At 42.9% G+C, this 72,089-nt stretch overlaps 1 protein-coding gene and 1 long non-coding RNA gene across 2 annotated transcripts; one reads left to right on the forward strand and one right to left on the reverse strand.

Moving 5' to 3' along the window:
• Positions 1-6,247: 6,247 nt before the first annotated feature.
• Positions 6,248-16,231, reverse strand: LOC139028894 (uncharacterized). Its single transcript, XR_011481110.1, has 5 exons — positions 15,752-16,231; positions 13,653-13,696; positions 13,399-13,510; positions 6,958-7,052; positions 6,248-6,843 (listed from the first exon to the last, which is right to left on the reverse strand). It is a non-coding gene; the product is annotated as an uncharacterized lncRNA (long non-coding RNA).
• A 16,400-nt stretch (positions 16,232-32,631) lies between these two features.
• On the forward strand, positions 32,632-39,855 carry il12b2 (interleukin 12B 2). The gene is given in 11 exon segments (XM_070447134.1): positions 32,632-32,822; positions 32,979-33,007; positions 36,209-36,290; positions 36,551-36,559; positions 36,562-36,644; positions 36,646-36,778; positions 36,892-36,994; positions 37,415-37,605; positions 37,960-38,108; positions 38,243-38,353; positions 39,635-39,855. Coding segments are annotated over 10 exon segments (1,008 nt in total). The 5' UTR covers positions 32,632-32,822; positions 32,979-32,992; the 3' UTR covers positions 39,767-39,855.
• The last annotated feature ends 32,234 nt before the right edge of the window (positions 39,856-72,089 follow it).

Below are 72,089 nucleotides of genomic sequence, written 5' to 3' on the forward strand. Positions count from 1 at the left end.
AATATTTTATCATTATTAGATGATGCTTAACTGACACGTCTAACTAAGTGTATGGGTCACTATTGTCAAGACATGTACACATGTTCATCAAATACAATAGATGTCCGTTATCACCCCCAGACACACCTGGCTAATTTGATGGGTCATGTAATAATCCGTCTGAAGTGGAGTCTTTTGTTTAGACATGTAGCTAGCTAGCTCGCTAAACAATTAACCGGCATAATCCCAACTCATACTACTACCAATATGAACATTGTCATAGCTGTAGTATGAATCTGTAGGTAGCTAAAGCTAACAAAATAGGTTCAATGTTAGCTAAAACGACTTTCTTACAAAATTAGAAACTTATATCTGAAAATGTAGCTAGACTCTTACCCGTAAACATAGATGAATGCTTCACGGCAGACAAGAACCATTTAACGGATTTTGTTTATAGCTATGTCTTGCTTGGCCAGCGTTGTGTTAAGGCACTCCATTTCACACTGACAGTGGCGTGTGCAGAAAGTAGCCCATCACTTTTTCCAACTGATCTGTTGATAGTGCTTGCTAAATTCAGGGCATCAATGTTGTCGAGAAAAGTAGCAAAGCTTTTGTAGTTATCGATGGCTAATGTTATATCTTTCAAAAACAGTGTGGTAGAAAGGACTGTCAACACATACTGAACAGCTCACATTATAGACAGAAGCATGCTACATGACAGACCAATCCAAACTAATGTCCAGCTCATCCATTATCTCAGCCAATCATGGCTAGCAGGAAGGTTCCTGCCTTTTTCCGTGGCTTAACCAACTAGACTTGTAGTTTAACTTCTTTGGGCTACAGGGGCAGTATTGAGTAGCTTGGATGAAAGGTGCCCATTTCAAACGGCCTCGTACTCAATTCTTGCTCGTACAATATGCATATTATTATTACTGTTGGATAGAAAACACTCTCTAGTTTCTAAAACCGTTTGAATTATATCTGTGAGTAAAACAGAACTCATTTTGCAGCAAACTTCCTGATAGGAAGTGGAAAATCTGAAATCGATGCTCTGTTCCCGGGCATCCCTATTCATTTGCTTGATATGTATTAGTATACATGCACTTCATACGCCTTCCACTAGATGTCAATAGGCAGTGAGAGAAGAAATGGTGTGTATAGCTTGATCTGAGGTCGAATAAGAGCTCTTGGCATGACGTGACACCAATTTCCTGTTTTCTGGAAGGCGCGAGAAGGAACCGGGGATTGCCTTCTGAAAAGCTGTCATTATAGACGGCTACTATCTCCGGCTTTGATTTTATTTGATAAATGTGACAATATCATCGTAAAGTATGTTTTTTCAATATAGTTTTATCATATTATTGAAATTTTTYCGGGAGGTTAGGCGTGTTGCGTTCTCTGCGTTTGTTCAGGAAGGAGAGCTTYGCGCCACTTGGCTAGTGTGCTTGCTAATTCAAGAGGGAAAAATGCCATTCTAAAACCAAACAACGATTGTTCCCGACAAAGRACCCCTTGTACAACATTCTGATGGAAGATCATCAAAAGTAGGACYCATTTATGATGTTAKTTCATATATCTGTCGAACATGTGTACTATTAGTTTGCRCCCAGATTTTGGGCGCTCTCTCGCCATAACGTAAGCTGCATGTCGTAATGAAGTTATTTTTAGAATTCTAACACAGCGATTGCATTAAGAACTAAGCTATCTTTAATTTGCTGTCCAACATGTATTTTTTAGTAACGTTTATGAATAGTTATTTGATTAGATTATCTCTCCAAGATTTCTCCGGACATTGTTATTGCATTTTGCCTAGTATTCACATTGTATAACCACGATTTGTGCCGCTAAATATGCAAATTTTCGAACAAACAATATATGTATTGTGTAATATGATGTTATAGGACTGTCATCTGATGAATTTTGAGAAGGTTAGTGAAAAAAKTAATATCTTTTGCTGGTTTATTCGTTATCGCTACTGTTGGCTTGAATCAATGCTGTTGTGTTTTTGGCTATTGTGGTAAGCTAATATAATGCTATATTGTGTTTTCGCTGTAAAACACTTAAAGAATCGGAAATATTGGCTGGATTCACAAGGCATGTTGTCTTTAATTTGCTGTACACCATGTTATTTTTCATAAATGTTTTATGATGAGTATTTAGGTATTTCAATTTGTCTCTGTAATTGTTCTAGCTGCTTCGGTGCTATTTCCGATTGTAGCTGCAATGTAAAACTATGATTTATACCTCAAATATGCACATTTTTCGAACAAAACATAGATTTATGTATACTTGTTATAAGACTGTCATCTGATGAAGTTGTTTCTTGGTTAGTTTGGTTGGTTCTTGGTTAGTTAGGTTGGTTTTGTGAAGGCTACCTGTGCTGTGAAAAATGTCTGTTCTTTTTTGTATTTGGTGGTGAGCTAACATAAATATACGTGTGTTTTCGCTGTAAAACATTTTGAAAATCGGACATGTTGGCTGGATTCACAAGATGTGTATCTTTCATTTGCTGTATTGGACTTGTTAATGTGTGAAAGTTAAATATTTCTAAAAAAATATTCTTTGAATTTCGCGCCCTGCACTTGGACGTGCATAAGTGTACCGCACCGCCCTGCAGCCATAAGAAGTTAACCATTTTATTAGTATTTATGGATGGAAGAGAAGTTTGTTATTAAGGCACATGAAAGTTTATATGTTCCAGAAGGTATTTCTGCCAAAAAATGCATTTTGTAAAAATAGTTATGTTTACGTTCAAATGGCGCTCCTGTGAATCAGTGACATGCGACATATGCCTAGTTTCCTGAATGAGTCATAATTGCATTCCCCCGGTTTATCATTGAAACGTGATACAAAACGAGGCAACGGTGTGCTTTATGACTGTACGGACGCATAAGAGCGTTTGGAGTGTTTATCCGAGAGGATAAAAAAATTATAATGACACTTCTAAAACCAAAGTTGCACCCCTGTGTATGTATTTGTATGTATAAATATATATAATATATATATATACGTATATATACACTGCTCAAAAAAATAAAGGGAACATTAAATAACACATCCTAGATCTGAATGAATGAACTATTCTTATTAAATACTTTTTTCTTTACATAGTTGAATGTGCTGACAACAAAATCACACAAAAATTATCAATGGAAATCAAATTTATCAACCCATGGAGGTCTGGATTTGGAGTCACACTCAAAATTAAAGTGGAAAACCACACTACAGGCTGATCCAACTTTGATGTAATGTCCTTAAAACAAGTCAAAATGAGGCTCAGTAGTGTGTGTGGCCTCCACGTGCCTGTATGACCTCCCTACAACGCCTGGGCATGCTCCTTGATGAGGTGGCGGATGGTCTCCTGAGGGATCTCCTCCCAGACCTGGACTAAAGCATCCGCCAACTCCTGGACAGTCTGTGGTGCAACGTGCATTGGTGGATGGAGCGAGACATGATGTCCCAGATGTGCTCAATTGGATTCAGGTCTGGGGAACGGGTGGGCCAGTCCATAGCATCAATGCCTATCTCTTGCAGAAACTGCTGACACACTCCAGCCACATGAGGTCTAGCATTGTCTTGCATTAGGAGGAACCCAGGGCCAACCGCACCAGCATATGGTCTCACAAGGGGTCTGAGGATCACATCTCGGTACCTAATGGCAGTTTGGCTACCTCTGGCGAGCCTATGGAGGGCTGTGCGGCCCCCCAAAGAAATGCCACCCCACACCATGACTGACCCACCGCCAAACCGGTCATGCTGGAGGATGTTGCAGGCAGCAGAACGTTCTCCACGGCGTCTCCAGACTGTCACGTCTGTCACATGTGCTCACGTGTGTTATATTCTCCAGCATTATTTTAACATTTCTACAACCTTCAAAGTGTTTTCTTTCCAATGGTACCAATTATATGCATATACTGGCTTCAAGGCCTGAGCAACAGACAGTTTACTTTGGCCGCGTCATTCAGGCGGAAATTGGGAAAAAAGGGGCCTAGCCCTAAGAAGATCTACTTTGTGCATGACACAAGTCATTTTTCCAACAATTGCTTACAGACAGATTATTTCACTTATAATTCACTGTATCACAATTCCAGTGGGCCAGAAGTTTACATACAATAAGTTAACTGTGCCTGTAAACAGCTTGGAAAATTCCATAAAATGATGTCATGGCTTTAGAAGCTTCTGATAGGCTAATTGACATCATTTGAGTCAATTGGAGGTGTACATGTGGATGTATTTCAAGGCCTACCTTCAAACTTAGTGCCTCTTTGCTTGACATCATGGGAAAATCAAAATAAATCAGCCAAGACCTATATCAACATAACCTGAAATCCCGCTCAGCAAGGAAGAAGCCTCTGCTCCAAAACCGCCATAAAAAGCCAGACAACGGTTTGCAACTGTACATGGGGACAAAGATCATACTTTTTGGGGAAATGTCCTCTGGTCTGATGAAACAAAAATAGTACTGTTTGGCCATAATGACCATCGTTATGTTTGGAGGAAAAAGGGGGAGGCTTGCAAGCCGAAGAACACCATCCCAATCCCGACCCCATGCATACTTTCAAAGTTGTGGCATAAGGACAACAAAGTCAAGGTATCACAAAGCCCTGACCTCAATCCTATAGAAAATTTGTCGGCAGAACTGAAAAAGCGTGTGTGAGCAAGGAGGCCTACAAACCTGACTCAGTTACATCAGCTCTGTCAGGAGGAATGGGCCAAAATTCACCCAATTTATTGTGGGAAGCTTGTGGAAGGCTACCCGAAACGTTTCACCCAAGTTAAATAATTTAAAGATAATGCTACCAAATACTAATATAGTGTACGTAAACTTCTGAACAACTGGGAATGTGATGAAAGAAATAAAAGCTGAAATAAATCATTCTCTCTACCATTATTCTGACATTTCACATTCTTAGAATAAAGTGGTGATCCTAACTGACCCAAGACAGGGAATTTTTACTAGGAATAAATGTCAGGTATTGTGAAAAACTGAGTTGAAATGTATTTGGCTAAGGTGTATGTAAACTTCCGACTTCAACTGTATATATATGTGTGTGTATATATATGTATAAAACTTTAGAGTGCTTAAAACCTCTAACGAGTCACAAACCCGGATCCGGGATCCCCCCCCATCAAAAAAGCTGACTAGCATAGCCTAGCCTAAAGCCACAGGGATATCATATAATAAAATGTTCATGAAATCACAAGTCCAAGACCACCATAGCAAAAGACACAACTTTTTTTCCCACCATTTTTTCCTGCATAGGTAGCTATCACAAATTCGACCAAATAAAGATATAAATAGTCACTAACCAAGAAACAACTTCATCAGATGACAGTCTGATAACATATTTATTGTATAGCATATGTTTTGTTCGAAAAATGTGCATATTTCAGGTATAAATCATAGTTTTACATTGCAGCCACCATCACAACTCTCACCAAAGCAACTAGAATAWCTACAGAGAGCAAACKTGAATTACCTAAATACTCATCATAAAACATTTATGAAAAATACACAGCGTACAGCAAATGAAAGACAAAGATCTTGTGAATCCAGCCAATATTTCAGATTCTTTMAGTGTTTTACAGCGAAAACACAATTTAGCATTATATTAGCTTACTACAATAGCCAACAACACAACAGCATTGATTCAAGCCAACAGTAGCGATAACGAATAAACCAGCAAAATATATTAWTTTTTTCACTAACCTTCTCAAACTTCTYCAGATGACAGTCCTATAACATCATATTACACAATACATATATTGTTTGTTCGAAAATGTGCATATTTAGCGGCACAAATCGTGGTTATACAATGAGAATAGTAGCCAAGCTGCCAACAAAATGTCGGGAGAAATCTTGGGAGAGGCACCTAATCTAATCAATAACTAATCATAAACTTGACTAAAAAATACAGGTTGGACAGCAAATGAAAGATACATTAGTTCTTAATGCAACCGCTGTGTTAGATTTTTAAAATTAACGTTACTACGACATACAGCGTGCGCTAAAGCGAGACCGCACCGAAATACATGGCCGAATAATAGTTTTACATTTTTCAACAGAACAACGAATTAACATCATAAATAGGTCTTACTTTTTGATGAGCTTCCATTAGAATCTTGGGCAAGTGGTCCTTTGTCCAGAATCATCGTTGCTCGGTTGTAGATTGCTGTCTTCAACTTAGGAATTAGCAGCAAACATTAGCCATGTGGCGAAGACGTGTCCAACTCACCATAAAGCAGGACAAAGAAATATCCGAAAATCGCAATATACTGATATAAACTGATATAACTCGGTTTAAAATAACTACATTATGATGTTCGAATGTTTCGAAATGGCCCCCCCTATTGACTAGAAGTTTTAATCATCGAATACATTGCAAGTTGGGGGGATTTTCACACCTAAAGTAGCCGGGCTATTAATTTACAAAAGGATAGTCTAATAGCTTGGCTATTTGTGAAAAATACCCCCAACTTGCAATGTATGTGATGCTTAAGTACTCTAAAGTGTTACATTTCTAACTCCAAAAACCACAAAATGTGGGATAAAGCATAAAGTGTACAGTTTTTGTTCATCAACATCTTTATGCTTTCGTTAATAAACTAATGATTAAAAGGACACTTTTAAAATGCAGACATTTCTTTCCACTACTGTACATCTCAGCTACATTTTAGTTGCACTTCCCATCAGCTTCACGACCACGGGTAAAACCTTGCTGAGATGATCAATGTATTTGTTGCATTGTTGTATTGTCATTTTATTTAGCCATAACGTCTTGATGGCCTTCAACAGTACATATTTGCTTGTAGGCTTGGCTCAGTTGATGCCAAACAAGTTAGATCGGGTTGAAATCAGGAGACCTACATGTAGAGATGAAAAAAATATTTTTAGATATACTGTAGGCCTACCGTAGGCGAGGTGAGGCTCACTAGTACCGAGTAATGTGCTGTTAAAAGTGTTGTAGGTCTACTTACTTTGCTTGCGTCTTGACCAAGTCTATGTCCAGGCGGCATTTAGATGTCTGGGCGGCATTTAGATGTCCGGGCGGCAGTGTGGTTTGGGTCATTGTCTGCATTTGGAGAAAATGCAGACAATGCAGCAAACATTAGTGAAAATAATAGACATATACATCTAAATAGGCCTAAACATAACAAAATATACAGGCCTGGTCCCTGGCGAGACATTGCCCCCCACACATGGAGTTTTAAGGGATGCTTGATTGATCTTCTTCTGTAGCAATTTTGAGCGAATTGCTCAAGGGCCACGGTTGATTAGGCCGTGAAAATGACGTCATTGAATGTCTCGCCAGCTTTGATCCATACCTGGGCCTGCAGCACGCTGAGTTTTTTGTTTTGTTTGTCAGACTAATCAATAGGTCGAAACTACAGAACAGTACAAACAAGAGAACACACTTGGATAATGTTCTGAAAAAAATAAAAAAAATAAAAAGATATATAAAAATGGCTTACAGAGAATTTCCATAAGTCCACTCAAGTTTCTTCAACTGTCTTCTGACTGTGATTAAAGCGATGTTGATATTGTGCCGTGATGCCAGCAGATTCCAGATGGCCTTTGCCGATCGCTCATCATCTTCATCCATCAGTGAGTCGATGGCTTGAAGAGTCTCAGTATAGACCAGCAGTAGATGTATATATGTTTAACATTATTAGGCCTACTGTACAGTATTGTAGCCTACTGTACCTGTTCATTTCCTGGGCTTTTGCGTTCGGCGTAAAACAGGCATCTGATGATAGTGTTTGCGAATAGCACTGTCCGTGACCAAAATCCCCAAGTCTACCAGTATTTTTATAAATGTCTCCAGTAGATATCCGTTCCACCTGAAAGCCCTAATCTGCTCACTTAAATGAATAGAGATCCTGGTCATGGTGCTACAGTATGTTGTTACAGCATAATCAAAGTGAGGACACTGTTGACACTGTTTGTTGTATACTTATAGCCTATTGTAACCTGGAGTCACACCTTTCCAGTACTCCTCACCCCGCCCCAAACTCCGCCCTTAACATAGTTACCATTAAAAAAGTAATAATTGTGACCAAAGAGAACAGTCAATTTTTTCACTCGCAGTCACTTAGTAGCCGACAGTAGACCTACTCCCGACCGGTCACATTGTACAGCATCATATTCCCTAAGGGAAACCCTGAGTCCTACATAGGCTACTGTAAAATGCATTTGAGTTTTTCTTGGAATAGAAACACCATAATATTAATCAAATTAATTAAGCTAATTTTTAAAAAGTCAATCCCATAAAGTCTGTTCTAACAATTTTATTTTAAAGTCTCTAGTACTGCCGATATTAAAAACAGCCTAATGCATTCTTGAATTAATTTGCTTTAGCCAACATATTGCGGTTTATTCATTGTTTAATTTTTCAAGGGTCCCTTTGTTATTTTGTTTTATAACTAAAATGCTTGACTGTATTTAAAGACATGGATGACTTGCATGCTGTGTAATGACATGCACAAATGAATGAATGATTGATTGATATACTGTATATTGAAGTAGGCCTTTATGCCAATCAGTAAGTTACGCTTAAACAGCTACAGTAAAAAATGCATTGTTGTTTTTCTTGGAATAGAAACACCAAAATATTGATCAAATTAATTAAGTTACATTTCTAAAAATCAATCCCATACAGACTGTTCTAACAAAAAAGGTTTTAAAGTCTCTAGTACAGCCAATATTAAAAACAGTAAAATGCATTCCTGGATTAAATTGCTTTAGCCAACATATTGCGGTTTATTCATTATTTAATTATTGAAGCCTCCCTTTGTTATTTCATTTTATAACAAAAATGCTTGAATGTATTTTAAGACATGGATGATTTGTATGCTTTGCCAATAGGTACGTTACACTAAAACAGCTACAATAAACAGAACTTTTAGGCCTACAGCTCCATGTAATTTCAATAACTTAGTTTCTCAAAGATGCCCTCTGGTGGTCCAACTTGCACTAACTTGCAATAATGGCAACAATGGCTGACAGTTAAATAACGTGCCAAAGAATTCTGCAGCACCCCGCAAGCTGTGCTGCAGTTCAACACAACTTTTAAAGGAAGAACCACTGTCTTTGTGGTCTCATTGAAATAGAGTAGGCTGCCTATATGGGTGGAGAATCACGTGGCAGTTAACTTGAATATTAAAAAGGCACTCGCACATCTGAGCTATCTTTTTTTGCATGGTAACAGTTGAATAAAATGAGAAAAAAGAAGGGACCGGCACACTGCTCTTGGTAGTATCACTGCTATTTAATAAGCTCAACCTATCGGCCTCACGGCCTACGACCTTCGTCCTTTTTTCTCAGTTAACTTGAGTATGAAATGAACTTAAATATGATTAGACTGTAGTTTACTATAGTGTCGGTAAGTAATTATTAAAAAGGAAAAGAAGTGGAGTCAAAGTGCAATCAAATTTTTTTATCATGATTGCAAAGGATACGGCACAACGCGCACATAGGTTAAGCTACTATGGTGAGCGAGCATTGCGCCTTTTTATTTTCAATAAGTATGGAATACCCATTTATTTGCTTCTGCCTGCAAATCGTCCTTCTAAATGTAGGCTATATCCTATAGGACAATGCAAAAGATAGCAAGTGTCGCTGTCATCATTCTTGCTGCTTTCATGTCAGTAGACATACCTGCGAGATCAGGTGCACCATGACAGTGAAGCCTGTAACATTAAAGCTGTTTATTACTGGTATTGTGTAGGGAATTAGCTAGGGAAACTGACAGATCAATAACGTTACATTGACATACTGACTAATACAACTCACATTGCACTGAAAAAACATTAGAATATCAATCTTCAATCATTTGGCCGATGGTTTCATCGTTTGATTCAGGTCTAGTTAGATTGAGGCAAAAATAATAGCTAATGTAAGCCAATTTTTGGCCAGATCTCTCTCTATTTAAGTTTTGTATTTTTATTTAACCTTTAACTAGGCAAGTCAATTAAGAACAAATTATTTTTTACAATGACGGCCGATCCTGGGCCAATTGTGCGCCGCCCTATGGGACTCCCAATCACAGCCGGATGTGATACAGCCTGAATTTGAACCAGGGACTGCAGTGCCTTAGACCGCTGCGCCACTCGGGAGCCTCTAACGGTATATCAACTGGCAAAAGCTTGCCAAGTTAATTTACTTCTGAAACGGGATTATAATTCCTTCTCCTGGCTGCATGCTGAAGCACCTCTCACTCACATGGCTTCTGTCACATGATCAGGTCTTTCTCACAGGCTACAAGCGAAGACAGACACATTGGTGACGCACGGCCTTATCCAGTTCCGAGGTGCATATTGAAGATATTGGAAGAACTGTCCACATTTACTTTTCGTCAGCCAACAAGATGAATAGGCCTAACGAACAGCAAAAGGACTAGCCTATGTCAATCAACTATCCCCCATAGTACAAAAGTTGACCTATTCTGTAGGATAAATAAATATTCCAAACATAGTCTGACAGTTGTGGGATGCGATAGATCCAAAATGCATACAACCACTAGCATCAAAATACCTGTTTTAACCCTTGTGTAGTCTTAACATTCTGTATACTCCCCTTGTCCTAAACCCCTAAAATAAAGCAGCTTAATTGAATTTTAAACCCCACATCTATTTTGCATGAAGAAACCACCTGTCATTCTTCACAAACTTTGTGAACGTCTGGGTTTTCCCTCCTCACAATGTAGAAAGACTGCATTTAATCAGTGGACACAACTCGTCCTCTGTCCTCTGAATCACGTTTACACGCCCTCTTCAAGGAAGTGTTCGACGATTCAGTTTCAGGTCGTCACACCGGGGACCTGTTATGTCAGCTGCGACAGGGCCGTCACTGCACCACTGAGTAAGCCCATGGCTGCCGGCAGTGGATGGAGTGAACCAGCTCTCCTTACAGTCCACCGGAGGGGTCTTAATCGGGAGTTACAGACTAAACTGGCCTGCAGAGGAGATTTAACGGACCCAAACCAATACATCCGGATGTCCATATCCATTGGCACTTCTCTCGTCCACCACGGTCCAATAGCCCCGAACCCATGCAACTCGGCCGCGCCCCTCTCACGCCAGCCAAGAGACAACGGAGGTTACGTGAAAACCTGTGCCTCTATTGTGGAGAGAGTAATCACCTACTCACTAACTGTCCGATTCGCCCACCACGAGGGGGTGACCACAACCCCTCCACTTCCGCCCGGGTAAGCACCTCTATATTTCTTTTATATTACCGAAAGGAAGATTGGTATCCCGGCTCTTCTTTTTGCTAATGGAGTCACTCAGTTTGTTGTGGGACTAGTGGACTCGGGGGCCGCAGAATATTTCATTGACGAACGATTGGCACAACAGTTAAGAGTCAAACTAATCCCTGTTAATCCTCCCCTTAGGATTAATGTACTGGATGGACAACCTCTCGGAACTGGTCTTGTGACACACATGACCGAAAGTATCACCCTTCAGATTGGCGTCCTTCACTCTGAGGTCATTCAGTTATTGGTGTTGTCTTCACCTAAAGAACCCCTCATCCTCGGTCACCCCTGGCTAAGCCTTCACGACCCGGCTATCTCCTGGTGACAAGGGGAACTGCTGTCATGGTCTCCCGCCTGTTTTAAGAACTGCTTCAGTCTACCCTGTCGAGCAACCTCTATAGAAGGATTGGAGTCTTCCATTCTAACCTACATCCCACCTGTACATGCCCAGTTTCTGAGTGTCTTCAGCAAGAAAAAGGCATCCATTCTGCCCCCTCATCGCACGGAGGACTGTGCGGTTGACCTCCTTCCTGGGGCAATGCCCCCTAAGGGTCGGATCTACCCCTTGTCCATCCCAGAGAATGAGGCTATGGACACCTATATAGAAGAGGTCCTCGACATGGGATTAATCCATCCATCCACATCTCCAGGCTGCATCCAGTTTATTTTTTGTCAAGAAATAGGATGGTAGTCTCCGTCCCTGCATAGATTACTGACCCCCCAATGACCTTACCATTAAGAATCGCTTCCTTCTTCCTCTGATTCCGGCCACACTAGAACAAGTTGGACAGGCTACCATCTACTCCAAACCGGACTTACAAAGTGCTTACAACCTGGTCCGTATCCGAAGTGGGGATGAGTGGAAGACGGCGTTCATCACCGCTAGGGTTCACTACAAATACCTGGTTATGCCCTACGGTCTCACCAATGCTCCCGCAGTCTTCCAGTCCTTCATGAATTAAGTTTTCCAGGACATGATCAAGCAGTTCATCATCGTGTACATTGACAATATCTTGGTATATTCTCACTCCCTTGCAGAACACGTACAGCATGTGCAACAGGTCCTCCAACGACTATTGGACCACCATCTTTATGTCAAAGTTGAGAAGAGCGCCTTTCACGTTACTACGGTAACCTTCCTAGGGTTCATGCTGACACCAGGAGGGGTCAAAATGGCAAAGTCACGGCCGTGCTTAACTGGTCCAAACCTACCACCGTAAAGGAACTACAACAGTTCCTAGGGTTCTCCAACTACTACCGCCAGTTCATCCGAAACTGCAGCAGCACAACCGCTCCTCTCTCAGCTCTCACCAGCCTTAAAATCCGTACCCTCCAATGGACCGACACCGCCCTTACTGCAAGCGGACTTCTGGTCAGGCTTCGGAGACGGGCACATCGCGCTCCACTCCCTAGCATACTACTCGCCAATGTCCAGTCTCTTGACAACAAGGTTGATGAAATCCGAGCAAGGGTAACATTCCAGAGAGACATCAGAGACTGTAACGTTCTTTGCTTCACGGAAACATGGCTCACTCGAGAGAGACGCTAACGGAGTCGGTGCAGCCAGCTGGTTTCTTCACGCATCGCGCCGACAGAAACAAACATCTTTCTGGTAAGAAGAGGGGCGGGGGGGTATGCCTTATGATTAACGAGACGTGTTGTTATCATAACAACATACAGGAACTTAAGTCATTCTGTTCACCTGACTTAGAATTCCTCACAATCAAATGTCGACCGCATTATCTACCAAGGGAATTCTCTTCGATTATAATCACAGCCGTATATATTCCCCCCCAAGTAGACACATCGATGGCCCTGAACGAACATTATCTGACTCTATGTAAACTGGAAACCACACACCCTGAGGCTGCATTCATCGTAGCTGGGGATTTTAACAAGGCTAATCTRAAAACAAAACTCCCCAAATTCTATCTACCTGCCCCTGGACCCAGCTACCTGCCTCCTCCTATGGTCCCTTACATTAAACACCTGCGCTCTGCGCTTGAAACCAGCTCTCTGTTTCCCTCGTGTTCATTACGGTGTGGTGTCCAGGAGTTCCCTTTTCCTGGTGCAGAATACACAGGGTTTCTCCCTCCCCAGATACAATACAATTCAATAATTTATAAAAGTCAATACAAGTAAAAGTTGTGTCTATAATGTATACCGAGTGTCAGGTCTCTCTCCATTCAGAGACATCAGTATCAAGCCCGTCTGTCAGTCTGGACTTCATCACATCATCTTGCAAGTCTCCATGTACTGGCTCCATATATATGTTTCTGTGAACACATACACACATAGTCACTGTTCTATTACCAATGGCAGTTAGGATAGATACTATCTGAAACACAAACAGGTACTAAGTTGAAGTTTGAACAGGTCAAATAAAACCTACCCAATGACGGTCTCCCCAAAACCTACCCAATGATGAGTCTTCCTTCTGGCAAAAAGCATCTCCAGTCCATCTGTAGAAATAGGCAGAGTTGAAGTAGAGTTCATCAGTGACACATGGAATGAAAAGGGTGTTGTTATTACTGAACATTTGTGCTGTACTGTATTATTAATAATGACCTCATTGTGGATGTGTTAAAACTCTAGTGCTTCTCTCTCCCGGATCCGGGATCCTCCTCATCAAAAAATCTGACTAGCATAGCCTAGCCTAACGGGACAGGGATATCATATCATATAATTTTCATGAAATCACAAGTCCAATACAGCAAATGAAAGATAAACATCTTGTGAATCCAGCCATCATTTCCAATTTTTTAAATGTTTTACAGCGAAAACACAATATGTATTTCTATTAGCTAACCACAATAGCCAAACACACAACCGCATATTTTCACCATGTTTCCACCGCATAGGTAGCTTTCACAAAACCGACAAAATAGAGATAAAATTAGTTACTAACCAAGAAAACAATCTTCACGTCAGATGACAGTCTTATAACATGTTTATACAATACATTTATGTTATTGTTCGAAAATCGTGGCATATTTTGACTGCAAATCGTTGTATACATTGTGAATACGTAGCAACATTTTCCCAGAATGTCCGGAGATATTTTGGACACTCACCTAATCTGACCAAAGAACTCATCATAAACTTTACATAAAAATACTGTTGTATGGCAAATGAAAGATACACTGGTTCTTAATGCAACCGCTGTGTTAGATTTTTAAAAATAACTTTACCATAACATACAGCTTGCGTTATTGTGAGACAGCACTCACCAACACGGCGAGAATAGGAGTCAACATTTTACACAGAAATACGAAATAACATCATAAATTTTCTTACTTTTGCTGAGCTTCCATCAGAATGTTGTACAAGGAGTCCTTGTCCAGAATAAATCGTTGTTTGGTTTTAGAATGTCCATTCTTCTGTCGAATTCTCCCACAATGCTAGCCAAGGTTGCTAACATTCCCATCCTCTCTTGGCGCAAAGAACGGAAAACTCCAAAAGTCCAATAAACGTTGAATAAACTGATAAAACTCGGTTGAAAAAACTACTTATGAGTTATTATCATATGTATCAAATAAAATCAGAGCCGGAGATATTCGCCGTGTATACCGAACGCTTTTCAGAAGACAATGTCGAGCTCCCAGCGCGCCTTCGAAGACAAAGAAAATACCGGACCTGTCACTCCAAAAGCTCTTATTCGACCTCAGATCAAGCTAGACACCCCATTCCACCTTCCACTGCCTGTTATATCTAGTGGAAGGCGTATGAAGTGCATGCATATCGATAAATAAAAGCCAGTTGAATAGGCAGGCCCTGAAACAGAGCCTCGTTTTCAGATTTTTCACTTCCTGTATGGAAGTTTGCAGCAAAATTAGTTCTGTTTTACTCACAGATATAATTCAAACAGTTTTAGAAACTTCACAGTGTTTTCTATCCAATAGTAATAATAATATGCATATTGTATGATCTAGAATAGAGTACGAGGCAGTTTAATTTGGGCACGATTTTTTCCAAAGTGAAAACAGCGCCCCCCTATTGACAAGAAGTTTTAAGTTGATGTGTTAAGTGCCAGATCTTTGCATATCATGCATGGGCAAAAACATATACACAGACACTGTTCTACCAATGGCAATTAGGGATAGGTGATGTCTGACAGGTGATATATACACTATGTTGAAGTTTGAATAAGTCAGACTAAACCTACCTAATTCTGTTACATCAACGACCATTGGTGAGCAGGCAAGAGGTGGGGCTGAATGTGATGTCTTTGCCAGAGAATAGCGGCGTAGATGAGCTCCTGGCCCCTCAGCAGCGTAGATGAGCTCCTGGCCCCTCATCAAAGATACTGGTCGGTCACACATGGTGGTTATGATTACCCTGGTGGAACCAACCTGATCGCTGCATTCACCTTTCTATTATTAAACTTCAGATCACATAAAATGTGTAATGAAATAGAATGGTGAACACAGCGATCAGCCTCTGTACCTGGCTTCCTGCAACCCGCCCGAGCTTCCCCTGGCCTGCACCCCATTTTCCCCCTGTGTTTCAATAAATACCTTGGTTACCTCATCCCAGTCTCGTCGTCTGAGTCTGCTCTTGGGTTCACCTGTTCCGCTCCGCGCGACAGCTACTGTAACACCTCAGCGGAACTCGACGGTGAAACCTGCATTGTAGAAGTCCATGCAGTTCAGCTCCACTTCCCTCCTGCAGACTGTTTGGCTCTGTCAGCAGTCACCCAAAAAGAACTGAAGTCAATAAACATGGATTGGAATAGAAAGGAATAATCAGAGAGAGGGAGAAAAAGGTTGAATGAACAGGCGATGATAATGAGACAGCAAAACAGATAAGGTAAGTGAGAGGGAGAGAGAGAGAGAGGGAGAGAGAGAGCGAGAGAGAGAAAAGAAGGTAAAATTAGAAGAAAGTGTGAATAATAGAGAGATCAGGAAAAGGGAAACAGTGCAAAAAATAGTGCCTGTGTGTGCGTGCTCTAGCATTCCTGAGAGCATGTGATAAGTGTTGGGGCTCCCTGGCACTAAGCGGCCCAAACAGCAGCTTTACAGAGATCACGACTCCACAATTAGCCCTGTGTAAACTCTGCTATGCAACAGCATTCAAGGGAAGTTATACACACAAACACGAGGCACGCATGCACCCGCCCGCACACACACAGTTGACCCAGTCCTCAATTATGTATAGATGTGGTGCCCTCACTTGGGCATGGTAGGTACTAAAAGCCCCTCATAGATGGTAGAGCAAGGCCTGTGTACTACTACAAAAAAAGCGGAAGGTGAGTTTCTCGAGCATGAGTGCCCTCAAATATCAATCTAGTCATACAAGAGCTGGCATTGTATTATGCCATGTGCAAACCAGACAGAGAGAGGGAGAGGGAAAGTGAAATAGAGGGGAGAAGAGAGAGACAAGGGAGGGAGAAAGGTTAAAGTGAGACAGAGGGGAGAGGAAGATAGAATGAGGGAGGAGAGAAGAAGACAGAAGGAGGGGGGGAAGAAAGAAAGAGGGGGTAGCGAGAGCTCAGTATGATTCTGATTCAACTTCTATGTTTATTTTTAGTTTGGGGAACTGAAAATTACTAGAGAATTTACTAGAAAGACAAATCGGACAGAGATAATGTGTCACTCGCACCCCTACACAAACTGTGTGCACACCCATAACACAACAAGCTCTCACAGTCTCACCGCATAATTAGACGTTTATCCACGTCAAATTCCAAAGTGTTTTTCTACACCCTAGGTTGACTATTCTTGCTCAGTATCGTTTAGTTTCTCCAAATGTCAAATATAGAAGGTTAACTTCTTTGTTTTTTTGGTATAAAAAGGGTCAATGCAGATAGTCCGGGCAGCTATTTGGTTAACTATTTAAGTAACTATTTAGCAGTCTTATGGCTTGGGAGTATAAGCTGTTCAGGATCCTGTTGGTTCCAGAATTGGTGAATCAGTACTGCTTGCCATGCAGTAAAAGAGAGAACAGTCTGTGACACCAGGTGGCTGGTGTCTTTGACAATTTTTAGGGCCTTAGGGAGCATCATGGTTTGGTGCTGCTTTGCTGCCTCAGGGCCTGGACAGCAAATCAACAACTGAATGGCTTCAACAGAAGAAAATACGCCTTCTGGAGTAGCCCAGTCAGAGTCCTGACCTCAACCCGATTGAGAAGCTGTGGCATGATCTCAAGAGAGCGGTTCACACCAGACATCCCAAGAATATTGCTGAACTGAAACAGTTTTGTAAAAAGGAATGGTCCAAAATTCCTCCTGTGTCCGAGTCTATCTAGAAGATAGCGAAGGAGTCAGGCGCAGGACACAGGTAAGAGTAAAAAACACTGTATTTACTCAATACAAGAACGTAACAAAAATCCCGTATTAAAACATGGACAAAACAGGACATAGAACTCCAACACACAAAAGACAATCACGCATAAAACAGAAAGGGAAACCAGAGGGTTAAATAAGGAACATAATTATGCGATGGGAACCAGGTGTGTAAACAGGTCAAAACAAAAGGAAAAATGAAACATGGATCGGTGGTAGCTAGAAAGCCGGTGACGTCGACCGCCGAACGCCGCCCGAACAAGGAGAGGGAACAACTTCGGTGGAAGTCGTGACACCCTGACCGTTGTGCAGGTCTGATCCACAACTACAGAAAACGTTTGGTTGAGGTTACTGCTGCCGAAGGAGGGTCAAACAGTTATTAAATCCAAGGGTTTACATACTTTTCCCACCCTGCACTGTGAATGTTTACACGGTGTGTTAAAAAAATACATGAAAACGTGTAATTGTTTGTGTGTTATTAGTTTAAGCAGACTATGTTTGTCTATTGTTGTGACTTAGATGAAGATCAGATGAAATGTTATGACCAATTTATGCAGAAATCCAGGTAATTCCAAAGGGTTCACATACTTTTTCTTGCCACTGTATATAGACGAAACAATAGTTGTCCTCCTAAAACGGAACGTTGAAGATCACCGAAACTTACAATTGATTTGTCAGAGGACAAACCATCCACAGAGACAACTGATGTCTTTCCGACAGATAAGATCTAAACCAGGCAATAACTTATCCGTGTGGAACAATTTGGGTTTTCAATCTCTCCAAAAGAATGTGGTGATTGATGGTTTCAAAAGCGGCACTAAGGTCTAGGAACATGAGGACAGATGCAGAGCCTTGGTCTGACGCCATTAAAAGGTAATTTACCACCTTCACAAGTGCAGTCTCAGTACTATAATGGGGTCTAAAACCAGACTGGAGCATTTTGTGTACATGATTTGTCATAAGGCAGTGAGTTGCTATGCAACAGCTTTAAAAAAATATATTAAGTTCACTTTTTTGGGATAGGGGGCAGTATTCGGAGGTTTGGATGACTAAGGTGCCCAAAGTAAACTGCCTGTTACTCAGGCCCAGAAGCTAGCATATGCATATAATTGGTAGATTTGGATAGAAAACATTCAAAGGTTTCCAAAACTGTTAAAATAATGTCTATGAGTATAACAGAACTGATATGGCAGGCAAAAAACTGCTATACAGCTATACAGTATGTAATGGGTTAGGACCCAGATTGCAGTTCCTATGGCTTCCACTAGATGTCAACAGTCTTTAGACATTGTTTCAGGCTTGTTTTCTGAAAAATTAGGAAGAATGAGACCATTTTGTCAGTGGACTGTAGAATGAGGCAGAGCTGGTTCGCGCGCGTGACCGATTGTGCGCCCTTCGTTATTTTTCCTTTCTATTGAATACGCTATTGTCCGGTTGAAATATTATCGATTATTTAGACAATAGACAACCTGAGGATTAATTATAAACATAGTTTGACATGTTTCGACAAACTTTACCAGTACTATTAGGATGTATTCGTCTGCATGTTGTGACCGCCTTTGAGCCAGTGGATTACCGAACAAAACGCGCCAACAAAACTGAGTTTTTGGGATATAAAGAGGGACTTTATTGAACAAAACAAACATTTATTGTGTAACAGGGACTCTTGTGACTGCAACCAGATGAAGATCATAAAAGGTAAGTGATACATTTTATCGCTATTTCTGACTTTCGTGACTCCTCTACTTGAAAATGTTTGTATGCTTTTGTAAGCGGGGCGCTGTCCTCAGATAATTGCATGGTATGCTTTCACCGTAAAGCCTTTTTGAAATCTGACACAGCGGGTGGATTAACAAGAAGTTAATCTTTAAACCGATGTGTAACACTTGTATCTTTAATGAATGTTTATTATGAGTATTTCTGTATTTTGAATTTGGCGCTCTGCAATTTCACCGGATGTTGTCGAGGTTGGTTGCTAGCGGAACGCCTATCCCTAAAAATTAAAAGGGTGATCCGATATACAGTACCAGTCAAAAGTTTGGATACACCTACAGATCTGGAGTTTTGACATGGAGCAGAAGAATGCTAAATACCTTTGCATTGTAATCTTTAATCTGTGGAACTACAGTGGTTCTTCCTTTAAAAGTTGCGTCATACTGCAGCACAGCTTGCGGGGTGCCGCAGAATTCTATGGCATGTTATTTAAGTGTCAGCCATTGTTGCCATTAATGCTAGCTAATGCTAGTTTGACCAACAGAGGACATCTTTGAGAAGCATCTGACTGTTTTTAACATTGGCTGTACTAGAGAATTTAATACCTTTTTTTGTAAGAACATAGTATATGGGATTGATTTTAAGAAATGTTGCTTAATTTGATTAATATTATGGTGTTTCTATTCCAAGAAAAACAAAAAACAAAACCCTCAGGTGCTGTACAGCGTGACCGGTGACTGCGAGAGAAGAGCTAAATATCCAAACAGAGATCCAGTAAAAATTAAAATCTCATTGATTTATCAAGTCCAGTCCCCATGCTTGTCTCAGAGCAGCGTGGAATGGTGCTGAAAGAGTTGACCACACCCGGGTAGGCTATTGCTTCAAATCCTATTATAACAATTGGATGACTTTGGGTGTTCCAGTAAACAACAATTTGTTGCCTTCATTAGCCTACTTTATTCCAATATTTCTGTCATTCAGTGATATTTATTCCCAAAGTAATTAGTAATGGATCCATCCAGATGACGTTAGAAAACAATGTATTTGGTGGACTTGGTAAGAGTCTATTGTCCTGCTGATAGCCCATCAAGAAAAAGAATAATTCAACTTGTCGGTAAAATATTGTTAGACTTGGGGCCGAATGCAAAAGCCCAGAAAATGAACAGGTATAGTAGGCTACAATACTGTAAAGTAGGCCTAACAATACTAAAAATAATGATTATATAAATCGACTGCTGGCCTTTACTGTATGCTGCACATTTTTACATGATATTCCATTTCCAGCGATACTATTCAAGGCATCGACTCACTCATGGTTGAAGATGATGAGCGATCGGCAAAGGCAATGTGGAATCTGCTGGCATCACAGCATAACATCGCTCTAATCACAGTCAGTAGACAGTTGAAGAAACTTGAGTGGACTTATGAAAAGATTTTGTAAGACATTTTATATATATATATATATATTATTTAAAAAATTCACAGAACATTAACCATGTCTTGTTTTGTACTGTTCCGTAGTTTCAACCCAATGATTCGTCTGACAAACAAGGAACTTTGCGTGCTGCAGGCCCAGGCAGTATATGCTTTATCCAACATTTTGCGGTAAAATGAGGTCGCCCACACGCACTTTAAACATTTGAATATTAAAGCATTTAAACCGTATTGAAGATAGAAGCCACCTCTTAATAATGGGTGCGTGCTTATTAGTAACTGGAAAATGTAGTTTCATAAATGTGTCAAGTTCAGCGTCTGGTTGCTCCTCATTACACACCACAGACCAGCAAATATTCTTTACATCATCAACATATGAATCACTACAAAACTTCTTGCATGACATCTTATACACTATACTAGGCCCAGCCTTTGGAATGCAGAGTAGGTGAACGGATGATCTCTGCATGTGTAGTCCCACCATGAAGCATGGAGGAGGAGGTGTGGGGTGCATTGCTGGTGACATTGTCTGTGATTTATTTAGAATTCAAGGCACACTTAACCAGCATGGCTACCACAGCATTCTGCAGTGATACGCCATCCCATTTGGTTTGCGTTTAGTGGGACTATAATTCGTTTTTCAACAGTACAGTCGTGGCCAAAAGTTTTAGAATTACACAAATATTAATTTTCAAAAAGTCTGCTGCCTCAGTTTGTATGATGGCAATTTGCATATACTCCAGAATGTTATGAAGAGTGATCAGATGAATTGCAATTAATTGCAATGTCCCTCTGCCATGCAAATTAACTGAATCCCCCAAAAACATTTCCGCTGCATTTCAGCCCTGCCACAAAAGGACCAGGTGACATCATGTCAGTGATTATCTCGTTAACACAGGTGTGAGTGTTGACGAGGACAAGGCTGGAGATCACTCTGTCATGCTGATTGAGTTCGAATAACAGATTCATTGAAGCTTTCAAAAGGATGTGGTGCTTGGAATCATTGTTCTTCCTCTGTCAACCATGGTTACCTGCAAGGAAACACGTGCCACCATCATTACTTTGCACAAAAAGGGGTTCACAGGCAAGGATATTGCTGCCTGTAGGATTGCACCTAAATCAACCATTTATCGGATCATCAAGAACTTCAAGGAGAGCGGTTCAATTGTTGTGAAGAAGGCTTCAGGGCGCCCAAGAAAGTCCAGCAAGCGCCAGGACAGTCTCCTAAAGTTGATTCAGCTGTGGAATCGGGGCACCACCAGTACAGAGCTTACTCAGGAATGGCAGCAGGCAGGTGTGAGTGCATCTGCACGCACAGTGAGGCGAAGACTTTTGGAGGATGGCCTAGTGTCAAGAAGGGCAGCAAAGAAGCCACTTCTCTCCAGGAAAAACATCAGAGACAGACTGATATTCTGCAAAAGGTACAGGGATTGGACTGGGGTAAAGTCATTTTCTCTGATGAATCCCCTTTCCGATTGTTTGGGGCATCCGGAAAAAAGCTTGTCCGGAGAAGACAAGGTGAGCGCTACCATCAGTCCTGTGTCATGCCAACAGTAAAGCATCCTGAGACCATTCGTGTGTGGGGTTGCTTCTCAGCCAACGGAGTGGGCTCACTCACAATTTTGCCTAAGAACACAGCCATGAATAAAGAATGGTACCAACACATCCTCYGAGAGCAACTTCTCTCAACTATCGAGGAACAGTTTGGTGATGAACAATGCCTTTTCCAGCATGAAAAAGTGATAAATAAGTGGCTTGTGGGAACAAGAAAATCTATATTTTGGGTCCATGGCCTGGAAACTCCCCAGACCTTTATCCCAGTGAGAACTTGTGGTCAATCCTCAAAAAGCGGGTGGACAAACAAAAATCCACAAATTCTGACAAACTCCAAGCATTGATTATGCAAGAATGGGCTGCCATCAGTCAAGATGTGGCCCAGAAGTTAATTGACAGCATGCCAGGGCGGAATGCAGAGATCTTGAAAAAAAATGGTCAACACTGCAAATATTGACTCTTTGCATCAACTTCATGTAATTGTCAATAAAAGCCTTTGACACTTATGAAATGCTTGTAATTATACTTCAGTATTCCATAGTAACATCTGACAAAAATATCTAAAGACACTGAGGCAGCAGACTTTGTAAAAATGTATATTTGTGTCATTCTCAAAACTTTTGGCCACGACTGTACAATGACCCAACCCACCTCCAGACTGTGTAAGTGCTATTTGACCAAGAAGCAGAGGGATGGAGTGCTGCATCAGATGACCTTTATGAGTTGTGAAGGAAAAACAGTCAACAGGTGCTCAGCATATTTTGGAACTCCTTCAAGACTGTTGGAAAAGCATTCCAGGTGAAGCTGGTTGAGACAATGCCAAGAGTGTTCAAATCTGTCATCAATGCAAAACATTTCAGGTCAAGGTTTGACTTTATTACTGCCATGTTTAGTGAGTTTTGTACACATCCAGAGGATAGGGATTCATTTATTATGTTCAGCATAGGAGGGCCAATCACAGGCAGTAGCTCTTTAAGTAGTTTAGTTGGAATACGGTCCAGTAGTTAGCTAAAAGGTTTCGAGGCCATGACTATGTTCGTGAATTTTCCAAGAGGAGTCCGTAATTTGCTTTCCAATGATCATGATCTTTTAGTCGAAGAAGTTCATTAACTTCTCTGGGATAGGTGGGACGCTAGCGTCCCACTTGGCCAAAATCCAGAGAAAATGTAGCGCGCCAAATTCAAATATATTACTATAAAAATCAATCTTTCATGACATCACACATGAAAGACACCAAATTAAAGCTACACATGTTGTGAATCCAGACAACATGTCTGATTTCAAAAAGGATTTACGGGGAAAGCACAACAAACAATTATGTTAACTCAGTACATAGCCACAGAAAACCATAGCCATTTTCCCAGCAAAAGATAGTAGTCACAAAAAGCAGAAATAGAGATAAAATGAATCACTAACCTTTGATGATCTTCATCAGATGACACTCATAGGACATCATGTTACACAATACATTTATRWTTTGTTYGATAATGTGCATATTTATATCCACAAATCTCGGTTTACATTGGCGCAATGTTCAGAAATGCCTCCAAAATATCCGGAGAAATTGCAGAGAGCCACGTCAAATAACAGAAATACTCATCATAAACTTTGACGAAAGATACATGTTTTACATAGAATTAAAGATACACTTGTTCTTAATGCAAACACTGTGTCAGATTTCAAAATAACTTTACGTAAAAAGCACACCATGCAATAATCTGAGACGGAGCTCAGATATAACAACATTTCTCCGCCATGTTGGAGTCAACAGAAATACGAAATTACATCGTAAATATTCCCTTACCTTTGATGATCTTCATCAGAATGCACTCCCAGGAATCCTAGTTCCACAATAAATCGTTGTTTTGTTCGATAATGTCCATTACTTATGTCTAAGTAGCTACTTTTGCTAGCATGTTAAGTGCACATGTCCAAACGCTCGCGCAGATGCAGGCGAACTCGGACGAAAACTTCAAAAAGCTATATAACAGGTCGAATAAACTGGTCAAACTAAGTAGAGAATCAATCTTCAGTATGTTGTTATCATATATATCCAATAACGTTCCAACCGGAGAATTCCTTTGTGTCTCTAGAAGTTATGGAAAGCAAGACGATATCGTTTGGAACGCACGCGACCAGGAACTGGCATTCTGCCAGACCAATGACTGAAACACCTCCCATCCTGTGTGGAGCTAAAGATTAAATACAGTCAAGCATTTTAGTTGTAAAATGAAATAACAAAGTGAGCCTTGAACAATTAAACAATTAATAAACCGCAACATGTTGGCTAAAGCGACTGAATTCAGAAATGCATTTGACTGTTTTTTATATTGGCTGTACCAGAGACTTTAAATCCTTTTTTGTTTTTTGTTAGAAGAAACTATATAGAATAGATTTTTAAAATAAATTTAGCTTCATTCATTTGATTAATATTATGGTGTTTCTATTCCGAGAAAATCAACAATGCATTTTTCAGTAGCCCATGTAGGCCTCAGGGTGTTCGTTATGAAAATATGGCCCTGTACAACATGACTGGTCGGGAGTAGGCCTACTGTAGGCTACTATATGACTGCGAGTGAAGAGCAAAATATTCCTAACATTTCAACACCCCAATTGTAGGCTAACCAACACCCAAACAGAGATAAAGTGTAAATAAAATTCTGATTGATTTATCAAGACCAGTCCTCATTCTTGTGTCAAAGCAGCGCAAAACTGTGCCTAAATAATTGACCACATAGACCACATAGGCTATTAAGAAAGGAGCCTTTAACCTCTCTTGGGCACGTGAGACGTTAGCGTCCCACCTCTTCAACAGCCAGTGAAACTGCTGGGCGCCAAATTCAAGTACAGAAATACTCATTATAAAAATTCAGAAAACAAAACGTATTTTACATAGGTTAAAGATTAACTGCCTGTGAATCCAACCACGGTGTCAGATTTAAAAAATGCTTTAYGGCGAAAGCATACCGTACGATTATTTGAGAACATAGCCCACTAGACAAATCATTACATACAGTAGCCAGCCAGGTAGAACAGTTACACAATTTAGAAATAGAGATAAAGTTAATTCCTTACCTTTGATGATCTTCATATGGTTGCATTCAGCAGACATTAATTTACTCAATAAATGTTCTTTTTGTTCGATAAAGTCTCTTTATACCCAAAACCTCAGTTTTGTTCGCGCGTTTTCTTCAGTAATCCACAGGCTCAAACGCAGTCAAAACAGGAAGACAAAAAAATCAAAATTGTATCCGTAAAGTTCATAGAAACATGTCAAACAATGTTTATATTCAATCCTCAGGTTATTTTTAGCCTAAATAATCAATAATATTTCAACCGGACAATAACGTAGTCAATTTAAAAGGTTTTTTCCTCTTGCGCAGGAAAAAGCTCTGTGACACGGCAGGGTCCACTCATTCAGACTGCTCTTACTTCTTCATTTTTCAGAATGCAAGCCTGAAACAATTTCTGAAGTCTGTTGACATCTAGTGGAAGGCATAGAAACTACGTTTGAGTCCTAAGTCAATGGATACTGTATTGGCATTGAATAGAAAACTACAAAACCAACAACAAAAAAACTACTTCCTGAATGGATTTTTCTCAGGTGTTCGCCTGCCAAATCAGTTCTGTTATACTCACAGACACTATTTTAACAGTTTTGGAAACTTTAGAGTGTTTTCTATCCAAATCTACCAGTCATAGGCATATCATATATTCTGGGCCCGAGATGCAGGCAGTTTAATTTGGGCATGCATTTCATCCAAAATTCCGAATGCTGCCCCCTACCCTAGAGAAGTTAATAATTAAACAATGAATAAACTGTAACATGTCAGCTGTAGCAATTTAATTCAGGAATTAATTCAAAATATGTGAAACCAATTCTTTTTTGGGAGGTGTGGTGATTAGTTGCAGAGTCTTTATGGCTTCGCCATCAACCAAAAACACAGCATCTACTGTAGTAGAATATATATTTTTTTGTTAAACTATTTCAAAATGCATATGTTTATTAGGCTACTGTGCACTGTCTTTAAATACAACGCTCCACCTACCCTCCTTTCCTCCCCTCCTTGATGATATTCTTGGCAAGAGTCTCTTGTCCTGGTAATAGTCCATCATGGGTGGATGGCTTCTTTTGTATTCCAATGTACCGCGTGGCCGCTGCTACTCTAACCTGGTGGTCCCAGCGCGCACGACCCACGTGGAGTTCCAGGTCTCAGGCAGCCTCTGGAACTGCCGATCTGCGGCCAACAAGGCAGAGTTCATCTCAGCCTATGCTTCCCTCCAGTCCCTCGACTTCTTGGCACTGACGGAAACATGGATTACCACTGATAACACTGCTACTCCTACTGCTCTCTCCTCGTCTGCCCACGTGTTCTCGCACACCCCGAGAGCTTCTGGTCAGCGGGGTGGTGGCACTGGGATCCTCATCTCTCCCAAGGACCATTCGCTCTTTCTCCCCTGACCCATCTGTCTATCGCCTCCTTTGAATTCCATGCTGTCACAGTTACCAGCCCTTTCAAGCTTAACATCCATCATTTATCGCCCTCAGGTTCCCTTGGAGAGTTCATCAATGAGCTTGACGCCCTGATAAGTTCCTTTCCTGAGGATGGCTCACCTCTCACAGTTCTGGGTGACTTTAACCTCCCACGTCTACCTTGACTCATTCCTCTGCCTCCTTCTTTCCACTCCTCTCCTCTTTTGACCTCACCTCTCACCTTCCCCCCCTACTCACAAGGCAGGCAATACGCCTGACCTCATCTTACTAGATGCTGTTCTTCCACTAATCTCATTGCAACTCCCTCCAAGTCTCGACCACTACCTTGATCCTTTTCCCTCTCGCTCTCATCCAACACTTCCCACACTGCCCTACTCGGATGGTATCGCGCCGTCCCAACCTTCGCTCTCTCTCCCCGCTACTCTCTCCTCTTCCATCCTATCATCTCTTCCCTCTGCTCAAACCTTCTCCAACCTTCTCCTGATTCTGCCTCCTCAACCCTCCTCTCCTCCCTTTCTGCATCCTTTGACTCTCATGTCCCTATCCTCCAGGCCGGCCGGTCCTCCCTCCTGCTCCGTGGCTCGACGACTCAATCGAGCTCACAGAACAGGCTCCGGGCAGCCGAGCGGAAATGGAGGAAAACTCGCCTCCCTGCGGACCTGGCATCCTTCACTCCCCTCTCTACATTCTCCTCTTCTGTCTCTGCTGCTAAAGCCAATTTCTACCACTCTAAATTCCAAGCATCTGCCTCTAACCCTAGGAAGCTCTTTGCCACCTTCTCCTCCCTCCTGAATCCTCCTCCCCCTCCTCCCCCCTCCTCCTCCCTCTTGTGCTATGACTTCGTCAACCATTTTGAAAAGAAGGTCGACGACATCCGATCCTCGTTTGCTAAGTCAAACGACACCGCTGGTTCTGCTCACACTGCCCTACCCTGTGCTTTGACCTCTTCTCCCCTCTCTCTCCAAGATAATCTCGCGTCTTGTGACGGCCGGCCGCCCAACAACCTGCCCCGCTTGACCCTATCCCCTCCTCTCTTCTCCAGACCATTTCCGGAGACCTTCTCCCTTACCTCACCTCACTCATCAACTCATCCTTGACCGCTGGCTACGTCCCTTCCGTCTTCAAGAGACGAGAGTTGCACCCCTTCTGAAAAAACCTACACTCGATCCCTCCGATGTCAACAACTACAGACCAGGATCCCTTCTTTCTTTTCTCTCCAAAACTCTTGAACGTGCCGTCCTTGGCCAGCTCTCCTGCTATCTCTCTCAGAATGACCTTCTTGATCCAAATCAGTCAGGTTTCAAGACTAGTCATTCAACTGAGACTGCTCTTCTCTGTGTCACGGAGGCGCTCCGCACTGCTAAAGCTAACTCTCTCTCCTCTGCTCTCATCCTTCTAAACCTATCGGCTGCCTTTGATACTGTGAACCATCATATCCTCCTCTCCACCCTCTCCGAGCTGGGCATCTCCGGCGCGGCCCACGCTTGGATTGCGTCCTACCTGACAGGTCGCTCCTACCAGGTGGCGTGGCGAGAATCTGTCTCCGCACCACGTGCTCTCACCACTGGTGTCCCCCAGGGCTCTGTTCTAGGCCCTCTCCTATTCTCGCTATACACCAAGTCACTTGGCTCTGTCATATCCTCACATGGTCTCTCCTATCATTGCTATGCAGACGACACACAATTAATCTTCTTCCTTTCCCCCTCTGATAACCAGGTGGTGAATCGCATCTCTGCATGTCTGGCAGACATATCAGTGGTGGATGACGGATCACCACCTCAAGCTGAACCTCGGCAAGACGGAGCTGCCTTCCTCCCGGGGAAGACTGCCCGTTCCATGATCTCGCCATCACGGTTGACAACTCCATTGGTGTCCTCCTCCCAGAGTGCTAAGAACCTTGGCGTGATCCGGACAACACCCTGTCGTTCTCAACTAACATCAAGGCGTGACCCGTTCCTGGAGTTCATGCTCTACAACATTCGCAGAGTACGACCCTGCCTCACGCAGGAAGCGGCGCAGGTCCTAATCCAGGCACTTGTCATCTCCCGTCTGGATTACTGCAACTCGCTGTTGGCTGTGGCTCCCTGCCTGTGCCATTAACCCCTACAACTCATCCAGAACGCCGCAGCCCGTCTGGTGTTCAACTTTCCCAAGTTCTCTCACGTCACCCCGCTCCTCCGCTCTCTCCACTGGCTTCCAGTTGAAGCTCGCATCCGCTACAAGACCATGGTGCTTGCCTACGGAGCTGTGAGGGGAACGGCACCTCCGTACCTTCAGGCTCTGATCAGGCCCTACACCCAAACAAGGGCACTGCGTTCATCCACCTCTGGCCGCTCGCCTCCCACCTCTGAGGAATACAGTTCCGCTCAGCCCAGTCAAAACTGTTCGCTGCTCTGGCACCCCAATGGTGGAACAAACCCCTCACGACGCCAGGTCAGCGGAGTCAATCACCACCTTCCGGAGACACCTGAAACCCCACCTCTTTAAGGAATACCTAGGATAGGATAAAGTAATCCTTCTAACCCCCCCCCCCTTAAAAGAGTTAGATGCACTATTGTAAAATGGTTGTTCCACTGGATATCATAAGGTGAATGCACCAATTTGTAAGTCGCTCTGGATAAGAGCGTCTGCAAATGACTTAAATGTAAATGTAAATGTATTGAATGAATAAATTAATTACAGTAATTCACCGTTCCCGTTCTTGAGTGGAGAACATTGTTTTCAGAGTGTCACGACCTGCTACACTTGTAAAAAACAAGTGTTTGAAAACATGTTTCAAAATGCTCCAGCTGTGCCATCACTACTGTAAACCGAGAACTGTATTCTAAAAATAAATAACAGCATCTACAGTGGTACACATATATTATTGAATTCAATACAAAAAATTATTAAAATGTATATGTTATTAGGCTACAGTGCAGTCTGACAAAAACCAACAGGACAATGAGATGTTTACTGTAGCCTACATAGTAAAGTGCCTAATTCCTTGCGTAAGGGAGAGCAAGGAGGACAGGAGGGCAGCTCTGGCAGCTCCGGAAAGGAGGGCGACGCTGGAGGTTCCGGACTAAGGGCGTCGCTGGAGGTTCCGGACTGACGGGCGACACTGGAGGCTCCGGACTGGCAGCCTTTGTTGGAGGCTTCGTGCCATGACTCCTCACTGGAGCTTCGTGCCATGGCATCACTGGAGGCTTCGTGCCATGGATCATCACTGGAGGCTTCCTCCATGGATCAGCACTGGAGGCTTCGTGCCATGGATCATCACAGAGCTTCTTGCCATGATGCATCACAGGAGGCTTCGTGCCATGGATCATCACTGGGAGCTTCGTGCCATGGATCATCACTGGAGGCTTCGTGCCATGGATCAGCATTGAGGCTTCGTGCCATGGATCATCACACTGGAGGCTTCTTGCCATGGATCATCACTGGAGGCTTCGTGCCATGATCATCAACTGGATGCTCGTGCCATGGATCATCACTGGAGGCTTCGTGCCATGGATCATCACTGGAGGCTTCTTGCCATGAATCATCACTGGAGGTTTCGTGCCATGGATCATCACTGGTGGTACCGGGCTGGGGACACGCACCTCAGGGCGAGTGCGAGGAGCAGGAACAGGGCGTACTGGACCCTGGAGGCGCACTGGAGGCCTGGTGCGTGGTGCCGGAACTGGTGGTACCGGGCTGGGGACACGCACCTCAGGGCGAGTGCGGGGAAGAGGAACAGGACGTACTGGACTCTGGAGGCGCACTGGAGGCCTGGATTGTAGAGCTGACACAACCCGTCCTGGCTGGATGTTTATTTTCGCCCTGCAAATGCAGGGCTCTGGCACAGGACGCACTGGGCTGCGTAGACTCACCGGAGACACAGTACGCAAAGCTGGCGCAGGATAACCCGGGCCGAGGAGACGCACTGGAGGCCTGGAGAGCAGGGCTGGCACACTCTGTCCTGGCTCGATGCCCACTCTCGCCCGGCCGATGCGAGGTGCTGGGATATAGCGCACCGGTCTAAGAACACGTACTGGAGACACCGTGCACACCACCGCATAACACGGTGCCTGACCAGTACGACGCTCTCCATGGTAAGCAAGGGGAGTTGGCTCAGGTCTCCTACCTGACTCCGCCAAGTTCTGGGGCTGCCTCTTGGGCTTTCTTGCCAGCCGTGTTCGTGTCGCCAACTCCATTCTCCGGTATCCCTCCTCGCACTGTTCCAGAGAATCCCAGGCGGGCTCCGGCACTCTCCCTGGGTCGACCAACCACCTTTCTACCTCCTCCCAGGTTGTCTCATTGTCCAAATAGTGCTGCTCACCTGTCCAGGAGTCCCTTTCACCACGCTGCTTGGTCCTTTGGTGGTGGATAGTTCTGTAACGAATGTCGTCGGGAGAAGGAGAAGAGGACCAAGGTGCAGCGTGGTAAGTATTCATAATCCTTTTAATAAATACGAATACTATAACAAAAACAACAAAACGACAAACGAACAGTTCTGCAAGGGGAAATACACTAAACAGAAAACAACTACCCACAAACACAGGTGGGAACAGGCTACCTAAGTATGGTTCTCAATCAGAGACAACGATTGACAGCTGCCTCTGATTGGGAACCATACCAGGCCAAACACATAGAAATACAAAACATAGAACAAAACATAGAATGCCCACCCCAACTCACGCCCTGACCAAACCAAAATAGAGACATAAACAAGGAACTAAGGTCAGGGCGTGACACTTCCCTGAATTTGAAACTCATGCACCACTTATGAAGTGATTTGTTTCACAATCAGATGAGAACATGACCGGTTGTGTTCATGCCGCATTAAAAGGCAAGACATTTTTACATGTCTTCACTATAAAACCCGTTAAGAAAATGTGGAGGTCCTGTGAAAAATACTATGCAAATCAAATGCCCATCCAACTGATTCATTTTGGCGCCGGCCTTGTGTGCACACCGTGCCCCAAACCGGAGGGTCTTCCTCTAAAAATATTTGGTTGACGAGAATCACTACAACACCCTCACACGTCACAACTTTAAAGATCCTAATCTCAGATGGAACTGTGGTGAAAGTGCACGCACGCACGCACGCACGCACGCACGCACGCACACACACACACACACACACACACACACACACACACACCACACACACACACACCCACACACACACACACACACACACACATACACACACACACACTACGAAACTTTAAAAACATAATGTCGTAGTGGGACGTGTGGAGTTCTCTCTGAACAAAAAACCCATAGACATTGAATATGTGAATGATGATTTAATGTGTGTGTGTGTGTGTTTGGGGTCAGTAGTTAGTTCTCTAGTTCCACCCATCTAAAATAAACCTCATAAGGTTGAGACAGAAACTGTACTGTGAGAGATAAAAGATAAAAGGCTTCATGTGGGCATGTTTCCTCAAAAACTTGTTTGACTTGCAAATTAATCTATGTATGACACAAGTGTTGAATGCCAAAGAAGAGAAAATGAAAGTAAGGAGAAATAGTTATAGAAAATATTTAATGGAAAATGTAATAATATATGTATATATTRTCTGATGTGAATATAAATATTGTACCTGCTGTAACCCTGACCAAAAAAGCAACAAAAAAATGAAATATTGGTCCTAAAAAAAGAAAGTAAGGAGAAATGACTGATGTTTGATTGAGGGGAGTATGGGGTGGGTGTAGGGAGTGCCCCAAAGTGGAGGGGTTTCTTCTGAAAATATTTTGTTGACGACCATCGCTATAAACATCCTCACACGTCACACCATTAAAGATCCTAATCTCAGATGGAACTGTGGTGCATGTGTACGCACACACAAACAAACACACACACACACACACATGCACACACAGTACTACTACTACTAATAGTTTACTTATGAATTGCACCCAACTCCATCCTCCCCCAAACCCCCACCCACCCTCTCATCTTCCAAAAGTCCGTGGCAAAGATGTGTGGGCAGAGGCTGAATAGCACACAGTAGCCAAACATATAAAACAGAAGGACTTTCAGAAAATGAGAGAAACTCAAGTTGACTCTTTGTTACAAGCTTGACCGAGCTGACTGCCAACAATCTATCAACGTGACCAGCGCAACTTCAGCATAACGGTAAGCGCAAGACCTGCCCAAATCCAGCAACACTTATGGGCTGAACCAATTCAATGGGAAATGTATTAATTAGAACTGAAAAGTCGCATAGGTTATTACATTTGAGTAAATMTTTTTTTTAGTTCAATGAATAGCTAATTTTCTGTGTTCATGTAGGCTCATCAAAGGCTATGGCAGGACGTACTGTAAGTTGCATTTAATTTGAATTGAAATTCTATATTCTATGTTTAATTAGGCTAAATTCCCCATGAGGAAAAAAGCAGCTACAAACTTTTGACATGGTGCAAACCTTTAGAAGGCTAAATCCTACCCAAAGATTATATTACCACTTGATATATTTTATACACTGAGTATACAAACATTAAGAACACCTGCTCTTTCCATGATATAGACTAACCAGGTGAATCCAGGTGAAAGCTAAGATTCCTTATTGATGTCACTTGTTAAATTCACTTCAATCAGTGTACATGAAGGGGAGGAGACAGGTTAAAGAAGCCTTGAAACAATTGAGACATGGATTGTGTATGTGTGCTATTCAGAGGGTGAATGAGCAACACAAAAATGTAAGTACCTTTGAACGGGGTATGGTAGTAGGTGCCAGGCGTACTGGTTTGTGTCAAAAACTGCAACACTGCTGGGTTTTTCATGCTGAACAGTTTCCCATCTGTATCAATAATGGTCCACCACCCAAAGGACATCCAGCCAACTTGACACAACATTGGGAAGCCATTGGAGTCAACATGGGCCAGCATCCCTGTGGAATGCGTTTGACACCTTGTAGAGTCCATGCCCCGACGAATTGAGGATGCTTTCAGTACAGATGAATTGAGGATGTTTTCAATATTAATATCCTCAAAACACCTTGGACTCTACAAGGTGTCTAAAGCATTCCACAGGGAAGGTGTTTCTAATGTTTGGTATATTCATATTTAGTGTATGTTTGTATGATTATCTATTATATTTGAGAGCATATCCAAGGTTCCTATTCAAACTTTATATCAGAGTATGCCTGCTCTACCTCTTTCTGGAGTCTGGGTGTGTAATGTTTTTCAGCGAATAGCTACAGTYAGGTCCATAATTATTGGCAACCTTCATAAAGATTAACAAAAAAGACTGCATAAAATAAATAATACAAATACTGAGCTATAGATGACATGAAAATAGTGCTCTTTGGCCATGCACACCAGCGGTGGGTTTGGCATCGAAAAATGGAAGCATATGCAGAAAAGTACATCATACCAACTGTAAAATATGGTGGTGGATCTTTGACGTTAAGGTGCTATTTTGCTTCCACATATTAAGGTCAACGGCATCATGAACTTTAACAAATACCAGGACATTTTTGCCAAAAACCTGGTTTCCAAGTGGATTTTCCAGCAAGAAAATAACCCAAAGCTATAATCACAATCCGCAAAGAAATGGTTAATTGACCACAAAATCAACTTTTTGTAATGGCCATCTCAGTCTCTGGACTTGAACCCCATTGAAAACTTGTGGTTTGAATTGAAGACGGCAGTCCATAAGAGCAGACGAAGGATATCAAGGATCTGGAAAGTTTCTGTATGGAGGAATAGTCTAAGATCCCTCCCAATGTATTATATATTTTTTACCTTCATTTAACTAAGCAAGTCAGTTAATGGGGCTAGGCATCCCGCTACCGGGACAACTTCCGGTGAAACTGGAGGGTGCGCAATTCAAATAAATAATCATAAAAATTATGGATATTAAACATTTAGGGACATATAAGTGTCTTATATCGGTTGAAAGCTTAAATTCTTGTTAATCTAACTGCACTGTCCAATTTACAGTAACTATTACAGCGAAAACATGCCATGCGATTGTTTGAGGACAGCGCCCCACATAAAAATATTTTTCCACCGGCAAATTCACAAATAGCGATTAAATATTCACTTACTTTTTGAAAATCTTCCTCTGATTTGTCATCCAAAGGGTCCCAGCTATAACATGTAGTGTTGTTTTGTTAGATAAAATCCTTCTTTATATCCCAAAAAGTCTGTTTAGTTGGCGCCATCGCTAAACTTTGTTTCAACAAGTCAAAATAAGTTTATATTTACTCCTCAGATACCCTAAAATGTAATCAAAYTATAATATTTCTTACAGAAAGAAGTATGTTCAATATTTTAGCAGGTGCGTCCTGTCTTCATGGCACGCGCAAACACGAATTTCCAAGACTGTGTACTTCTACTGAAACTTCTGACACCTTGTGGAAGCCATAGGAATTGCATCCAGAGAGCTAACTTTCAGTATGCCCTTATACTTGCCATTGTAAGAGGATGGTCTCTCTCAAAAAAAAAATTCTGTTTGGATTTTCTCCTAACATATCTATTGTGTTATATTCTCCTACATTATTTTAACATTTCTACAAAAATGTGTTTTCTTTCCAATGGTACCAATGCATATCCTGGCTTCAGGGCCTGAGCAACAGGCAGTTTACTTTGGGCACGTCAGTCAGGCGGAAATTGAGAAAAAGCCCTAAGAAGCCCTAAGAAGTTTTAAGATCAAATTCTTATTTTCAATGACAGCCTAGAAACAGTGGGTTAACTGCCTTGTCCAGGGGCAGCTCGGGGATTCAATCTTGCAACCTTTCGGTTACAAGTCCAACGCTCTAACCACTAGGCTACCTGCCGCCCCAATGTGTTCTTCAAGCTCATAAAACATTTTAGAAAAAGGCTCAGTGTCTTTATTCTCAGTGTGTGTGTGCTAGAGAATTGAATACAGGGATGCCAATAACTTTGACTCCTATCTTTTTTAAATATTTTTTATTACTTATTACTTTTTTTTTCGAGCATACAATATAGCTCTGTATTTGTATTATTTATTTCATACAGTCTTTTTTGCTCATCTTTATACAGTCTCAGCTCATCATCCATAATTATGGACCTGGCTATACATTATCCAATCTATATTATCTCACAGGGTTTATAGAGATATGCCTATGTTTTATTTGACAGTCCTGTGTTGTCCTGTTTGTTGGCTATTATTTACTTAAGAATTATAATGCTGTAACAATAAACTTTCTTGTACTTCCTTTCAATAATTAATCACATTGAGTAACTGGTATAAATAATGCCATATGTAGGCCAATTGGAGCAAATTGCTTTAATGAATTCCCCCAAAAACAAGTTCGGATTAGGTACTGGCTAGTTTGTCATATAATTATGATTAGAATAGGATAACTCCAGGTAACTCCAGGTAAAGGTTTCCCATAGGCACAGATCCGTAGTCTTACTCTCCAGAAGTCCTAACCCTAACCATTAGGGTGAAACAGTAAAATGATGTTAGATAAGTATCTCTACGGTCATCTTCATCGTACTCCTGTAAATGGTGTGACTTTCTCTCTCCCCTGTACTCTCTTTCCTCTCCAGATGACTGTAGTACCATGGGTCATCATGCTCCTCTGTGTTATTCTACCGAGAGTGAATGGTCTCACCTCCTTCCATGAATTCTGTGAGTGTGTGTTTGTATTTCTCTCTTTATCTCTGAGCTGTGTGTGTTCCTGATTGTAAGTATCAATGGTTTCTGCCTGTATCTCTTTATGTATACTGTACTCTCAGTGTTTTATTGTGGATCTAATTTAAGCCTGTGTGTTGGTGTGTTGTGTGTGTGTGTGTGTGTGTTGTGTGTGTGTGTGTGTGTGGGTGTGTGTGTGTGTTGTGTGTGTGTGTGTGGTGTGTGTGTTGTGTGTGTTGTGTGTGTTGTGTGTGTAGACATGGTTGATAAGGGGACAGTTTGGTGACTCTGACATGTCCCACGGCATTCTCTGGCGCTATGACGTGGAAGTACGATACTGAGGATTTAGACAAAAACTCAGGTCCAAGGCCATAACCTGATACTGAATGAGGTGGACTGGTATGGAGAATACAGCTGTTGGGATGGAGACAGGAAACTAGGATCCATCTATCTACTGGAGGAGCTGGTCCCGAGGACAGGACGGTGTGTGTGTTTGACAGAGAGAGAGTTTATTCCCACATGTCTCTACCACATGTCTGGTGTTTCATGTGTGTATGTGTATGGTGTGTGTGTGTGTGTGTTCTGCCTCTCTCTGTAGATTATTTAATCAGCTGTCGGGCCAAGTCTTATGGCTGCACCTTTAACTGTAGCTGGACCAGCAGTGAATTCACAGCTGTCCGTCTTGGGCTGGGCCATGACTGGTAAGTAACACACCACACACACACACACACACACACACACACACACACACACACACACACACACACACACACACACACACACACCAACACACACACACACACACACACACACACACACACATACAAACATAGCCTTTTCCATAGTTTTTATTCAGACACATACAGACATTCTTATTTAATCTGATGTGTACTGTACAGATGTATGATATTAATTTGAGCACTCTTCTGTTGCTGAAAATTGCAAACTTGGAGTCTATTAGTTTTATCAAGGCTTCTAAAGTTTGTAATTTCCACTTTGAAATGAAAATGTCCATTAATTAGAATCCACATAAAAATTAACATTTCCTGTCGCTGCAGGATTATTTTCCTGCTGTAGCAAACTCCCTCAAATTAAGACTCTACATCTGTATGTGTCTCCAGTACTGACAGCCAGGAATCTTGCACCTGGGTATACCCAACGACCAGCCTCCAAGATGGAGGGTTGGAGTTTGAACTGACACATTCGCTTTCACCCTACACTGAGGAGGCCGCTCCCCTAGTGGTCACTGTTGAGGCCATCACCAAGCAGGAGTACCTAAGGAAAACTAAGAGGTTCTACCTACACGACATTGGTGAGTGTATCTACCTACATAACAGGTGGTATTAAAACCATGTACTTCCATGGTACTTCTTTCCAGAGTAAGGAAAGGCTTAAAACAAAATTAATTTCCATTTGTTTGCAAATCTCATGTGTGTAAGAATGTTACGTGTGATTACGCAAACCAAAAACAAGTATCACAGGCCTATGTAACACCGTTGTATTCACAAAGAAGCTAACGGAAGCAAATGGTCCCGAAACCTACATGAATTTGTCCTATATGCTTGTTTTCATTTTTCCACTGTAAAATGTTTCGCTTCGGGGCAACCTTTTTTGCTACATTGTGCACTAATGAATACACTCCTGCCTATTATGTACATGTCCACAGTCCAGCCAGACAGTCCTGCAGGGATGAAGTGCCAGGTGATGGATCAGAGATTGAAGGTGAAAGTAGAACCACCAGCCACCTGGAACTGTCCGCCCAGCTACTTCCCTCTGGAGCACCAGATAGGATACATTTTTAAAGACAACGGAAAGGTACAACACACCCACATGTACAAACACACTCACACATACACACACACACACATGCAAGCTTATGCACACATTGACACACACTGGAATTTTGGAATGAAACCATAACTCTCTCTCCTTTGCCTTTCTCTCTCTAGGAGGAGCACTCTATGAATCCTCTCATACCGAGAGGGGTCAGTAAGCTGAGGGTCCGCTCCAGAGACCCCCTGGTCCCTTCCCCCTGGAGCCAGTGGACCCCCTGGAAAAATGTAACCAACTAAGATATAATAATAATATGATAATATATGACATTTAGCAGACGCTTTTTACAGTATCACTTCATTTCTTCTATTGCCCTCCACCGTAAGCTACCATTATTTATTCAGGCACTGGTTATCATAGACTAGTGCCTTCTAACAAATATGTAAATCTGCAAAATGGTAACTATTGACATATTTATTGAATTATAGAATTATCTTTTTCATGATAACTATCTGAAAAAAGCTACAAAAGGGTTAACAGCAACCTTTATCCTGAGCACCATTGCAACCCTGGTTTACAGTCTACAAGTTGTGATGTGATATCTGTCCCTTTATCAATGTATCTTTGTGGTGGTGTTTCTGTGTAGGCTGATGGTTTGGCTCTGTCTCTTTGTACGTCACAACTATTGCTATTAAAAGAGCTGTGAGTTTCCTGCCTCATACTTCTGTTTCCTTGTTTGTATACTGTTTTCTGTATACTATGTATATATATGTGTTGGGGGGTGTACATACAGTATATGTGTTTTTGTTGATGTTTGGCATCATTGTAACATATTAAAGGTGAACTTGATGATTGTATAGTAATTAAAAAATGGAAGAAAGCAAAAATACTCTATATAATTTAACCACAAAACATTTTACACTAGTCTCATGGATAAGCCTGCTACATAGACACTGATGTAGCATCTGAGTCATTTCTGGGCTAATGTGTTGTGTACTGTGGCTCAATGTGAAGGGCAGCCTGTACCATTCACACTTATTCCGTCACATCCTGTTAGACCAAGAAACACAAACACCCACAGATATGTCCACAGAGACTCACAACGCACGCACACACACGCACACACACACACACACCTGTCTCTTATACACATCTAGATGTGTATAAGAGACAGCACACACACACACACACACACACACACACACACACACACACACACACACACACACACACACACACACACACACACACACACACAGAGGTGCTAGTGGCCAGAGTAATAGAAGGATGGATTGGTATAAAACACAAGTCGATGTGTTGATACCTTTCCATTCATTCCATTCCAGCCATTACATTGAGCCCATCCTGCTATATTCTTCGCCCACCATCCTCCTCTGCCGCACGCACAAAACACTCACACAGACACACACACACATCAGATGAAATATTTCCTACAAGTTTTGTAGTGTAGGTGATCTTTGTTGTGTTTCTTGAATGAGGTGCCCAAACAAAATAACCATCTAGTTGGCTTATGGATAGGAAACACTCTACCATTTACCTTATTACAGGTGGTTACGGGAGGCAAAAAGGAGGAGAAATGCAAAAAGAAACGCAAAGGAAAAGATAGCATCTGCTGCAAGACAGAAAAAAAGAAGGGGACCAAGACTAAGTCGAGATCTGCATTCATTGCTAATGAATAACGGACATCGTGCTCTCTATTGTCATATCACTGTGTGTTTCTGGGATCTAGACAGTTAAATACGCCAATAAAATGTCATATTTAACATTTTCCCAAAAAGTTGTGATAATTATTGACTTTCGACACGCATGTCGTTGGTCTATAGAGTGGATGGTCCTCATGCAGACATAGTTTTACTTGTGCAAATTTCAGATGAAAATGCTAATCTGATGAATGTGACCAGAAATTATTTTTTATCTACTGTAGAAATTAGATCACATCAATGCATCAACATATACAGGTTGTTAAAGGGGCAAGCTGCAGTTCAAACAAAAACAAAGTCGACACCTGCCACTGTCTTGGTATACAGGCTGAGTGATGGGGCTGGAGAAATATAACCACTCCAAAATTCATAAACAGAGCTGTCTAATAGCTGACAATCTATGTAGTTTTAACTATGTTTCGAGGCTAAACAGTGTTTGCTTACAATTACATTTGCTTACAAACAATGGAGTAAAACAAGCTTATTATATTTGGGGGCACCATTACATTTTTTATTTACAGAGAGCTTGGGGCACACTCCAACACTCAGACATAATTTACAAACTAAGCATTTGTGTTTAGTGAGTCCACCAGATCAGAGGCAGTAGGGATGACCAGGGATTTTCTCTTGATACGTGCCTGAATTGGACCACTTTCCTGTACCTGCTAAGCATTCAAAATGTAATGAGTACTTTAGGGTGTCTGGGAAAATGTATGGAGTAAAAAGTACATTATTTTCTTTAGGAATGTAGTGAAGTAAAAGTAGTCAAGAATATAAAGAGAAAACGAAAGTACAGACACCCCAAAAAACACCCCCAAAAAACGACATAAGTAATACTTATATAAGTAATTAAGTATTTTTATATAAGTACTTTACACCATTGCAAGCTATCACACACATGCACACACACACACGCAAACACACTCGCTCGCATGCACGCACACACGCACGCACGCACGCACAGCCAATGCATGTAATAGAGGCATTCAACCACTGTACACTGCCTGTTTCACACTGTGTATTTAAATACTGTATTGTCGACATAGCTCATTCTAATATTTCTACTAATGTACATTGCATTTTAGTTACACTGTTTACACACACCACATATTTATTTATGTACTGGAATCTTGACATAGCTCACTCTAATATATCTAATGCTGTTCATACCATTCTTAGTTTAATATCTTGTGAAAATTATTCCGGTGTACATATGGATAGATTGCATTTGGATTACTGTTACAGTGATATTTGGGTTGTTAATTCGATTATTTGTGATGTTTCTTGATTGGTTTCTTGATTAATTAATTTAGTATTATTTGTTTACTTGATTGACATTTTACTGCATTGTTAGGAGCTAGTAACATATGCACTTCACTGCATCCGCTATAACATCTGCTAAACTGTGTATGCGACCAATAAACTTTGATTTGACACACACGGGCACTTGCGTAGCCACAATCATCCATTCCCTTTCACCCTACACTGAGGAGACTGCTCCCCTAGTGGTCACTACTGAGGCCATCACCTGGCAGGAGTACCCCAGGAAGACTAAGAGATTCTGCTTGGAACCCCCTTCATAACAGGTACTTCAATGGTATTTCATTCCAGACTAAGGAGAAGCTTAAAACTATTTATTTCCGCTTGTTTGCAAATCTCATATGTGTAAGCATTTTCATGTGTAATTACACAAACCACAAACACGTATCACAGTTGTAACTACAGGTCAATGTAACAATGTTATATTCACTAAGAACTTAATGGAAGCAAACGGGCCTGTCACGTCTACTCCCGCTCCCCCTTTCTGGCACTTGTTGTCGCCAGTTTACTCATTATTACGCACACCTGCCACCATCGTTACGTGCACCATCGTTACGCGCTTAAGTTAAAGAATTTAAATGCTTCCAAATACTAATTGAGTCTATGTGAACTTCTGACCCACTGGGAATGTGATGAAAGAAATAAAAGCTGAAATAAATAATTCTCTCTACTATTATTCTGACATTTCACATTCTTAAAATAAAGTGGTTATCCTAACTGACCTGAAACAGGGAATTTGTACTAGAATTAAATGTCAGGAATTATGAAAAACTGAGTTTAAATGTATTTGGCTCAGGTGTATGTAAACTTCCGACTTCAACTGTATCCTCCAAACACTGACTTCTCGGGCATTATCCCTTAAATATACTTACCTTTTTCACAATAACTATCTGAAAAAACTTACATAAAGGGAATTATCACTTTTATACAATGGGTTACCAACATCTTCAAATAAATGGCTATATGTGTTTTTCGCCTCTCACTTCTGTTTCCTTGTTTGTATACWGTATATATACAGTGGGGTCTGAAATGATAAACACCCTTGATAAAGAAGAGCAATAATGACTGTATAAATAAATAATTCAACAAGAAAAGTACATTTCCTGAAGAAAATGTGGTATGCATGTGATATGATATGATAGCCTGAACATGGGAAAGTTGGTTGGTGTCTCTAGCTTGCATGGTTCAACAGTTACTGTTGGTGGGTTATTTTATGCACATTTATGCAAATGTTATGGTTGTAGTTTAAACAAGTTTCTATGAATTGAAAGTTAGGATAGGCTGAACACGTGAAAGTTGAATTGGTGTCCTAGACTGAATGGATAAATAACACATTGTTGTGTTATTTTATGCAAATGTTTACACATTTATATAATTATAGATAATCAAAGTTTTAAGAATTGTAATTTAGGACAGACTGAACATGTGAAATTGGTTTAGTGTCTCTAGCTTGAACCGTTCAAGAGTTATTGTTGGTGAGGGATTTATTCAAATGTAGGTACATTTGAATAAGGTACATTATAGTTGATAAAAGTTTTGAAGTTAGGATAGCCTAAATGTGTGAAAGTTGGTTTGATGTCTCTAGCTTGAACCGTTCAACAGTTACTATGGATTGTTATGTTATGTTAATTTATGCAAATGTTATAATTAAAGTCAATTTATATCATTAAAGTTGATCAAACGTTTTAAGAATGTGAAGTTAGGATAGACTGAACATCTAAAAGTTGGTTTGGTGTCTTTAGCTTGACTGGTTCTAGAGTTTCTGTTAGGGAGTTATTTTATGTTAAAATATGCATATATATACAGTGGCAAGAAAAAGTATGTGAACCCTTTGGAAATACCTGGATTTCTGCATAAATTGGTCATAACATTTTATCTGATCTTCATCTAGGTCACAACAATAGACAAACACAGTCTGCTTAAAACTTCTTGTCAATACGGGGGCGCTGTTTTCACTTTGGAAAAAATCGTGCCCAAATGAAACGGCCTCGTACTCTTTTCTAGATCATACAATATGCATATTATTATTACTATTGGATAGAAAACACTCTCAAGTTTCTAAAACTGTTTGAATTATATCTGTGAGTAAAACAGACCTCATTTGGCAGCAAACTTCCATACAGGAAGTGAAAAATCTGAAAACGAGGCTCTGTTTCAGGGCCTGCCTATTCAACTGGCTTTTATTTATCGATATGCATGCACTTCATACGCCTTCCACTAGATGTCAACAGGCAGTGGAAGGTGGAATGGGGTGTCTAGCTTGATCTGAGGTCGAATGAGAGCTTTTGGAGTGACAGGTCCGGAATTTTCTTTGTCTTCTCAGGCGCCCGGCGGAGCTCGACATTGTGTTCTGAAAGCGTTCGGTTTACACGGCGAATATCTCCGGCTCTGATTTTATTTGATCCATGTGGTAATAACATCATAAAGTAGGTCTTTTCAACCGAGTTTTATCAGTTTATTCAACGTTTATTGGGACTTTTGKAGTTTTCCGTTCTTTGCGCCAAGAGAGGATGGGAATGTTAGCAACCTTGGCTAGCATTGTGGCGCGAATTCGACAGAAGAAATGGACATTCTAAAACCAAACAACGATTTATTCTGGACCAAGGACTCCTTGTACAACATTCTGATGGAAGCTCAGCAAAAGTAAGAAAACATTTATGATGTTATTTCGTATTTCTGTGTAAAAWGTTGACTCCTATTCTCCGCCGTGTTGGTGAGTGCTGTCTCACAATAACGCAAGCTGTATGTTATGGTAAAGTTATTTTAAAAAATCTAACACACATCCAATTATATGTTTTATTGTCTTTATTGAACAAACCGTGTAAAAGTTCACAATGCAGGGTGGAAAAAGTATGTGAACCCTTGGATTTTAATAACTGGTTGACCGTACTTTGGCAGCAATAACCTCGACCAAACATTTTCTGTAGTTGTGGTTCAGACCTGTATAATGGTCAGGAGGAATTTTGGACCATTCCTCTTTACAAAACTGATTCAGTTCAGCAATATCCTTGGGATGTCTGGTGTGAACTGTTCTCTTGAGGTCATGCCACAGCATCTCAATCGGGTTGAGGTCAGGACTCTGACTGGGCCACTCCAGAAGGCATATTTTCTTCTGTTTAAGCCATTCTGTTGTTGATTTACTTCTGTGTTTTGAGTCGTTGTCCTGTTGCATCACCCAACTTCTGTTGAGCTTCAATTGGTGGACAGATAGCCTAACATTCTCCTGCAAAATGTCTTGATAAACTTGGGAATACATTTTTCCGTCGACGATGGCAAGCTGTCCAGGCCCTGAGGCAGCAAAGCAGCCCTAAACCATGATGCTCCCCCCACCATACTTTATAGTTGGGATGAGGTTTTGATGTTGGTGTGCTGTGCCTTTTTTTCTCCACACAGTGTTTTGTGTTCCTTCCAACCAACTCAACTGTAGTTTCATCTGTCCACATAATATTTTGCCAGTAGCACTGTGGAACATCCAGGTGCACTTTTGTAAACTTCAGACAACAGTGGCCTCTTCCATGGTGTCCTCCCATGAACACCATTATTGTTTAACGTATCATAGACTCGTCAACAGAGATGTTAGCATGTTCCAGAGATTTCTGTAAGTCTTTAGCTGACACTCTAGGATTCTTCTTTACCTCATTGAGCATTCTGCGCTGTGCTCTTGCAGTCATCTTTGCAGGACGGCCACTCCTACGGAGAGTAGCAACAGTGCTGAACTGAGATCTGAGATCTCTTTTGTTCGAGGTATGGTTCACATCAGGCAATGCTTCTTGTGAATAGCAAACTCAAATGTTGTGTGTTTTTTATAGGGCAAGGCAGCTCTAACCAACATATCCAATCTCGTCTCATTGATTGGACTCCAGGTTAGTTGACTCCTGACTCCAATTAGCTTTTAGAAGTCATTGGCCTAGGGGTTCACATACTTTTTCCAACCTACACTGTGAATGTTTAAATTATGTATTCAATATAGACAAGAAAAATACAATTATTCGTGTATTATTAGTTTAAGCACACTATGTTTGTCTATTGTTGTGACTTAGATGAAGATCAGATCAAATTTGCTGAAAATGTATGCAGAAATCCAGGTAATTCCAAAGGGTTCACATACATTTCTTGCCACTGTATATATATAGTTATATTTATAAAAAGAACATATGAATTTGAAGTTAGTATAGCCTGAAAATTTGAAAGTTGGTTTTGTGTCTCTAGCTTGAACAGTTCTAGAGTAAACGATGGTGAGTTATTTTATGCAAATGTGGCACATTTATAGTTATAGTTGATTAAAGTTTTTAAGAATTTGAAATTAAGATAGCCTGAACATGATGGTTGGTTTGGTTTCTCTAGCTTGAACGGATGAAGAGCTACTGTTATTGAGTTATTTATGCAAATGTCTGTACATTTGTATTTTTATAGTTGACTAAAAAAAGAGAAGACTTTGAAGTTATGATAGCCTGCACATGTCACGACTTCCGCCAAAGTCGGTCCCTCTCCTTGTTCGGGCGGCATTCGGCGGTCGACGTCACCGGCCTTCTAGCCATCGCCGATCCACTTTTCATTTTCCATTTGTTTTGTCTTTGTCTTACACACCTGGTTTCAATCACCCAATTACCTGTTCATTATTTAATCCTCTGTTCCCCCATGTTTGTTTGTGAGTGATTGTTTCTATGTAGGTAAGTCCGTTATTGTGGGTTCTGTTTTTGTATTACATTTATTATATGTTGAGTAAAATGTATTTACGTAAATAAAATGTTGTTTATTTACTCTTATCTGCTGTTCTGCGCYTGACTCCTATACACCAGCTACACATAGACCTCCTGACAGAATCACTTACCCGAAAGAATGGAGTCAGCAGGAGTAGACGCCCTTCCTTCAGAGATAGAGGAGCGCGTCCAGCAGCACGCGACCATATTGCAACATCTGGGCACCGCCATGGATCGCGTGCTGCAGAAGATGGATCGTTGGGAGAGAGGAGGAGGTCGTCCAGTGCCTCCACCAGCCCCACTACAGCCCCACTACAGCAGGTACCACTGTCCACCCCTCCTTCACCTGGTTCCAGCGGGATCCGGCTCGCGCTCCCGAGGGAGTATAATGGGACGGCTGCCGGATGCCATGGGTTCCTACTCCAGCTTGAGCTCTACCTGGCGACTGCGACTGTACACCCGGTTCCTTCAAGACGTGAGAGCGTGTCCGCCCTCGTCTCCTGCCTCTCAGGCAAAGCCCTGGAGTGGGCCAACGCCGTTGGACCATTACGCAAAGAACGACTGTTCCACCTAATGCAGGGGACGAGGAGCGCACAGGATTTTGCATTGGACTTGCGGACCCTGGCTGCCAATGCGAGATGGAACGACAGGGCCCTGATCAATCACTCCCGGTGCAGTCTCCGCGAGGACGTCCGTCGGGAGTTGGCCTACCGAGACACCACCCTCACATTGGACCAGCTGGTGTACATGTCCATTCGGCTGGACAACCTGCTGACTGCCCGCAGACGTCCGGATCGGGGCCTGTCAGTTCCATCCCCCGGCACCTCCGCTCCGACACCCATGGAGCTGGGAGGTGCTGCACTTAGGGCGACTGGAGGAGGGGCCATTCCCTGCACCATCTGTGGCCACAGAGGGCACACTGCTGGTCGGTGCTGGAGGGGTTCCTCAGGGAGTCGAGGCAGCAGGCAGGGCACTATCGTGTCACCCTAGGTGAGTCGGCACTAGGCTCACCCAGAGCTCCCTGCTGCTCACATGTATGTGTTTATTTCATTTCCTGAGTTTTCCCCACATTCACAGCATAAGGCGCTCATAGATTCAGGCGCAGCTGGGAATTTTATTGACCGTTCATTTGCCCTTAGCTTAGGGATCCCCCTTGTTCCTGTGGATATACCCTTTCCCTGGGCACGCCCTAGATAGTCGACCATTAGGGTCAGGGCTGATTAGGGAGGCCACCGTTCCACTAGACATGGCCACGCAGGAGGGTCATAAGGAGAGAATCAGACTCTTCCTTATTGATTCTCCTGCGTTTCCCGTGGTGCTGGGCCTACCCTGGTTGGCCTGTCAGAACCCCACTATTTCGTAGCAACAGAGGGCTCTCAAGGGGTGGTAATGAGAGTACTCAGGGAGGTGTGTGGGGGTTTCAATCGGTGCGACTACGGTGGAAAGTCCAGACCAGGTCTCCACCGTACGCATCCCCTCAGAATATGCCGATTTGGCTCTCGACTTCTGTAAGAAGAGGGCGACTAAATTACCACCTCATCGACGGGGGGATTGTGCGAAAAAAATCTCAGCACTTCCCTGGAGTCACGTGTATCCTCTGTCACAGGAGGAGACGGTGGCTATGGAAACATATGTCTCCGAATCCCTGGGGCAGGGATATATTCGGCCCTCCACTTCACCTGCCTCCTCGAGTTTATTTTTTGTGAAGAAGAAGGATGGGGGTCTGCGCCCGTGTATTGACTATCGAGGTATCAATCAGATCACTGTGAGGTACAGCTACCCACTGCCTCTCATCGCCAGTGCRATCGAGTCAATGTACGGGCCGTGCTTCTTCACAAAATTGGATCTCAGGAGCGCTTACAACCTGGTGCGTATCCGAGAGGGGGACGAGTGGAAGATGGCATTTAGTACCACCTCAGGGGACTATGAGTACCTCGTCATGCCGTATTGGTTGATGAATGCTTCATCAGTCTTCCAGGCCTTTGTAGACGAGATTTTCCGGGACCTGCACGGTCAGGGTGTAGTGGTGTATATCGACGACAATCTGAAATACTCCGCTACAAGTGCCGAGCATGTGTCGCTGGTGCGCAGGGTGCTTGGTCGACTGTTGGAGCATGACCTGTACGCCAAGCCTGAGAAATGTCTGTTCTTCCAACAGTCCGTCTCCTTCCTAGGGTACCGCATTTCCACGTCAGGGGTGGAGATGGAGAATGACTGCATTTCAGCCGTGCGTAATTGGCCGACTCCCACCACGGTAAAGGAAGTGCAGCGGTTTCTAGGGTTTGCCAACTACTACCGGAGGTTTATCCAGGGTTTTGGTCAGGTAGCAGCTCCCATTACCTCACTGCTGAAGTGGGGACCGGTGCGGCTGCAGTGGTCGGCTGAGGCGGACATATATTTGGTCACCTGAAAGCTCTGTTTACCTCGGCTCCCGTGCTGGCTCATCCGGATCCCTCTTTGGCGTTCATAGTGGAGGTGGACGCGTCGGAGGCTGAGATAGGAGCCGTGCTCTCTCAGCGCTCGGGTACGCCAACGAAGCTCCGCCCCTATGCTTTCTTCTCGAAGAAGCTCAGCCAGGCGGAGCGGAGCGGAACTATGATGTGGGGGACCAGGAGCTGTTGGCTGTGGTTAAAGCTTTGAAGGCGTGGAGACATTGGCTTGAAGGGGCTAAACACCCTTTCCTCATCTGGACTGACCACCGCAACCTGGAGTACTTCCGGGCAGCGGGGAGACTGAATCCTCGTCAGGCAAGGTGTGCCATTTTTTTTAACCCGTTTTGTGTTTACCCTGTCCTACATACCAGGCTCCCAAAATGTTAAGGCAGACGCACTTTCCCGGCTGTATGACACAGAGGAGCGGCCCATGGATCAGACTCCCATACTCCCGGCCTCCTGCCTGGTAGCGCCGGTCGTGTGGGAGCTGGACGCGGACATTGAGTAGGCGTTACGTACAGAGCCCACTCCCCTCCAGTGTCCCTTCGGGCGTCTGTACATTCTGTCTGATCTATTGATCTATTGGGCCCACAAGTCATCCACCTCTGGTCATCCGAGGGAACGGCCGGACGGTGCGCTGTCTGAGTGAGAGGTACTGGTGGCCTACCTTGGCAAAGGACATGAGGGTTTATGTTTCCTCCTGCTCGCTGTGCACCCAGTGTAAGGCTCTTAGACACCTGCCCAGAGGTAAGCTACATCCCTTACCCGTTCCACAACGGCCTTGGCCACACCTGTCGGTGGATTTTCTGACCGATCTTCCTCCCTCACAGGGAAACACCACGATCCTGGTCGTTGTGGATTGTTTCTCTAAGTCCTATCGTCTCCTCCCTCTGCCCAGTCTCCCTACGGCCCTACAGACTGCGGAGGCCTTGTTTACACACGTCTTCCGGCACTATGGGGTACCTGAGGATATAGTGTCTGATCGAGGTCCCCAGTTCACTTCAAGAGTCTGGAGGGTGTTCATGGAACGTCTGGGGGTCTTGATCAGCCTCACCTCAGGTTTTCACCACAAGAGTAATGGGCAGGTGTAGAGAGTGAACCAGGATGTGGGCAGGTTTCTGCGGTCTTATTGTCAGGACCGGCCGGGGGAGTGGGCGGCGTTCGTGCCCTGGGCCGAGATGGCGTAGAACTCGCTCCGCCACTCCTCCACTAACCAGTCAGACCGAGGCTTCTGCGGTGGACGACTGGTTCAGGCGCGCAGAGAAGACATGGGAAGCCGTCAAAAAACCAGCGCGGATCGTCACCGCAGTGAGGCGGACCGGGTCTGGTTCTCGACCTGAAACCTGCCCCTCCGCCTGCCCTGCCGGAAGTTGGGTCCGCGGTTTGTGGGGCCATTCAAAGTCCTGAGGAGAGTGAACGAGGTGTGTTACAGGTTACAGCTTCCCCCCGAATACCGTATTAACCCCTCGTTCCATGTGTCTCTCCTCAGGCCGGTGGTGGTTGGTCCACTCCAGGAGTCTGAGGTAAGGGAGGTTCCTCCGCCCCCTCTGGACATCGAGGGGGTCCCGACGTACCCCGTCCGTTCCATCCTGGATTCGAGGCGTCGGGCGAGGGGCCTTAAGCACCTCGTGGAGTGGGAGGGGTACGGTCCGGAGGAGAGGTGCTGGGTTCCGGTGGCGGATGTGCTGGACCCTGAAATGCTGCGGGAGTTCCACCGTCTCCGGCCGGATCGCCCGGCACCTCGCCCTCCGGGTCGTCCCCGAGGCCGGTGTCGGCGCGCTTCACGACTTCACGAAAAGAGTTCCATGTAGTCATGGCTCTATGTAGTACTGTGCGCCTCCCATTGTCTGTTCTGGACTGTGAAGAGACCTCTGGTGGCATGTCTTGTGGGGTATGCATGGGTGTCTGTAACGATCGTCCTGGGAAGAAGGTGACCAAAACGCAGCGTGGTAAGTGTTCATGTTATAAATTTAATCAAAACTGAACACTAAACAAAATAACAATGAGGAAGAACRAAAACGAAACAGTTCTGTCAGGTAAWACACACAAAASAGARAACAACTACCCACAAACACAGGTGGGAAAAGGCTACCTAAGTATGGTTCTCAATCAGAGACAACGATAGACAGCTGCCTCTGATTGAGAACCACACCCGGCCAAACACATAGAACTAGACAACATAGAACACAACATAGAATGCCCACCCCAACTCACGCCCTGACCGACCAAAATAGAGACATAAAAAGGATCTCTAAGGTCAGGGCGTGACAGTACCCCCCCCCCCAAAGGTGCGGACTCCGGCCGCAAAACCTAAACCTATAGGGGAGGTTCTGGGTGGGCATCTATCCGCAGTGGCGGCTCTGGTGCGGGACGTGGACCCCGCTCCACGTCCCGAGGCACTGGATACACTGGGCCGTGGAGGCGCGCGCACTGGAGGTATCGAGCAAAGTGCCTGCACAATCTGTCCTGGCTGGATGGTGACTTTGGCCCTGCACGTGCGGGGCGCAGGCACAGGACGCACTGGGCTGTGCAGACGCACTGGAGACAGTGCGCAGAGCCGGCGCAGGATATCCTGGACCGTAGAGATGTACTGGAGGTCTGGAGAGCAAGGCTGGCACACTCCGTCCTGGCTCGATGCCCACTCTAGCCCGGCCGATGCGAGGAGCTGGGATATAGCGCACCCGGCAAAGAACACGTACTGGAGACACCGTGCGCTCCACCGCATAACACGGTGCCTGACCAGTACGACGCTCGTCACGGTAAGCACGGGGAGTTGGCTCAGCTCTCCTACCTGACTCCGCCAATCTCCTCGTGTGCCCCCCCCAAAACATTTCTGCGGCTGCCTCTCGTGCACATTTCCTCGAGCCAACTCCTCGTAGCGTCGCCGTTCCGCTTTAGCTGCCGTGTGATAATATTTTAAACAGACAGCTCGGTACATTCAGCTTGTCAACACCTCTTACAAATACATGTAATGATGAAGTCAATCTCTCTTCCACTTTGAGCCAGGAGAGATTGACATGTATGTCATTAATGTTAGCTCTCTGTGTACTTTTAAGAGCCAGACGTACTGCCCTGTTCTGAGCCAACTGCAATTTTCCTAAGTCCCTTTTTGTGGCACCTGACCACACTACTGAACAGTAGTCTAGGTGCAACAAAACCAGGGCCTGTAGAACCGTGCTTATTAGTAACTGGAATAAGTAATTTCATAAATGTGTCAAGTGCAGCGTCTCCTTACATACCACAAACCAGCAAATATTCTTTACATCATCAACATATGAATTATTACAAAACTTCTTGTATGACCTTTTATACACTACATTAGGCCTAGCCTTTGGGACTTTGGTTTTCCTAGATATGGCTATTATACTGTGATCACTAAATCCTATGGATTTGGATACTGCTCTAAAGCAAATTTCTGCAGCATTAGTAAAGATGTGATCAATACATGTTCATGATTTCATTCCTGTGCTGTTTGTAAATACCCTGGTAGGTTGACTGATGACCTGAACCAGGTTGTAGGCACTGGTTAAATGTTTTTATTGAGTGGGCAGCTTGATGAGAGCTAGTCAATATTTCAATGACCCAGAAAATTAACTTCTCTGTTAATATCACATACATGATCAAGCATTTCACACATATTATCCAGACTGTTAGCACGTGGTGGTCTATAGCATCTTCCCACAAGAATGGGCTTTAGGTGAGGCAGATGAACCTGTAGCTAGATTACTTCAACAGTATTGAACATTAGATAGTCTCTAAGCTTCACAGGAATGTGGTTCTTCATATAGACCGCAGTTCCGCCCCCGTTGGCATTTCTGTCTTTTSGGTAGATGTTATAACCATATAGACYATGGAGAGTTACCACAAGTCACAAAGGAAACATGAGATGCCTTCACTATTCCAGCACCATTTCAACTTCAATATTTCAACATCATCAAATCACCTATGCTTAGTCTAATATAGTGACAACTAAGATACCAAAAACGATTTAGTCCAATCAACATAAGCTAAATATGACATGACTGTCCATGGTACTGATTTCTCTGTGTGTGTGTGTGTGTGTGTGTGTGTGTGTGTGTGTGTGTGTGTGTGTGTGTGTGTGTGTGTGTGTGTGTGTGTGTGTGTGTGTGTGTGTGTGTGTGTGTGTAAGTAGCAAAAAATGTATTGACGTTGACCCAGAAAATGTCAATGCCATCCTACTCTCTTTTATGACTCATACAGTACACACTTTTAGTTTTGTCCTAGGCTACCTGGCTAAATACTTGCTCGCTAGCCTAACTTCCTTTCGCGGGCAACAATGCGCCAGGCCCGCTAGTTAACATTAGCCTACTACATCTAGCTGCATATTGAACTTCCATCCTCTCAGGCCAGGGGCACAATGTATGAATTCATGGTTAAATCAGAATTGCTGTTAAAATCATTGACCAGTACGGCGAATTAAGTAAAACCACATGTCCAAATCCTTATCTCCGTCCATGGCTAATTTGGGAAATGGACGATTTCACGAGATGCAACAATTCAAGTTTTTTCTGTAAATGACATTTGGCTTGTGATTGATGTGAAACCAAATCCAATCTGGCTTTCCTTGACACTTTTTTTGGAATGACATGTTCGACAAGCAGGTGTCGACATACTTTTGGTAAAGTAGTGTATGCCAATTTCTAAGACATTCTAAGATTTGTATCATTCGCAACTAAAGTTGCCAAATAACTCTAAATCTAGCATATAGGACCTGTTTCAAATGATTACTTTTACGCTCAACATAGACACCTAATATGCTCATTCACTCCATAATCGAAAAATATCCTTTCTATTTTATTCAGCTAAGTTCAATTATATTCTTCTTACTATAAAGTCATATAAAATACAATAATGGCACAGGACTTATTAGCATATCTTGTCAGCTAAATGAACAAGCCTACTCCCACTCCCCCTCCCTGGTGCTCGAAGGCGCCAGGCTCCCCAGCATTACGCACTCCTGCCACCATCAGTACGCACACCTGCCTTCCCCCATCACGCGCATCAGCGATTATTGGACTCACCTTGACTCAATCACCTGTTTATTACCTCCCCTATATTTATCAGTTCCCCAGCTCTGTTCCCCGCTGCTGCATTAATGTTTGTATGTCATTGTTACCCGTGTGCTGACAGGAACCTTCCCGCTAGTCATGATTAGCTGAGATAATGCATGGGCTGGACATGCAAAGAGATGGGTTCAGATTGGTCTACCATGTAGCATGCTACTGTCTATAACATGAGCTGCTCACTATGTGTAGGTAATCCTTTCTACCACAGCTTTTTTGAAAGATATCATGAAGAACTGGAAAAGTGTTGCTAATGCTCTCCACTTTCTGGAGGACGATTGTGTCATGCTGACTCTGACAATGAATCAGATGAGGAAATTGTGATTTAGGTAAAAACATTTCCATTGAACCAGACATTGTAGAGTCTTCTGAAACGGTGATCAACAGTGTTGTTGTCACCAAAGAAGTTGACCAAGTTTTAAAATCAGTGGAATGCCTGGTGGAAGCAGAGTATGATAGCTGAGGAGCTGGAAATAATTCTGCCAGTTGATTGCTAATATACGGAGGGAGTCAGAAAGAGAGCACACAGAAGCTGTCTCCGGATTATATCTTCAAATTAAGGGCAACCGTGGCAGCCGTGACAGAGAGGGAGAAGTGTTCATCCATGCATATTGGTAAGAGAGTCTTGCTAGCTATATTTTCAGATATTATACGTTTCTAATTTTGTCAGAAAGTTGTTTTCATAAAGCATGCTATTAGCTTGTTAGCTAATGTGAGCTGGCTGGCTCACTAGCTAACGTTACATGTATGATCAGTGTAGTAAGATTATTTGTATCTCAGAAATCCATTTGCATTGCTAGTTATAGCTTAATGTTAAATTTAGCTACCTGCAGATTCATGCATGTTGGCTCGCTATGAGAATCGGTCTGTATTGCTAGTAGTATATGGGTTGGGATTATTTCCACATTCAAAACAACTGGGAAGTCAGAACTGGGAACTCGGAAATCTCCAACTTCCATCTTCAGTGCGTTCAAAATAACTGACAACTCTGAAAAAAACTATATCCGACTGGGATAAATCGTTTTGAATGGTCATCCAACTCGGAATTCCAACTCAGCAACGCAGGCCTCTTTCGAGACCACCGACTCTTCGACCTGAAGATTACTGACATCATGATTTGACCTCGTATTTTTCCAAGTTCCCAGTTGTCTTGAAAGCACCATTAGGTTCAATGTTTAGTTAGCTAGCTACATGTCTAAACAAAAGACTCCACTTTGCCAGATGATTAGACGACACATCAAGTTAGCCAGGTGTGTCTGGGGGTGATTACGGTCATCTATTGTATTCATGAACATGTGAACATGTCTAGAAAACCCATCCACTTAGCTAGATGTGGCTGGGGGGTGGTTATAGCATTTCTTTCACAACCCATCAATTTAGACAAGTGTGTCTGGGTAAGAATCATCTAATAATTATACAATATTTGTCTGGACACTTTCTATTTTGATATTACTGCTATGCAAATATGCAAGTAACCATCACTGTACCGTTTACACCTTCTGTATCCTGTGCAATTGGCAAATAAACTTTGATTTTATTTTATAGTCCCGCGTTCCTCAGTTGGTAGGGCATGCCACTTGCAACGCCAGGGTGTTGGGTTCGAATCCCACGGAGGACCAGTATGAGAAAATGTATACACTCACTACTGTAAGTTGCTCTGGGTAAGCGTGTCTGCTAAATTAGTGAAATGTAAATATAGTGTGTGTTTACCAGAGATGGTAATGTCAAGAACAACATGACCTGCACCAAAATCAGTTTAAGATATAGGCCAAGGACTAGATTAAGTACATTTTTGCTACTACTTTCACCACTTTTAGTCGTGAAATCTTGTTGTTTACTATACTACCTTACTCTGTTCAGCACATGGCCTCACATGTGAATCCTTAAAGGTATGGGTGGGGCTAAGGCTTAAGAGGTTAAGAGGGTGTGAACGATGCTGAATGGATGTAGACAAAGAAGAGCTCTCCAGTAGGTGTACCAAAACATTCAAAGGCCAACTTTCAAAGAAGCATTGTTCCTCAATAATATACTACTTTTATCCAATGTAAAAAACACAATTTCACATTTTGCTACATAGGTGTAACGACTGTCTTCGGTTGAAAGAGAGGAGGACCAAAATGCAGCGTGATGATAATCCATATTTTAATAGGATATTTAAACGACGAACAAAAACAACAAACTGACAGAAGGAACCGAAGACGCTACAGTCCTGAACATGGGAACACAGAACAGACGAACACACGAACAGGAACAATCACCCMCAAACAAACAGTGAACACAGGCTACCTTAATATGGTTCCCAATCAGAGACAATGACAAACACCTGCCTCTGATTGAGAACCATATTAGGCCAAACAACATACCCAACATAGAAACACAAAACATAGAATGCCCACCCAGCTCACATCCTGACCAACTAAACAAATACTAAACAAAGGAAATAAGGTCAGGAACGTGACAATAGGACTGAATTGAGCCGGTCGGTCACATAGTCAGTTCACCTGACATACATTTCTTCATATCATGTTTATTTAGATCTGACAAAAATAAATAATGGATTTATTGTGATGGTGTACAGTGTATTTGGAAAGCAGACCACTTGACCTGTTGGAAGGTTCACCTTAGAGGATCACCTTCCAACAGGACAATGACCCTAAGCACACAGCCAAGACAACACAGGAGTGGCTTCGGGACAAGTCTCTGAATGTCCTTGAGTGGCCCAGCCAGAGCCCGGACTTGAACCCTATAGAACATCTCTAAAGAGACCTGAAAATAGCTGTGCAGCAAGGCTCCACATCCAAYCTGATAGAGCTTGAGAGGATCTGCAGATAAGAATGGGAGAAACTCCCCAAATACAGGTGTGCCACGCTTGTAGCATCATACCCAAGAAGACTCTAGGTTGTAATCACTGCCAAAGGTGCTTCAACAAAGTACTGAGTAAAGGGTCTAAATACTTATGCAAATGTGATATCAGTTTTAACATTTTCATAAATGTGCACAAATTTCTATAAACCTGTTTTTGTTTTGTCATTATGGGGTATTGTGTGTAGATTGATGAAGAAAAACATATAATTTAATCCATTTTAGAATAAGGCTGTAACGTAACAAAATGTGGAAAAAGTCAAGGGGTCTGAATAGTTTCCAATTGGTTTATTATACTTTTTTAAATGTAGATGTTCCAAAGGCGCGCATCATCGGCTTGTATTGATGGAGGCCTGGAGAAGTTAAATGTGTTTATGTTAATTAACAGTAAATTAATATGAGACCGGCAGTCTTTTGCATGACAATAACCTTTTCATGACTGCCACAGCCCTAGGCATGATGTTCGTTACTGGTGCGTGCACAGCAGCGGCATTGGAAGCCGATGCACTGGCAGACTGAGCAGAGGCGGAAGCTGTGTTGTTCTCCAATGTTGTAATCCTATCGTTCATGCAACCGAGATATGTTTTGATGTCTACTATGGCTGAAAGAAACGGGTCGGACGGCTGACGGCCAGGCGCGGGCTGAGGCTCAGATTTTTTACTGTCTATGCCATCTTGCCAGCGTTGGAACCCCCACGTTTCTTAGCTGGAGCCATACCCGGTGGTTCGGATGGATCAACTAACTCTGATTCATTAGCTTCTAGCAAAAACTCTAACAACTCCTCATGGGAAAAACCCACGGGAGCGGATATATCTTGAGCAGAGGACCTCCGGGATTCTAACCAATGGCCAATCCTGAATAGAGGGCATAGGTTGTTTAACCAATCTCAAGTTCCGACGGGACATGGTAATATCTTCCTCCATGGTGAATTTTAAATGGGAGAGCTCTGGAGGATCATTGTCACCATCATCTCACTGCAAGACCAGGTCATCCTAATCGGACAGGTCTTGGAGGGACATTGATAAAGAAAGCAGTAATGCTGGAAACAGTAAATGAAGCCATCACATAGTAGCAGAAGCAGCAAGCAGCAGCAGGATGAGTGAGCATCCTTTTAAATAGACTGCAAAATAAGGTAGGTGTGATTGATACTAGCCTCTAATTATTACCATCTCAGCTGATGTGGTTTCCTTTCTGAACTGGCTCCCCTTAATTTATTTTAAGCGCTTTTCACGACACCCAATGTCACTTTACATACAGTAACATAAGAAAATCTGCAGGATAAAAAACTATAAAATTACACATTCAATAAGTACATATATAAAGTACACTAAACATAAGGACAGACTAACCATGGAGAAAAGTAAACATAATGACTAACCAGGGAAGTGAACTAGACTGAAGATAAAAACTAAGACAACAGAAAATCCTGGTAAGTCTGTTTGAAGAGGTGTGTCTTTAGTGTGGACTTGAATATGTGTATGGATTGTGAGGTTCTGACATGGAGAGGAGAACATTAAGGTATGTGGGCGCCAGTCCATTAAGTGCTTTGTAGGTGATCAGGAGCAATTTAAAGATGCTTCTGTATTGAACTGGGAGCCAGTGGAGTTTTATGAGCCTAGGGGGTGATGTGGTCCCAAGGCAGCGGCGGCCACTGATTGGCTTAATACCCGGGGCGCGAGGTGGTTGGTGTTGTCAACAAAGCAGCATGACAGAAAAATTATGCCAAGATTTCGAAACTACCGGTAATTTCTTTGAGAAGATATATAAAGCATCTGTGCATTTGAACAACAGCATAAATACACCTATTTCACTTTTGCATGTCAAACACCGAATGACCACTGCTGCACATGCTGCCACTGTTTTGAACAGATTAGATTATAATATGTAGACTGAGCAACCAGCACACAAAATATTGCACCAAGATATATAGCCAACATAACGTCACAAAGCATGATGCGCTGGCCAGTTAACTTCTTGCCGCACGGATCCCTTTAGCGGGATCATTTTCGTAAACAACCGCTGAATTGCAGAGCGCCAAATTCAAAAACAATACTAAAAATATTTTTTATCATGAAATATACCAAAACACAGTTTAGCTTGTTGTTAATCCACCTATCATGTCAGATTTTGAAAATATGCTTTACAGCGAAAGCAATCCAAGCGTTTGTGAGTTTATCAATCACTAGACAAAACAGAAAGAACAGCTAGCCGCAAATTAGCTTGGTCACGAAAGTCAGAAAAGCAATAAAATTAATCACTTACCTTTGATAATCTTTGGATGTTTGCACTCACGAGACTCCCAGTTACACAATAAATGTTATTTTTGTTCGATAAAGATTAGTTTTATAACCAAAACCCGCCATTTGGTTTGCGCATTATGTTCAGAAAACCACAGGCTCGTTCCGGTCCTGAAAGGCAGACGAAAATTCCAAAAAGTATCCGTAATGTTCGTAGAAACATGTCAAACGTTTTTTATAATCAATCCTCAGGTTGTTTTTAACATACATAATCGATAATATTTCAACCGGACGGTAACCTATTCAATACTACAGAGAAAGAAAATGTTGAGCGCGCAGGAACTATTTCAAAGGACACCTGACACGTTTTGAAAAATCTCGCTCATTTTTCAAAATAAAAGCTTGAAACTATGTCTAAAGCCTGGTCACAGCCTGAGGAAGCCATTGGAAAAGGAATCTGGTTGATACCCCTTTAAATGGAGGAGGGGCAGGCAACGGAACAGGGATTTGTCCAAATAAAAGGCACTTCCGGGTTGGATTTCCTCAGGTTTTCGCCTGCAAAATCAGTTCTGTTATACTCACAGACAATATTTTGACAGTTTTGGAAACTTTAGAGTGTTTTCTATCCTAATCTGTCAATTATATGCATATTCTAGCATCTGGACCTGAGAAATAGTCCGCTTACCTTGGGAACGTTATTTTTCCAAACATAAAAATTCTGCCCCCTAGCTGAAAGAAGTTAACTTTCATTCTGAAATAACTTAATATTTTCGATGTCACGTCTACTCCCGCTCCCCCGCTCCGATGCTCAACATTGCCGGTCTACTAACCACCCGTCCTGGGAACCCATCATTACGCACACCTGGCAACCATCGTTACACACATCTGCGCACCATCATTAGGCACACCTGGACTTCATCACTACACTGAATACTTCCTCTATATCTAGCACTCCATTGTTTCACCCATCAGGCAGTATTGTTTCTGTTTTCATTTTCAGACGCTACTCCTGCTTTTGTGTTCGTTCCGATTAAGAGAGATGATAAGGACAGCGTGAGACAGTTTTCAGCATGTTGCAACAGTGAAATATAGTTTTAAACAGTTTTCCGTGAACATAGTCTAAAATCATCTTTGATGCAATTTGTAGGAAAAACTAGTGCTGTTCTGGTAGGAGAGATGTTACAAGGACACCATGAATTTTTTTTCAGCATGTTGCAACTGTGCAATATAGTTTTAACTAGTTTTCCATGAACACAGTCTAAAATCATGTTTGACGCAATTTCAAAGCAAAACCTTGTACAGCACTGTTAAGAGAGATGATAAGAACATAACGAGACAATTTTCAGCATGTTGCAACTGTGCAATATAGTTTTATACAGTATTCAATGAACACAGTCTAAAATTATGTTTGACGCAATTTGAAATAAAAATCTTGTACAGCACTGTTTTAACTTCTTTGGGACAGGGGGGCAGTATTGAGTAGCTTTGATAAAAAGGTGCCCAGAGTAAGCTGCCTGCTACTCAGTCCTAAAAGCTAGAATATGCATATAATTGGTATATTTGGATGGAAAACACTCTGACGTTTCTTAAACTGTTTGAATGATGTCTGTGAGCATAACAGAACTCATATGGCAGGCAAAAACCTGAGAAAAAATCCAACCAGGAAGTGGGAAATCTGAGGTTTGTAGTTTTTCAACTCTTTGCCTATCCAAGATACAGTGGAAATTGGGTCATATTGCACTTTCTAATGCTTCCACTAGATGTCAACAGTCTTTAGAACCTTGTTTGATGCTTCTACTGTGAAAGAGGGGGGAATGGGAGCTGAATGAGTCAGAGGTCTGCCAGAATGGCATGAGCTGGTCATGTGAGTTCACGTGAGAGGTTGCTTGCGTTTCATTGCAATTCTACAGACAAAGGAATTCTCCGGTTGGAACATTATTGAAGATTTATGACAAAAACATAATTTATAATGAGTATTTCTGTAAATTGATGTGGCTCTCTGCAAAATCACCGGATGTTTTGGAACTACTGAACGTAACGCGCCAATGTAAACTGAGATTTTTGGACATAAATATGAACTTTATCAAACAAAACATACATGTACTGTGTAACATGAAGTCCTATGAGTGTCATCTGATGAAGATCATCAAAAGTTAGTGATTCATTTGATCTCTATTTATGCTTTTTGTGACTCCTCTCTTTGGCTGGAAAAATGGCTGTGTTTTTCTGTGACTATGTACTGACCTAACATAATCGTTTGTGGTGCTTTCGTCGTAAAGCCTTTTTGAAATCTGACACGTTGGATGGATTCAGAACAAGTGTAGCTTTAATTTGGTGTATTGCATGTGTGATTTCATGAAAGTAAAATTTTTATAGTAATTTATTTGAATTTGGCGCTTTGCATTTTCACTGGACGTTGGCCATGTGGGACGCTTGCGTCTTTGTCTTTGTCAAAGAATACTGCCTCAAAAAATGGAAGCAGATGAGGTCCTCCGGATGAGGACAGATGAGGTCCTCCGGTTTTTCAACGTCTAGATCTTTCTCAAGGTGCGTCACACCCCAACGAGCAGAGGATCCTCTACCATGAGTCGACCCAGCGAGCCAGCACCTAAGCCCATTCAGCAGTATGCCCAGGTGAGTGATGCCCGCTTGTCCCTCCTGGACAAATATGACGGGACTCCATCCAAACGCCGTTGCTTCCTCCTCCAGCGACGAGGTCCAGATGGAGTTGACATGCTGAGAAAGATACCCTCTCCTTGGACGTACTCATGGTGATAGCCATCTGTCTGGATAACCTTCTTCGGGAGCGTCAATACCCCCATCGCCTCTCTCCCTCCTTCGTTGACCGTTCTGATTCAGAACCTGAATTCATGAGGTAGGTGCCACACACCTCCCAGCGACTGAGCGACGCCGTCGGAGACAGCTGGGGCTCTGTCCCTTTGTGGTCAGGAGGGACTTCAACGGTGTCCACTAGGTCCCAACCTGGGATCCACTAGAGCAGAGGGATGGCCCCATGATCATCCGTGTCCTGGGGTATGCGTGAGAATTCCATCTTCAACACATTCCGCCAAAGCCTTTTTAGTACCGATTTCACTAGCTGGCTGTCCCTCATGTGTTGTTCCTACAGCTCTAGTGGACTCCGGTGTCACAGGGAATTTCACTGACCAGACCCTTTCTTCCTCTCTGAACATAACCTCATATCCGCTCTCTTCTCCGTTTCCGGTWCAAGCGCTGGATAATCGATCACTGGGATCTGGGACAATCACACACATCACAGCACCACTCACCATTACCGTGGGACCCCTGCACCAATAAAGCCTTCCCTTCCTCATCATCGAGGCACCCGCACACAAAGTCATCCTCTGCCTCCTGTGGCTCCAACACCACGACCACACAATCTCTTGGTTGAGGATAGAGATTACTGCCTGGGCACCCGGATGTCAGAAGACCTGCTTTCCCTTACCCTGTGGTTCCACGTCAGTTGAGAGTCCTGTAGTTGCCCTCCAGACCAACATCCCGGAGGTTTACCAGGATCTCCGGGAGGTTTTCTCCAAGACCCGTGCCACCTGTCTCCCTCCTGATCGCCACTGGGACTATGTCATCAACCTGCTAACAGACTGTGCGCCTCCGTGCAGTTGCGTCTAACCCCTGTTGGCGGCTGAAACCTATGGAGGAGTACATCCGGAAGGCTCTCCAGCAGGGTTTCATTCGCCCGTCCACCTCCCCTGTGTCGGCAGGTTTCTTCTTCGTGGCCAAGAAGGAGGGGGGGTCTACATCCGTGCATAGACTACAGAGGTCTCAATTCCATCACCACCAAGTACCGCTACCCCCTCCTGTTGGTGCCGGCTGCCTTTGAACAGCTTCGCGGGCCTAAACTGGACCTGCGGAGTGCCTACAATTTGATCATCATCAGGGAGGAGGATTAATAGACAACGGCCTTCAGCACGATGACTGGGCACTACGAGTACTTGTTGATGCCTTATGCTTTAGGCAATGCTCCGTCTGTGTTCTAGGCATGCGTGAACGAGGTGTCCTGGGACATGCTCGGACGTCAGTTGTTGTGTATATTGACAACATCCTGATCTACTCGGCCACCTTAGAGGATCACATCGCCCACGTCCAGGTAGTCCTGGGACGCCTCCTGGATAGCCATCTGTACGTCAAAGCGTAGAAGTGACAGTTCCATCAGGCTGCTGTCTCCTTCTTGGGATATCAAATCAGCCTGCAGGGAGTGGTTATGGAGGAAAGGTCAAGGCAGTCAGGTCATGGCCAGTCCCATCCAGTGGACGACAATGATTTTGGGGTTTTCAAACTTCTACTGCCGCTTCATTAAAAAACTTCAGCTCCATCGCCTCTCCTCTCACCTCTCTCCTCAAGGGTGGCCCCCGTAAATTGGGTTGGAGTCCTGCAGCGGATGGGGCCTTCCGCCTACTGAAGGGGCGTTTCACCTCCGCCATGTTGCTGAAACACCCAGATCCTAGAGGTAAGACATCTGCTGTTGACTTGGGCGCACACATACCTTGGCATCACCCGCACCACTCAATCCATCTCCGTTAAGTACTGGTGGCCCACCTTGGCACAGGATGTCCTCCGCTACGTAAATTCCTGCTCTGTATGTGCCCAAATCTCCCCGGCACGCTCCAGCAGGGAAACTCCTTCCCCTTCCTGTGCCTCGGAGGCCTTGGTCCCATCTGTCCATAGATTTTGTTACTGATCTTCCCCCGTCTGGTTTCACCACTATTATGGTTGTTGTGGACAGATTCTCCAAATCCTGCCATTTTATCCCACTCTCTGAGCTCCCTAACGCTCTCCAGGTCACTGAGGCACTGTTCCCAGAAGGTCTTCTGACACTCTGGCCTTCTGGAGGACATCGTCTCTGACTGTGGTCCCCAATTCACGTCGCGGGTATGGAGAGCCTTCATGAAGAAGCTGGTGGTCACCGTCAGCCTCACATCTGGGTACCGGCCTCAGTCCAACGGGCAGGTAAAGAAGACTAACCAGGAGCTGGGGAGGTTCCTTAGGAGTCACTGTCATGACCGGCAGGGGGAGTGGGCCTGTCATGCCAAATAATGTCCCCTAGCCGAAAAGTGTCGCCCCCCTGCATCACAATGGGATTCGATAAACTATTAGTGTCTCTTGCTATATCAACGGTGTGATGACCTAATGATTCGAGATTTCAGCCTAAATTACATTCTTTTCATCCCCGCTATGCAAACAAGACTGATTTTCATAACAATTTTGCTAAGCTAATAAAATGAAAACATTACTTTCGAACTTAAGGCAGTTATATATATTTTTTAAACATCAATAAATAATACACAATAGATTTCACAACAGAATTCACAACACATTAAGTGTGTGCCCTTGGGCTACTACTACATACAGTACAAGTCAAAAGTCTGGGCACACCTACTCATTCAAGGGTTTTACTTTATTATTACTATTTTGAGCTTAGGAAATGTCATTTGTTTTTCAACAGTACAATGACCCAACACATCTCCAGGCTGTGTAAGGGCTATTTGACCAAGAAGGAGAGKGATGGAGTGCTGCATCAGATGACCTGGACTCCACAATCACCCGACCTCAATCCAATTGAGATGGTTTGGGATGAGTTGGTCCGCAAAGTGAAGGAAAGGTTCCAACAAGTGCTCAGCATTTGTGGTAACTCAAAAAGCATTCCAGGTGAAGCTGGTTGAGATAACTCCAAGAGTGTGCAAAGCTGTCATCAAGGCAAAGGGTGGCTACTTTGAAGAATGTCAAATATAAAATATATATCTTAATTTGTTTTACACTTTCTTTGTTACTATATCAAATCAAATCAAATCAAATTTTATTAGTCACATACACATGGTTAGCAGATGTTAATGCGAGTGTAGCGAAATGCTTGTGCTTCTAGTTCCGACAATGCAGTAATAACCAACAAGTAATCTAACCTAACAATTCCACAACTACTACCTTATACACACACACAAGTGTAAAGGGATAAAGAATATGTACATAAAGATATATGAATGAGTGGTGGTACAGAACGGCATGGCAAGATGCAGTAGATGTATAGGTACGGTATATCATATGAGATGAGTACTGTAGGGTATGTAAACATAAAGTGGCATAGTTTAAAGTGGCTAGTGGTACATGTATTACATAAAGATGGCAAGATGCAGTAAGATGATATAGAGTACAGTATATACATATATACATATGAGATGGGTAATGTAGGGTATGTAAACATTATATTAAGTGGCATTGTTTAAAGTGGCTAGTGGTACATTTTTACATAATTTCCATCAATTCCCATTTTAAAGTGGCTGGAGTTGAGTCAGTATGTTGGCAGCGGCCGCTAAATGTTAGTGGTGCTGTTTAACAGTCTGATGGCCTTGAGATAGAAGCTGTTTTTCAGTCTCTCGGTCCCTGCTTTGATGCACCTGTACTGACCTCGCCTTCTGGATGATAGCGGGTGAACAGGCAGTGGCTGGGTGGTTGTTGTCCTTGATGATCTTATGGCCTTCCTGTGACATCGGGTGGTGTAGGTGTCCTGGAGGGCAGGTAGTTTGCCCCCGGTGGTGGTTCTGCAGACCTCACTACTCTGGAGAGCCTTACGGTTTGTGGCGGAGCAGTTGCCGTACCAGGCGGTGATACAGCCCGACAGGATGCTCTCGATTGTGCATCTGTAGAAGTTTGTGAGTGCTTTTGGTGACAAGCCGAATTTCTTCAGCCTCCTGAGGTTGAAGAGGCGCTGCTGCGCCTTCTTCACAACGCTGTCTGGTGGGGTGGACCAATTCAGTTTGTCCGTGATGTGTACACCGAGGAACTTAAAACTTTCCACCTTCTCCACTACTGACCCGTCGATGTGGATAGGGGGGTGCTCCCTCTGCTGTTTCCTGAAGTCCACAATCATCTCCTTTGTTTTGTTGACGTTGAGTGTGAGGTTATTTTCCTGACACCACACTCCGAGGGCCCTCACCTCCTCCCTGTAGGCCGTCTCGTCGTTGTTGGTAATCAGCCTACCACTGTAGTGTCATCCGCAAACTTGATGATTGAGTTGGAGGCGTGCATGGCACGCAGTCGTGGTGAGAACAGGGAGTACAGGAGAGGGCTCAGAACGCACCCTTGTGGGGCCCCAGTGTTGAGGATCAAGCGGGTGGAGATGTTGTTACCTACCCTCACCACTGGGGGCGGCCCGTCAGGAAGTCCAGGACCCAGTTGCACAGGGCGGGGTCGAGACCCAGGGTCTCGAGCTTGATGACGAGTTTGGAGGGTACTATGTGTTAAATGCTGAGCTGTAATCGATGAACAGCATTCTCCCATGGGTATTCCTCTTGTCCAGATGGGTTAGGGCAGTGTGCAGTGTGGTTGCGATTGCGTCGTCTGTGGACCTATTGGGTCGGTAAGCAAATTGGAGTGGGTCTAGGGTGTCCGGGTGGAGGTGATATGGTCCTTGACTAGTCTCTCAAAGCACTTCATGATGACGGAAGTGAGTGCTACGGGGCGGTAGTCGTTAGCTCAGTTACCTTAGCTCTCTTGGGAACAGGAACAATGGTGCCCTCTTGAAGCATGTGGGAACAGCAGACTGGGATAAGGATTGATTGAATATGTCCGTAAACACACCAGCCAGCTGGTCTGCGCATGCTCTGAGGACGGCGGCTGGGAATGCCGTTTGGGCCTGCAGCCTTGCGAGGGTTAACACGTTTAAATGTTTTACTCACCTCGCTGCAGTGAAGGAGAGCCCGCAGGTTTTGGTAGGGGGCCGTGTCAGTGGCACTGTATTGTCCTCAAAGCGGGAAAAAGTTGTTTAGCCTGTCTGGGAGCAAGACACCTGGTCCGCGACGGGGCTGGTTTCTTTTTGTAATCCGTGATTGACTGTAGACCCTGCCACATACCTCTTGTGTCTGAGCTGTTGAATTGCGACTCGATTTTGTCTCTGTACTGGGACTTAGCCTGTACTGGGACTTATATGATTCCATATGTGTTATTTCATAGTTTTGATGTCTTCACTATTATTCTACAATGTAGAAAAATAGTTTTTTTTTTACTCTGGAAAGAGTAGGTGTATCCAAACTTTTGACTGGTACTGTATCTTCAACACAAAATCAATTGTGCACGTGTGTGTATAGTGCGTATGTTATCGTGTGTGTGTATGCATGTGTTTGTGTTTGTGTCTCTTCACAGTCCCCACTGTTCCATAAGGTGTATTTTATCTATTTTCTTAAATCTAATTTTACTGCTTGCATGAGTTACTTGATGTGGAACAGAGTTCCATGTAGTAATGGCTCTATGTACAATAGTACTGTACGCCTCCCATAGTCTGTTCTAGTGGCATGTCTTGTGGGGTATGCATGGATGTCCGAGCTGTGTGCCAGTAGTTCAAACAGACAGTTCAGTGCATTTAACAAGTCAGTACCTCTCACAAATAGAAGAAGTGATGAAGTCAATCTCTCCTCCACTTTGAGCCATTATTATTAATGTTAGCTCCTTGTGTACATCCAAGGGCCAGCCGTACTGCTCTGTTCTGAGCCAATTGCAATTTTCCTAAGTCCCTCTTTGTGGAACCTGACCACACGACTGAACAGTAGTCAAGGTGCAACACAATTAGGGCCTGTAGGACCTGCCTTGATGATAGTGTTGTTAAGGCAGAGCGGTGCTTTATTATGGACAGACATTTCCCAATCTTAGCTTCTGTTGTATCAACATGTTTTGACCATGAAAGTTTACAATCCAGGGTTACTCCAAGCAGTTTAGTCACCTCAATTTACTAATTTTCCACATTATTCATTACAAGATTCAGTTAAGGTTTCAGGTTTAGTGAATGATGTCCCAATTACAATGCTTTTAGCTTTACAAATATGTAGGACTAATTTAGGACTAACACCACGGACCAACACATACTCTTTACTCTTAATCACGACAAAACGTATTGTATGACCTCTTATACGCTAGATTAGGCCCAGCCTTTGGGACTTTGGTTTTCCTAGATATGGCTCCTATCTTGTGATTACAACATCCAACGGATCTGGATATTGCTTTAAAGTAAATTACTAGTTATAGTTTACTTGTTACAGCAGTTAGAAAAAATTCATAGTTACAGTTTGAAGCATTCTCTTGAGTGGGCAACCTGTTGAAAGCCAGTCAATATTAACCTCTCTGTTGATATCACATACATTATCAAGCATTTAACACATGTTATCAAGATACTGACTGCTAGCACTTGGTGGTCTATAGCAGCTTCCCACCAGAATGGGCTTTTGGTGAGGCAGATGAACCTGTAGCTGTAATACTTCAACAGCGCCAAGTCTAGTTCCAAAAGGCTTCTTAACAGCTTTTACCCCCAAGTCAGAAAATTCCTGAACAGCTAATCAAATGGCTACCCTGACTGTTTGCATTGTCCCCCCCCGCCGACCCACATTTGTACCCTGCTGCTTCTCTCTGTTTATTATCCATGCATAGTTACTTTACCTCTACCTACATGTACATATTACCTCGACCTACCGGTGCCGCCGCGCATTGACTGTATATAGCCTCACTACTGTTATTTTATTTTTACACCTTAATTATTTGTTATTTTTGTATTTTTCATATTTATTTTCTTTAAAAAAAATGCTTATTTATGTTTTACTTCAGTTTATTTTAGTAAATACTTTCTTAAGACATTAAAAAAAAAACTGCATTGTTGGTTAAGTGCTTGTAAGTAAGCATTTTCAAGGTCTACACCTGTTGTATTCGGGGCATGTGACAAATAAATTTTGATTTGATTCGAGTATTTAACATGAGATCCACTCTAAGCTTTACAGAAATGTGGTTCTGAATATAAACTGCAACACCTCCACCTTTGGCATTTCTGTTTTTTTCTGTAGATGTTATAACCATGTATCACTACCACTGTATTAAGGGTATTATTTAAGTGAGTTTGAGATTGTCAGAATATGAATGTCATCTGTTACCAGCAAATTATTGATTTTATGAACAAAAATGTGCTTTTTGGTCTTACGGTTAGGGTTAGGCATAAGGTTAGCAGTGTGGTTAAGGTTAGGGTTGGGTTTACAATCACACTTTAAGAAGATAAATAGTAGAAATGGGGTTTATGGCTGTGGTAACTAGTGATGACCTAGCATTAGCTTGACCTGAGTTACTGCCCTGATGACATAGACGGCTTCATCAACAACGGTAATGTTTGTTAAGTTACAAGTTGTATTAAAAAAATATCAGGTTTGATAAACTAGTGGGTTGATTACCCAGCCAAGCAGATATAAGGGTCATTTTGGTTGTGAAGTGCATTATCAAAACTTTTGTCCTTTCTTTATATCAAAATGCAATTTACCACTTTGCTGTTTGTTGTGTCACCCTGTCACAGGCCCTCCCAGTCAGCACCACCTCATAAGATGAGGAAGTACATTGTTTATGAGGATTGCCTGCTGCAGTTGTTCGAGTGATGCCCAGTTTGCAGCCGAACATGCAACATAGAGAAGACCAGCAAAGGGACCCTCAGCATCACGCAGACATGCCCTTGCTGTGAGCATTCCTATAAATGAACAGGGAGGACACTTAAATCAGGTTGGTGGCATTTGACCTAGTCAAAGGTCAAAATAGTTCGAGATTTGTCCATATTCACCTTCATAACCTAGCCTGGTGGAGCCAACCTGATCTCTGTGTTTACCATTCTATTTCACTTCACATATCATGATATCTGAAGTGAAATAGAAATGCATGCTAGAGGCGTCCCTACAGACCCGGGTTCGATCCCGGGCTGTATCACAACTGGCTGTGGTTAGGAGTCCCATAGGGCGGCACACAATTAGCCCAGCATCATCCGGGTTAGGGGAGGGTTTGGCCGGGGTAAGCTTTACTTGGCTCATCGTGCTCTAGCGACTCCTTGGCGCCTGCACGCCTTGGTCTTCAGGTGAACAGTGTTTCCTCCGACACATTGGTGTGGCTGGCTTCCAGGTTAAGTGGGCGAGTGTTATGAAGCGCGGTTTGGCGGGTCATGTTTCGGAGGACGCATGACTAACCTTCGCCTCCCGAGCCTGTTGGGGAGTTGCAGTGATGAGACAAGATCGAAATTGGGGAGAAAAGGGGGGTAAAATACAAAACAATTTAAGGTGAAAGTTTCACATTGTTATACAGTATGTGACCCGATTCAGGAAACTAGGCGTACGTCGCAAATCACAACTTCACAGGAGAGCCTTATGAGCTTTTTTTATTTTTTTTTATCAAAATGCCTTTTCTGGCAGAAATGCCTTTTCGAACATGTGAACTTTCACGTGCCTCAAACTTGTATGTCATCTGTAAATACGAATAAAATTGTTAAATTACGTGCCTAGTTGGTTTAGCCACAGAGAAAGACAACAACCTTCCCGCTAGCTATGATTAGCTGAGATAATGAGTAGGCTGACATGCCGAGAGATGAGTTTGGATTGGTCTGCGGTGTGGCATATTGTGTCTATAAAATGAGCTACTCGTAATGCGTAGATAGTCCTGTCTACTGCAGTTTTTTCGAAAGACATAACTTTAGCCAAGGAAAACAGCAAATATGTTGCTACTGCTCTCAATAACATTTTGCTGCCCTGAATTTATGGGGAAAAGTTGTGAACTACTTTCTGGATGATGATCGTGCCATGCTGACTCTCTCGCACTCTGAAAATAACACATTTTGAAATCAGTGGAACACAACCGGCCAAACAAGCTGTGCAAACTAAACGGAAACAACACAGGATGTCTTATAAAAGGGCTTGCAGTCTGCTGTAAAGCTTTCAACCATGTATACAGGTAAGAATCTAGCTACAGATCAGATATTGTTCGTTTCGAATTTTGTCAGAAAGTTGTTGTCATTGCAAGCTAAAGCTTGCTGTTAGCTAGCGAGCTGGAGTTTGATGTCTTGCTAACTAACAATGAACTAACTATGAACCTAACGTGTATCTTTCATCCATGTATACAGGTAAGAATCGAGCTACAGATTCAGATACTATACGTTTCTAATTTTGTCAGAAAGTTGGAGATCGATGGCTGGCTTGCTAACTAACAATGAACCTAACGTTATTTGGTTAACTTTAGTAACGTTACTCTATGGATTGGGATTATATTTCATATTTTAGCTAACGTAAACTCACCCCATTCCGTACAAATGTGCGCAACCGCAACATTCAAACGAGGATGCAAAGAAAACTAATGGGACTGTAGCGACTGTCTTGACTTCAAAATCTGGGGTGTGAACAACGTTTCTATTCAAGCGTTGATCGACATGGTAATGGCTCATTAGTATTGGAGAAGAGTTGAAAAAAACTGACCCTCCGTTACATCGTGACGTGTCATGCCGTAACGCACAGCACGCATAAAGCAACTATTTCTGTCTTACAATTTCTCTCCACCAGGTGTAGCACTTCTCTCATCGTTTAAAAACAAGAAATGGACAGTGACAGCGGTAAGGGGGATATCTAGTCATTTTTTGCATCATCACTGCAAGCGATCATGAYTCTCAAAAGCCACTGTTAACTTCTGAAGATCACTTTAGCAACTCCCTAAAATCCCGATTCAAATTCGACACAAACCTTCAAATAGGTATGTAATGACACATTATATAAACTCTTTATAGTGTTTTATTTACATTTTAGAGGCGATAAGGTGATAAGTTGGACAGATCAAGTGAAAAAAAGCCGTTTCCCCACACGACATCTCTCCTTCTCACTATCACGCATTAGTTTCGCTTCCCCGCCCGCCATTTTTAAAAAGACCMGACGGAGCTCATTGCCTTCTTGAATCATGCAGAAACGGGCAGCGTGGAGGTCTCGTCATGTATTTTGTTGGAAAGGGGAGAAATTGTGCTTTACAATGACAATGACATTACAGTTGATCTGGAAGTACTACGTTTTTTGGGCGCTAATATAAGGTCAATTGTACGGACCAAGGCGATGTACAAAAGTGAGTGAGTTTACGTTAGCTAGCTAACGTTAACGTGACATGTTTTAACAAAAGACCCCAAGTTTAAGCTTGCTGTTAGCTAGCTAATGTCAGCTGAGGTTAGGTGGCTGGCTTGCTAGCTAATATTAACTTATGTGTATGAAGTGTGTGTAACGTTCGTGTAGTTTTCTCAGAATGCCATTTCGTGTTGCTAGTTATAGCCTAATTTTAGCTAGCTAACATTGAACCTATTGGTTAACTTTATCTAGCTATGACAATCGGTTTGTATTGCTAGTTAAGGCTTGCTGTTAGCTAGCCAGCTGACGTTAGATGGCAGGCTAGCTACAGTAGCTAACATTCCCTGTATGAACTGTGTGTAGTGATATCTCAGAATGCCATTTCGCATCTATTGTATAATAATGTAAAAATATTTGTATCTGTAATTTGACTTTCAGCATCAATCAATAGAACACGCCTGACTCTAATCCACCAGTCATTGTCATCAAAAAGAGAGCTGGCCCAAGCAAGCAAAGGCAGCAGCGCAGTCATCAACTACATGCACAATTTCTTCACCAACTACGGAGTCGGGAAAACACGTGTGGACCTGAATTGTGATAACTGCAGTGGCCAAAACAAAAACAACTTTGTGCTTTGGTATTGTTCCACCACCATCTGGACCTTCACTTCCTGATCCCAGGGCACACCAAGTTTGCCCCTGACTGGTGCTTCGGCCTCATCAAACTTCAGAAAGACCAGAGTGAACACTTTGTCTGAGATTG

This window comes from Salvelinus sp. IW2-2015, linkage group LG15 (assembly GCF_002910315.2).
Source record: "Salvelinus sp. IW2-2015 linkage group LG15, ASM291031v2, whole genome shotgun sequence".
Taxonomy (NCBI): domain Eukaryota; kingdom Metazoa; phylum Chordata; class Actinopteri; order Salmoniformes; family Salmonidae; genus Salvelinus; species Salvelinus sp. IW2-2015.